This window comes from Mobula birostris, chromosome 10 (genome assembly GCF_030028105.1).
Source record: "Mobula birostris isolate sMobBir1 chromosome 10, sMobBir1.hap1, whole genome shotgun sequence".
Taxonomy (NCBI): Eukaryota; Metazoa; Chordata; class Chondrichthyes; order Myliobatiformes; family Myliobatidae; genus Mobula; species Mobula birostris.
Genome location: NC_092379.1, coordinates 11,427,831 through 11,488,670, shown reverse-complemented (window position 1 = coordinate 11,488,670; position 60,840 = coordinate 11,427,831). Strand labels below are relative to the sequence as shown.

Below are 60,840 nucleotides of genomic sequence, written 5' to 3'. Positions count from 1 at the left end.
TGATATCAATGTCAGTTTTTTGGTCCCATACATACATTTGTTTCATTCTTTAGTGAATTTATCATTCAGGTAATTCCAAAGAAGCTAAACATCCCACAGTATCTCCTGTAGGAGACTTGTCAACATTCAAACCACTTTATTTCCTAAGTGGCGGGGGTTGGCAGAGAGGGGGCTTTAGCCTATTCTACAGCCCAGTAAGTTTATTGGCCATCTGTGTAGTTGATCAATCTCCATGGTGAAGGTTTTAATTGAACTAGCCTCAATAAAGGGTTACAGCTTACCAGTTTTATAAGAAAGAAGTACTTCTTGAGTGGTCAAGTCTAAGTTTATGTCTTCACATTCTGACTGTCCTCCTGCAGAAATTGCTTCAAAGATTTATTTTATAAACTCTACCCTCATCTTGTCAAGCTATGGCCAAGGTTAAATGACAAAGCACGGGCTCTAAGTTCTAGATCTGGACATAGTTACTGTTAATAGGAACTATCCAGATGAGCAAGATAACTGGAAGAGAAACATAGAAACATGGAAAATAGGTGCAGGAGTAGGCCATTCGGCCCTTCGAGCCTGCACCGCCATTCAGTATGATCATGGCTGATTATCCAACTCAGAAACCTGCAACAGCCTTCCCTCCATACCCCCTGATCCCCCTAGCCACAAGGGCCATATCTAACTCCCTCTTAAATATAGCCAATGAACTGGCCTCAACTGTTTCCTGTAGCAGAGAATTCCACAGATTCACCACTCTCTGTGTGAAGAAGTTTTTCCTCATCTCCGTCCTAAAAGGCTTCCCCTTTATCCTCAAACTGTGACCCCTCGTTCTGGACTTTCCCCAACATCGGGAACAATCTTCCTGCATCTAGCCTGTCCAATCCCTTTAGAACTTTATATGTTTCAATTAGATCCCCCCCTCAATCTTCTAAATTCCAGAGAGTATAAGCCTAGTCGATCCAGTCTTTCATCATATGAAAGTCCTGCCATCCCAGGAAAGTGCATGTCAATCTAGAAAACTCTGCCACTTTTTGTATTTGATGTAGATCCTCGTGCAATTTTTCAGTAGTTACCCCTCCAAAGCTCAAAGACATTACTGATTATAGAAACTCCCCAATAGGTGGTAAACATGGATAATTAATCTATAATTGTTATGTGTGTTAAAACAGCACACATTAAGTAGGCCAAGCAATGTGTTTCAAAGGCCCCCTTTCACCTACAGCAGAGAGGTGTCTTGATACTTGTGGCCAAAGATCAATAAAAAAATGTGCTAAATTGGGACAGCAGTACTCAGCGTTGAATATCATGCCTTTGTACTGAGGTGAAGGAAACATTTTCATTGGGAGCAAACCATTAAAACTTTGCTTACAATGCAGTGAAAAGTAAGCAAGGACCCAATGAAGTAGAGTGGTAAAAGAGAAATAGAAGAGGTTGAAATAGCACAGACCTGTAAATTCTGTGACTATGGAACAGTACGGTACAGCACAGTACAGGTCCCTCAGCTCATGATGCTGTGCTGACGTTCTGACCTACTCCATGATCAATCTAACTCCTTCCCACATAGCCCTCCATTTTTCTTTCATACATGTGCCTATCTGAGAGTCTCTTAAATGTCCCTAGTGTGTCCACCATTAACCTTGGAAAGGTGTGTCATATTACTGTATAAAAAAATCTACCTCTGACATCCCCCCACAGAGCTAGATGGCCTACTCCCGCTCCTATAAGTCCTTAAGATGGAGGAGCAGCATTAAGCCATTTGGCCCATCAAGTCTGCTCTGCCATTTCATCATGGCTGACCCATTTTTCCTCACAGTCCCAATCTCCTGCCTTCTCCCAGTATCCCTTCATGCCCTGACCAGTCAAGAATCTATCAACCTCTCCCTTAAATATACATACAGACCTGGCCTCCACAATCTGTATGTATATTTAAGGCAGAGGTTGATAAAATAATTAGTTAATAAGGATAAATGAATGATAATTAAAAGAATTTTTCATATGAAACCCAGGCCTGTGGCAATGAATTCCACAGATTCACCACTCTCTGGCTAAAGAAATGCCTCCTCATCCCCATTCTATTCTGAGGCTGTGTCCCCTGGTCTTAGACTCTCCCACCATAGGAAACATCCTTTCCACATCTACTCTGTCGGGTAGGTTTCAATGAGGTCACCTCTCATTCTTCTGAATTCTAGTGAATACAGGCCCAGAGCCTCAAACGTAGTCATAGTCATACTTTATTGATTCCGGGGGAAATTGGTTTTCGTTACAGTTGCACCATAAATAATTAAATAATAATATGTAAATTATGCCAGAAAATAAGTCCAGGACCAGCCTATTGGCTCAGGGTGTCTGACCCTCCAAGGGAGGAGTTGTAAAGTTTGATGGCCACAGGCAGGAATGACTTCCTATGATGCTCTGTGCTGCATCTCGGTGGAATGAGCCTCTGGCTGAATGTACTCCTGTGCCCACCCAGTACATTATGTAGTGGATGGGAGACATTGTCCAAGATGGCATGCAACTTGGACAGCATCCTCTTTTCCGACACCACCGTCAGAGAGTCCAGTTCCATCCCCACAACATCACTGGCCTTACGAATGAGTTTGTTGATTCTGTTGGTGTCTGTTACCCTCAGCCTGCTGCCCCAGCACGCAAAAGCAAACATGATCGCACTGGCCACCACAGACTCGTAGAACATCCTCAGCATCATCCGGCAGATGTTAAAGGACCTCAGTCTCCTCAGGAAATAGATTCTCCTCATATGAGATCTTTCCTTATTTTCGAAAATGTTTGGCCACAGTGAGCAAATGTGGTTGAGACCTCTGCATCTTACCAAGGAACAGAGTGTGGCAGCCCAATTTATTTATTGATTAAGATACAGTGCGGAACAGGCCCTTCCGGCCCTTCGAGCGACACCGCCCAGGAATCCCCCAATTTAACCCTAGCCTAATTACAGGACAATTTACAATGACCAGTCAACCTACCAACCGGTACGTCTTTGGACTGTGGGAGGAAACCGGAGCACCCGGAGAAAACCCACACGGTCACGGGGAGAACGTACAAACTCCTCCCAGGCAACGACGGGAATCGAACCCGGTTCACTGGTACTCTAAAGCACTACACTCTAGTTTAGACACCAGCAAATCATGATTGGCCCAAAGGGCCCTCTGTGCTTAATATTCTATCGTTACTCCCAAGCAGTCTGGCACAAATCAGGATTGAACCTGATGTCTTACTGGTTCAATTTCTCCTCCTCCTACTTAGGCACCATATGAACACCCACAAAATGCTGAAGGAACTCAGTATCTGTGGAAAAGAGTAAACGGTTGACGTTTCAGGTGGAGTCCCTACATCAGGACTTATTTACTCTTTTTCACAGATGCTGCCTGACCTGCTGAGCTCCTCCAGCATTTTGTGTCTGCTGCACTGGATTTCCAGCATCTGCAGAATTGCTTGTGTTCGGGAGGCACCATATTGACTGAGCCATTAACGAAATCCCCAATCCAGTTTTAACTTCTAATTCAAAGTAACAACTTGCCAATTAAAAAAAAAAGGAATAGCAGTCCAAAACCAGCAAGAAATTCAAACTTGTAAACCTGATCTAGAAAGAGCCTAGTTGAGTGGTAGATGAGTCCTGTGTGTGATGGAAGATGTGAAGAATACTCGTTTCTTCTGTACATAACTTTAGATAAGTAGAGCAAATAATGTGTTTCAAAGGCCACCTTTGTCCTTCAGTAGAGAGGTATCTTGTGACCAAAGATAAAGGAAAAAATAACCAGAGATAACCTATTGTGAATGTAGTTTATGTCCAGTTGTCTAAATGTCACAAAAGTGAAGGACCCATGCACACCTCAACTTTTAAAGAAAAACACACTTACGTACTTTGTGACTACAAATGAAAAACATTCTGTAATTCTGGCTACAAATGAACAAACATGAATCCAAAGCAACACACACAAAATACTGTAGGAACTCAGCAAACTAGGCAACATCTATGGAAAGATGTTTTGGGCTGAGACTTCTTCAGGCCTGAGAAGGGGGCGGTGGGGGAGAGGTGCCCCAATAAAAAGGTGGGGGGAGGGGAAAGAGGTTAGCTAGAAGGTGGTAGGTGAAGCCAGGTGGGTGGGAAAGTTCAAGGGCTGGAGATGTAGGAATCTTATAGGAGAGGAGAGTGGACCATAGGAGAAAGGGAAGGAGGAGGGGACCCAGGGGTAATTAATAGACAGGTGAGAAGAAGTAGAAGTTCAGAGTGAGGAATAGAGGAAGGGTCAGGGGGTCATTTGTTTATTGGAAGGAGAAATCAATATTCATACCAACAGGTTAGAGGCTACCCAGACGGAATATAAAGTGTTGTTCCTCCACCCTGAGGGTGGCCTAATCTTAGCACAAGAGGAGGCCATGGACCAACGTGTCAGAATGGGAATTAAAATGTTTGACCACCAGGAAGCTCCGTTTGTGGCAGATTAGATTAGATTATGACACTCAGTCCTCGTTTATTGTCATTTAGAAATGCATGCATTAAAAAATGAAACAATGTCCCTCCAGAATGATATCACAAGAAAACACAGGACAAACCAAGACTAAAACTGACAAAACCACATAATTATAACATATAGTTACAACAGTGCAAAGCAATACCATAATTTGATAAAGAGCAGACCATGGGCACAGTAAAAAAAAGTCTCAAAGTCCCGATAGCCCCATCATCTCATGCAGGTGGCAGAAGGGAGGAACTCTCCCTGCCATGAACCTCCAAGCACCACAAACTTGCTGATGCAGCACCATCGGAAGCACCCGACCGCAGCGGACTCTGAGTCCATCCGAAAACTTCAAGCCTCCGACCAGCCCCTCCGACACAGATGGAGTTGAGGTTAACAACATTCTGTAATCAGAATCTATCCAAGATAAATTTGTTCATTTGGTTCCTCCTGGCTGAGTTTCTTGAGGCTAAACTAGTCAGTGCTGTTCTCATCAATCCAAAGTTCCCAGCTGAAGTAGTTTTATTTCAACAATGAAAGCAAGTTAAAGGTTGAGGTATGCATGGGACCTTCACATTTCAAAGTTCAAAGTAAATTTATTATCAAAGTACATATATGTCTCCATATACAAGCCTGAGATTTGTTTTCCTGTGGGCATACCCAATAATCCACAGAATAATAACCACAACTATCAATGAAAGACCACCCAACTTGGGTATTCAACCGGAGTGCAGAAGACAACAAACTGTGCAAATAGAAAAATAAAGGAATAATAATAACAAATAAATCAGCAACAAGTATCAAGAACATGAGATGAAGATTCATTGAAAGTGAGTCACTGGTTATGGGAACGTTTCAATGATGAGGCAAGTGAAGTTAAGTGCAGTTATACCCTTTGGAACAAGAGCCTTAGGGTGAGGAGTAGCAATTGTTCTTGAACCTCGTGGTGTGAGTCCTAAGGCTCCTGTACCGTCTTCCTGATGGCAGTAGCAAGAAGAGAGCATGCCCTCTGTGGTTCCATTCAAGGGAAAATCTTACAATTGGAGGAGTTAAAACAGCTATAGAATAGGAAGGATGAGATTATCAGTAACAAGAATTCTGACACACACAAACCAGATCAACCTGTAAGATTGCTCCTTTTAACATTCAAAGTTCAAATTTACAATCAAAGTATCTCTACCATAAACCACCTTGAGATTCTTCTTGTAGGCAGCCACAAAGCAAAGAAAAACAACAGAAACCACAAGAAACCACACACAATAAAGAGTGAAAAAGAGGACAAATCATGAAAATAAAAAAAAAGGCAAATGCGACTGAGAACGTAAGCTGCGGATTGCCCGTTCAGCACTGAGGTGAGCGGAGCTGGTTCAGGAGCCTGACGGCTGCAGGGCAACGACTGCCCCCGAACCTGGCAGTGTGGGACCCAGAACTCCTGCACCTCCTGTGTGATGGTAGTAGGGAGAAGAGAGGGGACGGGTCAATGCAGGAAGACAGCACTGAGCTCTGGCTCGTTTTCTGCTCTCTTTGGGGCCTTTGCTATTGCTTGCATGGTGGGGTGGGGGGGGAGGTTTGCTGGAGCAAGTGGGGAGGGGGAAGGCTGATGCTTTTTGCTGCTTTTTGTGCATGGAGGGTGGGGACCTTGGGGTTCTGATGTTTCTGTCATTCATTCTTTGGGTTTCTTTCAGTTTTGTGGGTGTCTGTGAAGAGTAAGAATTTCAGGTTGTATACTGTATCCATTCTCTGATATTAAACTGAACCATTGATAGCAAAGTTAAAGATGGGAAGCTGGTTCAGGGATGCTTTGGAAAGGTCGAGTCCAGAAAAACAAAGCATAGATTCAGTGTGAGAGGAAATTAAAAAGGAAGGATCTGAGCAACATTACGGAGGTAGAAATAAGAGGCCCTACTTGCACAGAATTCACTTGTAGGTTAAAAATAACATCTGAGCTCCATCTAGTTCCTCCCAACACAGTTGATAGGGATAGGTGCAATTGGTGAAGAAGGGTCAGGTTTATGGAGGGTACCAAAGGCAATGGTTTGGGTTCTCCTAATACTTTAACAGAAAAAAAAATTGTTATCAGGCAAGCAGCAAGACAATGTAATGGTGCCAGGTAAGGGGGCTAATGATGTAGATGGCATATGTGAAAGTAACGTTATTTTGAGATAATTTCTTGAGGAAGTATGTTGATGGGGAATATTAATTCTGAGGCGGGAACCTTGGGGGATGGAACGGCAGGGCAAGGGGAGGAACAAGAGGAGAATCCACTCTGGGTAACTCTCCAAATTTTTTGACACCACTGTAGGAGCCATGTATCTATTTTCCATCTGTCTGTATTGTATTTTGGGTTGTGAGTTTTCATTATGGGTTACTGTAATTTGCCACGTGGGTTGGGGCATGGTACTGGCAAATGAGTAAAGTCACATATTCACACTTTGTGATCATTAGTTTAGGGGTGAGCCAGGGAATTAATATTTTTTGTTGACCGCTTGTTTATGATCTTTATTAATTATTCTCATTTTACTAATTCTGTTATCTTTAATACCGCTATATAAGACTGTTCGTCTCATCTGGTTTCATAATAAGGGATCGAAGGTACTTCTTCCAACTTGGAACTCGGCTATTTGGAAGCGTGTCATACAGTGTCAGTTCCCATACTCAGTTTCTTGGTGGTTTTGTTTTGGTTTTCAAGTATCGACTATGCACTTCAATAATAATCGAGGAAGCTGAAGACAGTCCCATCCCACTCGACATCAGGGGTGAAAGGAGGACGTGGGTCAACCATGTCAAAGGGCTGCTGACAGTTCAAGTATTTGTTGTCGGTTTTTCTTGCGCCTTGTGGCCCATCGGGTGGTATTTTTGCCAATCCTGTAGCATTTGTCTGTTTTTTTTTATGAGGTCAAGCTGCCGGCTCGACGCTCAGCTCAGCACGGATGGAAAGCATGCAGGGAGCCGGCCGGATTTGAAATCGGGACCTTTCGCCTCGAAGTCCGGTGCTAATGCTACTACACCACGGCCAGCTTAGTCTAAGTAGTACAAGGAGGAAAAGATGATATTTATCACACACAGGATAGCAACTAAATTTTTGATTTTAAGACATTCAGTGATGTATCTATGGCACAGTTCTGTCACTTCTCAGGTTTGTAACTATTTGTTAAAGCAAGGTTGGAGAAGATGGCGCCTGCGAACAGAGTGTCATCCTTCACTGTTCACAAAACTACTTCTTTTACTTCTTCTTTCAATATGATTCAGCTACTATTGGAGCCTGTGATTTACATTTTGGTGGTGTGATTGAGCGATCTGGCACTTTGCTGGCTCCGGAGGAGTTCGCTGAGGTTTCGAGCTGAGTGTGCGGCCTGGAGACGGGCAGAGGGCCCATGAGTGACTCCAATTCTCACTGATTAAAGTGTCGAGGAAATTCAATGAGGAGGAGAGTGGAAGGTGAGCGGGTGTTCAGTGCTGTCTGCCTGCGTTGAACTGGTCTCTCACGCCTGCGTTGAGCTGGTCCCTCACTCCTGCTTTCTCACTGCAGCTGGAGGAAGGTGCCAGTGTGACTACCCTCTCTCTCGCTGTGTCTGGAGGAAGATGCTCGCCGTTGCTGAAGGAAAGTGCCTGCATTTGGCCGGAGTCCTGAGCCTTGAGCATGCTATAATCGACATGGTTTGTAGATTGGACTCTGTAGTTCACGTCATAATGTGTTTCTGTTTTCTGGTTACTTTTTATTGCTAGTCCCTTCATCTCCCCAATACCTGTTCTCAGGATGAGGCTTTCCATTCTAAAATATCTGAGATGTCCACTCCCCAAAAGTAGGGCTCTTCGACCACTATTGATTCTGTTCTCACCCACACATCCTCCGTTCCCCAGGCACCTGCCCTCACCCCATCTTCCCACCATTGTATCAGGGATAGGGTTCTGTCCTTACCTAGTGCCCCACTAGCATCCAGCACATTGTTCTCCGTAACTTCCATCATGTCCAACTGAGTCCTAACACAACGCACACGTTCCACCCCCCACCCCACCCTGCTTTCTGTCAGGATCGCTCGCTATGTGACTACCTTCTCCATTCGACCGCTCCCTCTAAACAGGTTCCACACTGCCCCACACCACCATTCGGGGCCCAAACATTCCTTGCATGAGGGGTGACACCTTCCCCTGTGAGTCTTTCGAGGTCATCTACTGTACCTGGTGTGGTCTGCTGTACGTAGGTGAGACCTGATGCAGATTGAGAGACCACAAAGCAACTTCGCTCAGCCCCTCACAAGAGGCAGGATCTCTCTGGGGCTACCCATTGCAACTCAACTTCCATTCGCGTTCCTATTCTGACATTTTCATCCTCTACTGCCATGATGAGGCCAAATTCAGGTTGGTGGAGCAACACCTCATTCTACCTAGACAGCATCCAATCTGATTGAATTCAATTGACTTTATTTCTTACATCCTTCAAACACATGAGGAGTAAAAATCTTTATGTTACGTCTCCCCCATCTAAATGTGCCATATACAATCATAGTAATTTATAGTAAATAGACCAGGGGTCCCCAACCTTTTTTGCACCGCGGACCAGTTTAATATTGACAATATTCTTGTGGACCGGCCGACCGGGGGGGGGGGGGGGGGGGGTGTTCAAGTAGGGTTAAACTCACCTCAACATGTCTTTTACGATTAGGGTTGCCAACCTTCTCACTCCCAAATAAGGGAGAAAAGTAGCGGTCAAATCCCGGGACACTTTACCCCAGGAAAGACTACCATGACCATGAAGCCTTGCGCAGGCACCTGTGTGCGCATGCATGTACGTGCCAATTTTTCCCCCCACTAATCAGTTTTGCCTTCATCTTCCTGACTATACATACATTATTTCTACTTTATATAGGCTGTGTATTTATCATATCATTCCTGCTTTTACTATATGTTAGTGTTATTTATTTTTGGTTCAATGTGTTATTTGGCATGATTTGTTAGGTTATTTTTTGGGTCTGGGAACGCTCAAACAATTTTCCCATATAAATTAATGGTAATTGCTTCTTTGCTTCACGTCATTTCAGCACGAAAGGTTTCATAGGAACATTCTACCTTAGCGGGGGAAATACGGGACAAACCAATTTAGCCCAATATACGGGACGTCCCGGAAAATAAGGGACAGGTGGCAACCCTATGTTCAAGTTCAACAGTGCGTGACAGGGAATGAGGAAAGGTGCAGCTGACTCATGTTGTTTCCTCGTGGGCCGGTAGCACATGCTTTGCGGCCCGGTGGTTGGGGACTACTAATAGAGTACACTCAAATCAACGTGAGTTCATCAGTCTGATGGCCTGGTGGAAGAAGCTGTCCCGGAGCCTGTTGGTCCTGGCTTTTATGCTGTGGTACCGTTTCCCAGATGGTAGCAGCTGGAATAGATTCCGGTTGGGATGACTCGGGCCCCCAGTGATCCTACAGGCCCTTTTTGCACACCTGTCCTTGAAAATGTCCTGAATCGTAGGAAGTTCACATCTACAGATGAGCTGGGCTGTCCGCACCACTCTCTGCAGAGTCCTGCAATTAAGGGAAGTACAGTTTCCACACCAGGCAGGATGCTCTCAATTGTGGCCCTGTAGAAAGTTCTTAGGATCTGGGGGCCTTTTTCACCACACAGCTGGTGTGTAAAGACCACGTGAGGTCCTCGGTGATGTGGATGCTGAGGAGCTTGAAGCTATTTACCCTCTCAACCCCAGATCCATTGATGTCAATAGGGGTTAGCCAGTCTCCATTCCTCCTGTAATACTTTGTTTTTGCAACATTGAGGGAGAGATTGTTTTCTTGACACCACTCTGTCAGAGAGATGACTTCTTCCCTGTAGGCCACCTCGTTATTGTTTGCAATAAGGCCAGTCAATGTAGTGTCGTCGGCAAATTTAATGAGCAGGTTGGAGCTGTGGGTGGCGACACAGTCATGGGTATACAGGGAGTAAAGGAGGGGACTCAGTACGTAGCCCTGAGGGGCTCCTGTGTTGAGAGGCAGAGGGTTGGAGGTGAGGGAGCCCACTCTTACAACCTGCTGGCGATCTGAGGACATTGATTTCTCCAGTTTTCTACCATTTCCCACCTACTCTCTTTTGCCATTCATGTTCTGGTTATAGTGTCACCTGGCCATCAGCTCCATCTGGTTCCACCTCTCCTTCCCTTTCTCCCATGGTGTACTTCAGTCCTTTACTTTTTTCACCCATTCCTTACCAAACCCTTACTCATTCTCACCCCTTTCCTTCACACCTGGTCTCACCTATCACCACCAGCATTTACTTCCCCCACCACCCCCCGCCTCTTTATTCTGGCTTCTTCCCCTTTCCTTTCCAATCCTGATGAAGGGTCAGCTTCTTCTTCTTGTTGTACGGTGGTTGGCACCCAGCTTAATGGTGCATTACCGCCACCTTCTGCTCCACAGTGTGCAATAGACTTACATTCCAAATCCCTTCACCCAATCACACACACACCCACACATACCCTAACCTACATTTTATCCTCCCATCTTTGGCCATCCTAGTACCCTATTCCTGCTTATTCATCATATCCTATAAAAAACCCTGTACCCCTTGAGAAAGCTAACAAATACCCTGACCTGTGCTCTCTCACCCATGCCCAGCAACCCTTTTAATGTGAATTCCTGCACCCCCAATTCCCTTAGATTAATTCTCATCATCTCTCTCTGTATCCCATACTTCCTGCAACTCAGAACTACATGTTCTACTGACTCCTCTTCCTGACATTCCTCACACAATCCTGTCTGGTGTTTCCCTATCATTTTCAATGTTTTGTTTAATGCACAATGCCCCATCCCTAACCTAGGCCACACAGTTTCCTCTCTTCTGTATCCACCACCTACCCTAGTACCTGCAACACTCTTTTGTATTTGATATAAATGCCTCCCTTTCCCCTCCCCGTCCCATCTTTCTTGCCACATTTGGTTGATTTTTTCCCAGATTACACACTTAACCTCTGCTTTACACTAATGTGCGGTTCTATATTTTCTTTCTTTAACATTCTCTCTGCCAACTCATCCACCCTCTCATTCCCCTTCACCCCTACATGTGCTGGAACCCATAGAAATTTTACCTGACCTCCCTGATTTGTAATTCTTGTGACTGACTGAAGGACTTCATAAAGTACATCTTGCCGACTGTCTGAGTGAAAAGACCTTAAACTTGCTAGAATTGAGGATGAATCTGAGCATATCAACACTTTGAGTTGTCGAGCTTTCGCCACTCATCGCAACACAACCAACACTGCCAGCATCTCCACTGTAAACACCCCTAACTTATTAGATGTTCTTCTGCTGGTTCCAATTTCTTTTGCTGGTATAGCCACCCCAAGCCCTGTCACTCCTGTTTCAGTTCCTTAGCACCCTCTGTATAAATCTGAGGATAATCACTATATTTTTCCATCACATGACAGTTTGCCAAATCAGTTTTATATCTTCCTTTCCTTTTTACCTCTAACAAATGCCAGTCTATGTCAGGTCATACAAGATTCCATGGAGCTTCAACCGGATAAACTACTGAAGGACTTATCCTTAGATCAAACACTCCACATTCTGTAGCAAAATCATTCCCTACCTGACTAAAGTTATCCCGCTGAAACCTCCCATTTTCCCAGCACCCCTGCAACACTCCTTTAGCAGGGTGAGAATCATTGTGTCCCTGCAAATTAGCCCAGTAGTTTGCCATCAATTGCATCCTTCTTAGTTCCAAAGGCATTACTCCCATTTCTACCTGTCGGGCTGATACTGGTAATGTTTTTAAAGCCCCACTGCACACTCTCAAAGCCTGAGACTGAATCACATCAGTTTGATGAAGGGTTTTGGCCCGAAACGCAGAGTATTTACTCCCCTCCATTCATGAAGTCAATGTCTACTGTCTAATTGGCTGTTTATAAACCAATCAAACGCGATTAATTCGTGGTTTATTCGCGGGTCCCTCAAGCGATTGGATAATTTGTGAGCACACTTAACCGATCGTGAAAGACATCAAGTGCCAAGGCCTGTTTCTTCTTCTATAAAATAACGACGTGGTCGTTCTGCATTAATGTTAAACTCTCTTCCCAGTGAAGACTGTCAGGTTATTTGGGATTATTCCGATTGATGGAGAATTGAGGTTGGCACCTTCAACCAACCAATTGGAAGTCTGAGGCGGAGCCTGTGTGTGACGTCACAAGGGGGCAGGAGAGGCGGGGCGGAAGTTGACCAGACCGCATGGTGGAGAGGGTCCGGGCGCATGGCGGGGGCTGGCAGCAGGCTGGGTAAGCCCAAGAAGGCGCACGGGAAAAGCGCGCCGGCGGCATCGTCCGAGAAGGCGGCAGTAGCCGCCCAGGCTAAGGCGGGACGCTCGCCTGGAGAGTCGGGACCTTCGCGGATCAAAGCCGGGCCATCCCCGGGCGAGGTGGGGCCTCTCCGGGGCAAGGTCGGGCAATCGCCGCCGCCCAAGAAGGCGCAGCCGCCACCGCCGACCAAGGTTGAGGGCGCGGACAAGGCGGAACTACCGCAGGCGAAGGCCAAGCAGCAGAAGGCGGCGGAGAAGAAGGAGTCAGAGGCGGAGAAATCGTCGGCAGGGGGGTTGCCTCTCAAAACCATCAGCAGCAAAACCCAACTGACCAAGTCCATCAAAGAGGCCGGCGAGCGGCTGGTGGTCATCTTCTTTTCGGGCAGCTGGTGTGAAACGTGTCAGGGGCTCAAGCCAGCCATGAAGGAGCTCGCCCAGCTCAATAACGTGGTGATATTTTACGAGGTGAATGTGGACGACTCGGAGGACACGGCGGAAGCCTGCGACATCGTGCACATCCCAACCTTCCAGTTCTACAAACAGGGCAAGAAAGTAGCCGAGGTCCTGGACGACAGTATGGATTCGGTAGAGGAGAAAATAAAAGAATTGAAGTAGACTTAAGTAAACAGACCCTTCCCTTTCAGTATTTAAAGCAAAGTTAAAATTCCAAAAAGTTTGCTGTTCTTGCCTGTACACCTCAACTTACTCGAATCCAAATGCATGGATTGCACCGGAATTTCATTTGCAAACCAAACATCAGAGTGCGGTTTTCACCAGTCCCAAAAACGAGTAGCTAAATCCAACCTTAACATTCAGTAACATTTGCACATGAGACCATAAGATATAGGAGCAGAAGTCGGCCATTTGACCCTTCGAGTCTGCTCCGTGATTCAATCACGGGCTGATCCAATTCTTCCAGTCATCCCCGCTCTCCTGCCTTCTCCACATACCCTTTGATGCCCTGGCTAATCAAGAACATACCTCTCTCTGCCTTAAATGCACCCAATAACTTGGCTAGCTTTCGTTCTTTAACCGGACTAGATGGGCTGAAGGGCCTGTTTCTGTGCTGTACTTCTCTATGACTCTAATCACACACCACTAACAGCCACCGACACAGAATTCTCCTAGCAAAGTGAAAATGGTCTATAAAAAGTAAAAGCAGTGTAGATTTAATAGTCGTTTTGTATTCATGGGATCGTGTACGGTCTTTGTGCTGTCTCTAATGTTACTGTTTCATTTTGTAAGTAAGGGGTCCATAACGCCTCACCTCAGCTCCCTGTACAACTGCAACCCAGCGTCCATAATTATTTCGGTTACTGAGAATGTGAGGATTGGCATCTATGGGAAACTGTCTTTTTCCTTCCCACACTCCAAACATTGCAACTTATACTTTATACTTTATTGTCACCTAACAATTGGTACTAGAACGTACAATCATCACAGCGATATTTGATTCTGCACTTCACACTCACTGGATTACAAATATTAAAGATATTAAAAATAGTTAAACATGAGTAAATATTAAAAAATTAAATTATAAATCATAAATAGAAAATAGAAAAATGGGAAGTAAGGTAGTGCAAAAAAACCGAGAGGCAGGTCCGGATCTGGGTCAGGTTCCGTTCAGCAGTCTTATCACAGTTGGAAAGAAACTGTTCCCAAATCTGGCCATATGAGTCTTCAAGCTCCTGAGCCTTCTCCCGGAGGGAAGAGGGACGAAAAGTGTGTTGGCTGGGTGGGTCGTGTCCTTGATTACTCTGGCAGCACTGCTCCGACAGCGTGCGGTGTAAAGTGAGTCCAAGGATGGAGTGAGGAAAAGATCATGTTTATTTTTGCAACACACACATAAAAGGCTGGAGGAACTCAGCAGGTCAGGTAGCATCTATGGAAATGAATAAAGAATGTAAAAACACTGCCCTGGAAAATTCCTTTAAGCTGCTCTCCTCTTGCCTTAAAGCTCGGTATTTGGCATTTCCACCTGGGGGAAAAAGACCCTCTCTATGCCTCCCATAATTTTATATCATATTGCATCCCTCAGCTTCTGATGCCCCAGAGAAAACAGTTCAAGTTTGTCTAACTATCCTTATAGGAGATACTGTCTAACCCAGGAAACAGCCTTCCGCAATCTTTCCTGTAACAGAGCGACCCAAAGAGCACAGCGGGCCCCAACTCAGGCCAAATTCATGACCAGTTCTGAAGGACCACTGAGAGAGAGCTTTGCAGACATAAGACGACTCTGAAGAGACTTGGCAATTACAATGGAGGCACAAGAGATTGCAGATGCTGGAATCTGAAACAAGAACAAAACGGCTGGAAGAACTTAAGTGGGTCTGTCAGGATCTGTGGAAGGAAATGGACAGTCAACTGGTCCAGATGAAGGGTCTTGACCCAAAGTATCAACTATCCATTTTCCTCCACAGACGCCGCTTGGCCTGCTGAGTTTTTCAGGCAATTGTTTTTTTTTTTCGGTCCATGGTGAAGTGTGGCTAGAAACGCATCTGGGCAGACTGGGTAAGGGCAGCATTTCCCCCGAAAGGCAAATCTTGCCACAAACTTAATGGGTTTCGTTTTTCCAAAAATTGGCCATCATTTACCACAAGCACCTTCTTATTTATTGAAATTAAGCTCACCCGCTTCTTTGGGATTGGAACTTGCGTTACAATCGCGTGGCGGCTGGCGCGACGCTATTACAGCGCGGGCATCCAGAGTTCAGTACAATCCCAGTGTCCTCTGTAAAGAGTCTCTATGCGTTCTCCCCGTGCAATGCGTGGGTCTTCTCCAGGTGCTGTGGTTTTCTCCAACAGTCCAAAGATGTACCGGTTAGTAGGTTAATTGATCATTGTAAATTGTCCCGTGATTATGTTAGGGTTAAGGCTGATTTATACTTGTGTGTGCTAGCTTACGTCGTAGCCTACGCAAGTGGGCTACGCCATTGTGAGCATTTATACTTGTGCGTTGGTGTGTCTGCGTCGCTCTGCAATTCACCGCCAACACGCTAGTTGGCGGTGGGGTTTCTATGCCACCGTGTTGAGTTTCTTCATGTTCAAACTCAATACGAAGAAACTCAAACTTCAAACGATGGCGACTGAAACTGAAGGAGGGTGAATTTTCTGTGCTTGTCCGGCCACTGAGAGACATGGACGAGGAAATGCATTTCAAATATTTTCGGATGTCGATAGGTATATTTGACAATTTGGTTCATCATCTCCAACCATTTATTTCGCATCAGTGTACACACAGTATACTCAGAGACTGGCAATCACCATTCGAGTTTTAGCTTCAGGTGGAAGTCAACAGGCTGTAGCAGCTACAAACTGGCGTCAAGCACAGGGTCCTCCATAATTTCGGAGGTCTGTAAAGCTTTATGGAAAGCATTGCAGCCAGAGTTCCTTCCCTGCCCTTCAGTCGCCCAATGGGAAGCTATTGCAGTGTAGGAGAAAATGCAATGCTACCAAGCGGACCAATCACAGTTGTTGCGGTCTGCGTCACTGAGACGCGTAGTTACATTTTTGGGGAGGTGCGTGTCAGGCTATGGGGTAGGGTACGGTGTAGGGTATGGTGAAGGGTACGCGGCTATGCCGTCGATTTGACGCACAAGTATAAATTGGCCTTTAATCGGGTTTGTTGGTGGCTCAAAGGACCGGAATGCCTAATCCGCAGTGATTCGCTAAATAGGTTAGGGTTAAATCGGAGTTGTTGGGTTGCTGGGTGATACCGCTCAAAGGGCTAGAAGAGTCTATACCATGCTGTATCTCCAGATTGATCTCCAGGTATGCTCCCTACCCTCTCTCCAGCTTTCCCTTCAGTTTACCCACACACCAATGGTTTTACACGCTTCAGCTACGAGTACATCCAATGAGAATGGTTGATTCAGATTTTTTATTTTATCACCCTGTTGATACGCGTTAAAGTTGAAGGACGTCACCCATCCCCGGATGGTTGGCATCTCTAGGTCTGGTAAGTGCCTGAAACGCAGACAAACTTCCCGTCGTACTCGGAGGTCGTCAGGCACTTGACGAAGAAGTGTGCCAAGTCGTGTTTGGAGATGACTCGGCCTCCCCTTTGATTCACTGCTATGGCGTAACTCCCGGTCAGGGGCAGATTGTCTGTAAGAGGAACAAAGTCACGTTAAATAACCACCGTGCAGAGTGCGGGGCAAGTTCTTTTTAAGAGAGAGAGATGGATGGATGGTGCCTGGAATGTGCTGCTGAGAATGGATGTAGAGGCAAATACGATAATGAGGCTCCTAAATTTTAAATTATTTATTGTCATTCTTGAGTACACGAATGTAAAGGAGAACAAAATGATTGTTACTCTGGATTCAATGCAGAATAAAAAAAATGCATAAAGAAAAAAATATAAAAGCAAACCTATGAAACAGTGTTTAAGTAACTGAGTATGAGATTAGCTATACTTAGACTGATTCATCATCATTATGTGCCGTGCTGTATGACATCATCATTATGTGCCGTGTTGTACAACATGGGCGATCATGGTCTTTCCACGACCATGATTATTCTTGGCAAATTTTTCTGCAGAAGGGGTTTGCCATTGCCTCCTTCTGGGCAGTGTCCTTACAGGACAGGTGACCCCAGCCGTTAACAATACTCTTCAGGGATTGTCTGCCTGGCGTCAGTGGTCACATAACCAGGACTTGTGATCTGCACCGGCTGCTCGTACGACCATCCACCACCTGCCCCCATGGCTTCACCTGACCCCGATCGGGGGCTAAGCAGGTGCTACACCTTGCTCACAGGTGACCTGCAGACTAGCGGAGGGAAAGTCAAAGAAACTTATCTCCACCCCTATAGTCTGATTGTACAAGACCACAAGATACAGAAGAATTAGGCCGTCTGGCCCACCGAGTCTGCTATGTACATAGAGAGATGAAAGATGACAAAGTATCAGGGAGGTATATGAAAACACAGTATTGAAATGTGTCAGTTTAGGTATGAGGTGTGGAGTGTAAGCCTAAAGTGACAGTGCACGAGGTGGAGGGGTTGGAGAGTTGTGGTCGATAGGGCAGCATCTGTGGAGAGAGAAATAGGCAACATTTAAGGTTAAGGACCCTGTCAGACCCGAAGGGTCTTCATTTCCTGAAACATTAACTCTTGTTTCTCTCTCCATGGATGCTGCCTGACCTGCTGAGTGTTTCCAGAAATTACTCTTTGAGATTTATGGCATCCGCTTTAAAAAAAATCATTTACTGTCAAGAAACAGGCTGCTGATGAAGGGTCAATGGACAGAAAGTCCCAGGTTTGGTCTTAGTTTAAAATCATAGAGTCACAGACAGATACAGCACAAGTACTGGCGCTTTTAAGGAATACAAAAAGTGGATAAGTCTCTGGGTCCTGACAGGATATTCCCTAGGACCTTGAGGGAAGTTAGTGTGGAAATAGCAGGGGCTCTGACAGAAATATTTCAAATGTCATTAGAAACGGGGATGGTGCCGGAGGATTGGCGTATTGCTCACGCTGTTCCATTGTTTAAAAAGGGTTCTAAGAGTAAACCTAGTAGTTATCGGTCTGTAAGTTTGACATCAATGGTGGGTAAATTAATGGAAGGTATTCTTAGAGATTCTTATAATTATCTGTATAGACAGGGTCTGATTAGCAACAGTCAACATGGATTTGTGTGTGGAAGGTCATGTTTGACAAATCTTAGTGAATTTTTTGAAGAGGTTACTAGGAAAGTTGACGAGGGTAAAGCGGTAGATGTTGCCTATATGGACTTCAATAAGGCCTTCGACAAGGTCCCACGCAGAAGGTTAGTTAGGAAGGTTCAATCGTTAGGTATTAATATTGAAGTAGTAAAATGGATTCAACAGTGGCTGGATGAGAGATGCCAAAGAGTAGTGGTGGATAACTGTCTGTCAGATTGGAGGACGGTGTGTAGCGGTGTGCCTCAGGGATCTGTAATGGGTCCAATGTTATTTGTCATAAACATTAATGATCTGGATGATGGGGTGGTAAATTGGATTAGTAAGTATGCAGATGATACTAAGATAGGTGGAGTTGTGAATAATGAAGTAGGTTTTCAAAGCTTGCAGAGAGATTTAGGCCAGTTAGAAGAGTGGGCTGAAAGATGGCAGATGGAGCTTAATGCTGATAAGTGTGAGGTGCTACATTTTGGTAGGACTAATCAAAATAGGATATACATAGTAAATGGTAGGGCTTTGAAGAATGCAGTAGAACAGAGGGATCTAGGAATAATGGTGCATAGTTCCCTGAAGTTTTTGGAGCATTATTCTTTGGAGCATAGAAGGTTGAGGGGGGACATGATAGAGGTATTTAAAATTATGAGGGGGATAGATAAGAGTTGACGTGGATAGTCTTTTTCCATTGAGAGTAGGGGAGATTCAAACAAGAGGACATGAGTTGAGAGTTAAAGGACAAAAGTTTAGGGGTAACATGAGGGGGAACTTCTTTACTCAGAGAGTGGTGGCCGTGTGGAATGAGCTTCCAGCAGAAGTGGTAGAGGCAGGTTCAATATTGTCATTTAAAGTAAAATTAGACAGCTATATGGGCAGGAAAGGAATGGAGGGTTATGGGCTGAGTGCAGGTCAGTGGGACTAGGTGAGAGTAAGAGTTCAGCATGGACTAGAAGGGCCAAGATGGCCTGTTTCCGTGCTGTAATTGTTATATGGTTAAAAACGGGCCCTTAGGCCCACTAAGCAGCTGTATTTCATTAGGAGCTTGAGAAGGTTTGGTATGTCACCAAAGACACTCACAAATTTCTACAGATATACCATGGACAGCATTCTGACTGCCTGCGTCACCATCTGGTATGGGGGTGGGGGTGGGCTACCGCACGGGAAATAAGCTGCAGAGAGTTGTAAACTCAGTCAGCTCCAACACGGGCACTGGCCTCTGTAGTACCCAGGACATCTTCAAGAAACGATGCCTTAAAAAGGCGGCATCCATCATTGAGGACCCCCACTTCCCAGAACATGCCCTCTTCTCATCGCTACCATCAGGTGGGAGGTACAGAAGCCTGAAGACACACTCAGTGATTCAGGAACAGCTTCTTCCCCTCTGCCATCCGATTCCTAAATGGACAGTGAACCCACGAACACTACCTCACTACCTTTTTAATTTCTATTTTGCAATACTTATTTAACATTATAGATATATTTATACTTTTTATTGTAACTTAGTTTTTAATTATGTATTGCAATGTACTGCTGTCACATAACAGGTTTCAACACTTACGCCAGTGATATTAAACCTGATTCTGATTGCAAGTCTGTCAGGACGCTAAAGCAGGGACCCAATCACAGACCCAGTACTGTACACACTGTGATATTTACAGAGTAGCAAATCCAGAGGGGCAACTAAGTCAGCGTCAAAGTTCAGGCAGAGATCAAAAATTCCAGAGAAATCCAAAAACCAGAATCGAGAAACAGGCAGAGTCAATATTCAGACAGACAGAGTACAGATACGAATGCTGGAAAGGCTCAGGAAAATTCACCGGCACAATCAGGTGAAAACACAGGACTGAAATACACTGAGCAATAAACAGAGAGGCAGATGATAGGTGGAGCACAATGAGACTCAGGTGGCAGCATTACAGGTAATAATGGGAAACAGATGAGAGACGGAGTACTCAGTAATACAGGGGCTGGAGTAGAGCAGGAACAGGAGCACATGGGGCATGAAAACAAACAAGAGCACACGGCAATACAAAACCACAGACTGACGGCTAGGGGGAAAACACACAAAGAGACAAGAGTTCAACTGGAGGCACTGATACAAGTCCATGCCAACTATCAATCACCCATTGCCACTAATCCTATAATAATCAGTCTTTATTTTCCACACATTCTCATCAACTGGCCCCCGATTCCACATATTGGAGATTGTTTACAACAGCCAATTAACCCAGCAGCCCACACGACCCGGAGATGTGGGAGGAAACTAGAGTCATGCAAGAAGTTTCCAGTATTAGCACCGGGAGGACTTTGGATGTCTGTGGGACCCTCGGCGAGTCACCCCTTCTTCTCGCTGTCAGCAAGTACCTGCAGTGGAGGGAGGACAGTTCTGCTAGGGTGCACGTGGAGTAGATCAGATGCTAACACTTCGCCTCTGGGACCTGGGTTTGAAAATGGATCAGGGAACTTCCACCTGTTCAACCGGTCGGGGACCCTCCACAATGGAATGGGATTTTCAAGGTAGGGTGTTCTTCGGGCAGTTGAATAAAAGGTTTGAGACCATATCAATGAGATTATGATTGGTAAAATTAATCAGAATTCAGGGGTAATTCCTTTACTCCCTATGAAATAGCTGAGTGAAAAATAGAACAACTTGTCCCAAAGCAACACACACACACACACACACACACACACACACACACACACACACACACAGACACACAATGCTGGAGGAACTCAGTGGGTCGGGCGCCATCTATGGAAATGAGTAGATAGTCATCGATGCGGACGATGCTGAGGATGTTCTATGAGTCTGTGGTGGCCAGTGTGATCGTGTTTGCTGTTGTGTGCTGGGGCAGCAGGCTGAGGGTAGCAGACACCAACAGAATCAGCAAACTCATTCGTAAGGCCAGTGATGTTGTGGGGATGGAACTGGACTCTCTGATGGTGGAACTGTAACGAAAACCAATTTCCCTCCGGATCAATAAAGTATGACTATGACTATGGCTATAGTCGACGTCTCAGGCCGAGACGCTTCCTCAGGACTAAGATGGAAGGGGGGAAGAGGCTGGAATAAATGGTGGCGGGGAGGGGAAGGAGGCCAGCTGGAAGGTGAGAGGTGAAGCCAGGTGGGTGGGAAAGGTCAAGGGCTGGAGAAGCAGGAATCTGATAGGAGAGGAGAGTGGGCAATGGGAGGAGGGGGCCTGGGGAAACTAACAGGCAAGTGAGAAGTAGTGAAAGGTCAGAGTGGGGAATAGAGGAGAAGGGTGGGGGGATTTGGTTCACCGGAAGGAGAAATCAATATTCATGTTATCAGGTTGGAGGCTACCCAGACAGAATGTTTGAGTATTGTTCCTCCACCCTGAGGGCAGCCTCACCTGGGCACAAGAGGTGGCCGCGGACCAACAGGTCAGAATGGAGAGGGGAATGGGAATTAAAATGTCCGGCCACCGGGAAATCCTGCTTTTGGTGGATGGAGCAAAGGAGCTCGACGGAGTGGTCCCCCAATCTACAACGGGACTCACCAATGTAGAGGAGGCCGCATCAGTAGCATCGGACACAGTAGTCGACCCCAACAGATTCTCAGGTGAAATGCTGCCTAATTTGTTTGCTAATATCCTGGCCAGCATAGATCCCTTAATTATCATCTTGACGTTTATGGAACAAAACGCTGTTGCATTTCCCCAGATATGTGTGCAGTGAAATGCTTTGGAATGAAGATCCAAACTAAATTTACTATCAAAGTGTGTATATTCCTCATTGAGGGATCAGATGTGGAGAGAGTGAGCAGTTTTCAGTTTCTGGGTGTCCAGATCTCTGAGGATCTGACCTGGTCCCAACCTATCGAAGCAGCTATAAAGAAGGCAAGACAGTGGCTATATTTCATTAGGAGTTTGAGGAGATTTGGTTTGTCACCAAAAACTCTCAAAAACTTCTATAAATGTACCACGTTCTGACTCTCTGCATCAAAGTCTGGTATGGTGTGTGTGTGTGTGTGGGGGGGGGGGTCTATGCACAGGATCGAAAGAAGCTACAGAAAGTTGTAAAATTGGTCAGCTCCATCATGGGAACTAGCCTCCATAGTATCTAAGACATCTTCGAGGAGCAGTGCCTCAAAAAGGCACTGTCCATCATTAAGGACCCCCATCACCCAGGACATGTCCCTCTTCTCATTGCTACCATCAGGGAGGAGGTACGGAAGCCTGAAGACACACACTCAGCGATTCAGGAACAGCTTCTTCCCTTCTGCCATCCAATTTCTGAATAAACATTGAACCCACGACACTACCTCACTTTTTAAAATTATTATTATTTCTGTTTCTGCACTATTTTTAATTTAACTATTTAATATACATATATCTGCTTACTGTAATCAGTTTGCCTATTTTTTTCTATATTACCATGTATTGCATTGTACTGCTGCAGCAAAGTTAACAAATTTCACGACACATGCCAGTGATTTTAAACCTGTTTCTGATATGTTATCATATACAAGCCTGAGATTCATTTTCTTGCGGGCATTTCCAGTAGAACAAAGAAATTTAATAGACTGACAAACAGCCAATGTGCAAAAGAAGACAAAATGCAAACACCAAAAATTCCACTACATAATGTACTGGTTGGACACAGGAGTACATTCAGCCAGAGACTCATTCCACCGAGATGCAACACAGAGCGTCATAGGAAGTCATTCCTGCCTGTGGCCATCAAACTTTACAACTCCTCCCTTGGAGGGTCAGACACCCTGAGCCTATAGGCTGGTCCTGGACTTATTTCCTGGCATAATTTACATATTACTATTTAATTATTTATGGTTTTATATTGCTATATTTATACTGTATTCTTGGTGGGTGCATCTGTAATGAAAACCAATTTCCCTCGGGATCAATAAAGTATGACTATGACTAAAAAAAACAAACAATTAATTAATACTGAGAATATGAGTTGTGGTGGGTGAAGTTATCCAGCCCAAACTCAGGAAAAGTACTTTTAACACACCAAAGGAAAGGAAAACGCTGAAAACAGTCGGTAGATCAGGCAGCATCCGCGCAGAGAAAAGCAGGGTCAAAGTTTCTGGTTGATGCCTCTTTAACAGGAGTGAGACGGAGTGAGAAACAAGTGAATTTTAGGTTGCAGAAGGGTGGAAAGGACAAGGGGAATATCTCTCATAGGACAAGGTTAGGGTAATTGCAATTGCTTGCTCTCTGGGTGAGGCAGCTTGTTAGAAGATTAAAACCCAGCCCAAACCAAAGACAACTCTTTAAAAAAAAAAAAAAAGCAGGAAAATTTGAACCAGTTCTTGGAAACTTTCCCAGTTCCCAGTCACAGACCAGCATTTTCACCTGCTACTGATTCAAATACAGTTGAGCTTAACGGATTAAGGTGCAGGTTTGACAACTGTCCACTAGAGGGCCACGGAACAAGCTCGCTTAGAGGGTCAGCGTCAGAATTAGGGAACCTCGATAATGAGCCCATCTTAACATCACAGTGACCGGCACCTAAAACCATCTCACCCCCCACCCCCCGTTACATAGTAAAGAAAGTCTAACCGTCGATGTGAGGTGGAAACACGGCCACGTAGTCAAGACCCGAGTTCTTCAGCACCTCGTACATCCTCTGGTGGTCTTTGGTCAAGTCCAGGAGGCGAGGGGGAATCTTGGCTTCATCCCATAACAGGAATGCTGTAGCAAGAGAAGCAGATCCGTAGTGGAGAGACAGAGAACAATTCCAAGCTCCTGGGTGTCTGAGGACAAAACCTGGATGCAACATTATCGATGCAGCTACAAATGTAACGCCCTGGTTCACAGTTTTGTTGCTGTTCTGTATTTCATTTTTCTGCTGTTCTCTGTGTAAGCTGCTTGTTTGGGTTACCATTGAAGACAAGAGATAGGAGAATTGTGTGCCTTCCGGTTAGGATGGTCGGATTGAGGGCAGGTTTCTCTGGTGAGGGACACCAAGGTCAGGCTTGGGGTCTTTTGTTAAGGAGATGGGGAGAGAAGACGCTGGGGAGAAGAGGTCATAGGATTCAACGAAGCCCGGGGAAAGATAGGTTGAGGATCGGCGAAGGGGAAAACTTGAGCTCCAACTTGTGCACGTTACACTGTTTCATTAAAATGGGCATTTTCTTTTTTTTTCCCCGTTTTCTTTACTAACCCTTTGTCAAATTAAGAATTATAAAGCTAAATCGTTCAATTGTATGTGGCGTGCTGTCCGTTATTTCGTGGCACTTACGAGGGGTGATTGATAAGTTTGTGGCCTAAGGTAGAAGGAGTCAATTTTAGAAAACCTAGCACATTTATTTTTCAACATAGTCCCCTCCTACATGTACACACTTAGTCCAGCGGTCGTGGAGCATACAGATCCCTTCTTTGTAGAAGTGGTCCACTGCAGGGGTGATTGATAAGTTCGTGGCCTAAGGTAGAAGGAGATGAGTTATTCACTTCAAACTTTCTGCATTATCACGCGAAGAGTTGAACTGCACGTACATGTAACGAGAGCGTCTTGGACCTCCAGGTGGTCCACAGCAGGGGTGATTGATACATTCGTGGCCTAAGGTAGAAGGAGGTGAGTTATACAGCTCTCGTTACATGCACGTGCAGTTCAGCTCTTTAAGTGAAAATGCAGAAAGTTTGAAATTTCTCCTCATCGCCTTCTACCTTAGGCCACAAACTTATCAATCACCCCTGCTGTGGACCACTTTCTGGAGGTCCAAGATGCCGACTTCTACAAAGAAGGGATCCGTACACTCCACGACCGCTGGACTAAGTGTGTAAACGTAGGAAAAATAAATGTGCTAGGTTTTCTACCTTAGGCCATGAGCTTATCAATCGCCCCTCATATTTGTGACAGGGTAATGAATCGCGCGGCATCCAGACAAATGGGGGTTTTGGAGTGGGCTCGCACCTCAATCTCACACGTTCGGTGGGGCCGGAGATCGCCTTCCCTAGACTTACGCAGCCGACGGAACCAGGGCGTTTCACAAAGAAGGCAAGACAGCAGCTACATTTCATCAGCAGTTTGAGGAGATTTGCCTTGTCACCCAAAACACTCGAAAACTTTCTGCAGACGTACGGTGAAGAGTATTCTGACAGGCTGCATCACCGTCTGCATGCAAGGGAGGGGCTACTGCACAAGATCGAAGTTAGTTGCAGAAACTTGTAAGGCTAGTCAGCTCCATCATGGGTACCAGCCTCCGCAGTATCCAAGACATCTTCAAGGAGCAGTGCCTTAGGAAGGCAGCGTCCATCATTAAGGACCCCCACCACCCAGGACATGCCCTCTGCTCATTGTTACAATCAGAGAGGAGGTACTGGAGCCTGAAGGCACACACCCAGCGATTCAGGAACAGCTTCTTCCCCTCTGCCATCCGACTTCTGAATGGACATTGAAGCCTTGAACACTACCCCAATACTTTTGACAAGTTTTTTTTGCACTACTTGTTTTAACATAACTATTTATATGCTTACTGTAATTCAGCTTTTCCTCTATATTTATCATGTACTTCATTGTGCTGGCGTAAAGTTAACAAATTTCACGATTGGTGGGCTGGGGGTATGGGGTTTGATGTTCTTGTGGGTGATCTGTCAGTTTTTGAGTGAGGGTAAGGGTTTGTGGGTTTTTGTTTCTTTTTCTTGTGGGGGAGGATTGGTGTCTTTTCTTTCAACTACTTCTGTGGTTTTTCTGTATTTTGTGGCTATCTGGAGAAGACAAATCTCAGAGTTGTATCCTGCATACATGCTTCAAAAATAAAATGAACCTTTTGAACCTTTGCCATACGATGGTGATATTAAATTTGATTCTTAGCAGATCAGCTGTGTTTAATGCACAGGAGATACTGAGCCCCTCCCTGGTTAATGGCATCAGCTGGTGTGGTATACGACCATGTCATTCTGCTGAAGACAGGGAGTTCTCCTCAGTCTCTTTGTCAATATTAATACCCTAAGCTGAAATGTTACAGATAGAATTTCCCGATTAGTCACTTTTCCAATATTGTAGAAGTAACTCCACTTTAAAAAGTCACTCTGTTGAACGTCTTGAGCTGGTCAAAGGTGCAGTAAAGTTCGCACCGGCTTTAAACTTACTTGACATACAGCCCACAATCTTCCTCACATTGTGGACCTTCATAGCTTCAATAATGTTTCTGGTTCCATCGGACATCATCGTCGTGGGGCCTGCAGGGAAACAAAAGGGGAATTTGTGTTCGGCAATAGTCCAGGTTCAACCATTTTCAGACGCAGGCCATGGAGGAGTTCGAGATTCACTCGAACACGAACACACACACACACACAAAATGCTGGAGGAACTCAGCAGGCCGGGCAGCATCTATGGAAATGAATAAACAGTCGACGTTTCAGGCCGAGACTCTTCTTCAGGAGTGAGAAGGAAGGGAGATGATGTCAGAATAACAAAAAAAGGCGGGGCGAGGAGAGAGAGGACACCTGTAAGGTGACAGGTGAAGCCAGGTTGGTGGGAAAGGTCAAGAGTTGGATAAGAAGAAGGAATCTGATAGGAGAAGAGAGTGGACCAAAGGAGAAAAGGAAGGAGGAGGGTTCTTGCTGGGCCAAAGTACGAACTGTACGTGGGGATGGAGGATTGTGGTCAGTGATTCAGGTCTGCCAGCCGCTGTGAAATGGGAAGCCAACGACAGGCAACTTCCCCTGGCTAGTGTGGGAGGCTTTCCTCACCCAAAAGTCACATTTAAACAGTTTAGATTGTGTTTCAAAGAACAAAATGCAAGGGTGTCACAGCAACAGCGATCGCGAACGGGGTTCGATTCCTGCGGCTGCCTGTTTGTACATTCTCCCCACCGAGTGCTCCCGTTTCCTCCCACGTTCCAAAGACAAACAGCACTGTGCAATAGTCTCAGGCCCATGTACAGTGCCAATAAAAAGTATTCACCGCCCCCTAGAAAATTTCCATGTTTTATTGTTTTACAACATTGAATCACAGTGGATTTAATTTGGCTTTTTTTTATTAGACACTGGCCAACGGAAAAAGACTTTTTGGTGTCAAAATGAAAATGGATCTCCACAAAGTCTCGAAATTAATTACAAATATAAAACACAAAATAATTGATTCCATAAGTATACACCCACTTCCGAGTCAGTATTTAGCAGATACACCTTTGGCAGCAATTACAGCCTTGTGTCTGTGTGGATAGGTCTCTATCAGCTTTGCACATCTGGACACTGCAATTTTTCCCCTTTCTACTTTACAAAATTGCATGGGGATCATGAGTGAACAGCCCTTTTCAAGTCCAGCCACAAATTCTTAATGGATTGAGATCTGGTCTCTGACTTGGCCACTCCAGGACATTAACTTTGTTGTTTTTAAGCCATTCCTGTGTGGTTTTGGCTTTATGCTTGGGGTCATTGTCTTGCTGGAAAACAAATCTTGTCCCAAGTCGCAGTTCTCTTGCAGACTGCATCAGGTTTTCCTCCAGGATTTCCCTGTGTTTTGCTGCATTCATTTTACTCTCTACCTTCATAATCCTTCCAGGGCCTGCTGTAGTGAAGCATCCCCACAGCATGACGCAGCCACCACCATGCTTCATGATAGGGAAGGTGTGTTTTTGATGATGTGCAGTGTTTGCAATACCCCAAGAGTAGAGTTTAGTCTGATGGCCAAAAAGCTCCATTTTGGTTTTAATCAGACCACAGAACCTTCTTCCAGCTGATTTTAGTGTCCCCCACATGCCTCCTGGCAAACTCTAGCCGAGATTTCATGTGAGTTTCTTTCCAACAGTGGCTTTCTCTTTGCCACTCTCCCATCTCAGCCAGTGAAGCTTGTAACTCCTCCAGAGTTGTCATAGGTGTCTCCCTCACTAGTCCCCTTCTTGCATGGTCACTCAGTTTTTGAGGTTGGTCCGCTCTGGGCAGATTTACACCTGTGCCATATTCTTTCCATTTCTTGATGATTGACTTAACTGTACTCCAAGGGATATTCATTGACTTGGAAATTTTCTTGTATCCATTTCCTGATTTGTGCTTTTCAATAACCTTTTCATGGAGTTGCTTGGAGTGTTCTTTTGTCTTCATGGTGTAGTTTTTGTCAGGATACTGACTCGCCAGCAGTTGGACCTTCCAGATACAGGTGTATTTTTACTTCAGTGATTTAATACATCTTGTCTGCACAAGGTGATCTCCATTTAACTAATTATGTGACTGGAAGGCTCGTGAAGGTAGAGGGTAAAATGAATGCAGCAAAATACAGGGAAATCCTGGAGGAAAACCTGATGCAGTCTGCAAGAGAACTGCGACCTGGGAGAAGGGTTGTTTTCCAGCAAGACAATGATTCTAAGCATAAAGCTTAGGGCTGTTCACTCACGATCCCCATGCAATCTGACAGAGCTTGAGCAGCTTTGTAAAGAAGAATAGGGAAAAATTGCAGTGTCTGGATGTGCAAAGCTGATAGAGACAGATCCACATAGATTCAAGGCTGTAATTACTGCCGAAGGTGCATCTACTAAATACTGACTTGAAGGGGGTGAGTACCTATGCAATGAATTATTTTGTGTTTTATATTTGTAATTAATTTAGATCACTTTGTAGAGATCTGTTTTCACTTTGACACAAGAGTCTTCTTCTGTTCATCAGTGTCAAAAAAGCCAAATGACGCCCACTGTGATTCAAAGTTGTAAAACTATAAAACATGAAAACTTCCGGGGGGAGGGGGTGATATATAGCTAGGGTGCCAAAGACTTTTGCACAGTACTGTATTTGTCAATGTGGAACGGAGTGCGAGTTTATAAATCCTGTGGCATTTTCAATTTGCAGATAGTTTTCTCCCGGTGGGGTTGACGTAGCATTGATACTATGCATTTCACTCCATGTTTTGATGCACATGTGACAAATAACCTTTAAAATCAACCTGGTGCAGCAGCACTATCCGAGATAGTGAAACCCATAACGCAGCAGGCACTTCTGTCGACTAACAGATGTCATTTCTATTAAGAGCTGATGAAGAGTATCAGCCTGAAGTTCTTTCTCCAACAGGATCCCACCAACAAACACATCTCCCTCCACCCTTCCACTTTCCACTTCTGTCAACTAATAAATGTCATTTCTATGAAGAGTTGGTGAAGAGTGTCTTGGCCTGAAATTTTTTCAACAATGGGATCCCACCACTAAGCATATCTTTCCCTATCCCACAACACGCTGGAGGAACTCTGCAGGTCGGGCAGCATGCGTGGAAACGATCAGTCAACGTTTCGGGCTGGAACCCTTCGTCAGGACTGTAGGGGGAAGGGGCAGAGGCCCTATAAGGAAGGCGGGGGGAGGGTGGGAAGGAGAAGGCTGGTTGGTTCCAGGTGAAAAACCAGTAAAGGGAAAGATAAAGGGGTGGGGGAGTGGAAGCAGGGAGGTGATGGGCAGGAAAGGTGAAGAAGGAATAGGGGAAAACACAATGGGTAGTAGAAGGAGGTGGAACCATGAGGGAGGTGATAGGCAGCTGGGGGAGGGGGCAGAGTGAAATAGGGATAGAGGAAGGGAGGGGGAGGGAATTAGTAGAAGTTGGAGAATTCTATGTTCATACCAAGGGGCTGGAGACTACCTAGACGGTATATGAGGTGTTGCTCCTCCAACCTGAGTTTAGCCTCATCATGGCAGTAGAGGAGGCCATGTATGGGCATATCCAAAATGTGAAGCAGAGTTGAAGTGGGTGGCAACCGGGAGATCCTGTCTGTTTTCTTCCCCTATCCCTCTCCCACCCCCACACTTTCCACTTTTGGCAGGGATCTCCCTCGTCCTTTCACCCCTCCCCACTGATCTCCCTCCTGGCACTTACCCGTGCAAGTGGAACAAGTGCCACACCTGCCCCTCCACCTCCTCCCTCACTACCATCCAGGGCCCCAAACGGTCCTTCCAGGTGAGGCAACACTTCACCTGTGAGTCTGGTGGGGGTCGTCTACTGTATCCGGTGCTCCCGGTGTGGCCTCCTGTATGTCAGTGAGATCTGACGTAGATTAGGAGACCGCTTTGCCGAGCGTCTACGCTCCATCCGCCACAAAAAGCGGGATCTCCCAGTGGCCGCCCATTTCAATTCTACTTCCCATTCTCATTCCAACACATCAGTCCATGACCTCCTCTACTGCCAGGAGCAACACCTTGTATTCCATCTGGGAAGCCTCCAGCCTGATGGTATGAACATCAATTTCTTGAACTTCCGGTAATTGCTTCCCCCTTCACCATTCCCCATTCCTGTTTCTGTCTCTCCCCTTATCTCTTTACCTGTCCATCACCTCCCTCTGGTGCTCCTCCCTCTTCCCTTTCTTCCGTGGCCTTCTGTCCTCTCCCATCAAATTGCCCCTTCCCCAGCCTTTTAGCTCTTCCACCAATCAACTTCCCAGCTCTTTACTTCACCCTTCCCCCTCTCCCGGTTTCACCCATCACCTCCCACCTTGTACTTCTCCCCCCAGCCCCTCCACTTTATTGCTCTGACTTCGCATCTTTTCTCCCCCCAGCCCTGAAGAAGAGTCTCGGCCCGAAACGTTGACTGTTTACTCTCTCCATAGAACCTGCCTGACCTGCTGAGTTCCTCCAGCGTTTTAGTCAGAGTCATACTTTATTGATCCCGGGGGAAATTGGTTTTCGTTACAGTTGCACCATAAATAATAAATAGTAATAAAACCATAAATAGTTAAATAGTAATAGGTAAATTATGCCAGGAAAAAAGTCCAGGACCAGCCTATTGGCTCAGGGTGTCTGACCCTCCAAGGGAGGAGTTGTAAAGTTTGATGGCCACAGGCAGGAATGACTTCCTATGACACTCTGTGTTGCATCTCAGTGGAATGAGTCTCTGGCTGAATGTACTCCTGTCCCCAACCAGTACATTATGTAGTGGATGGGAGACATTGACCAAGATGGCATGCAACTTGGACAGCATCCTCTTTTCAGACACCACCGTCAGAGAGTCCAGTTCCATCCCCACAACATCGCTGGCCTTACGAATGTTTTGAGTGTGTTGCTGCAGAATTCCAGCGTCTGTAGTCTCTCTCCTGTCATAGTTCTATTAATACTCTCCACATGACTTTAATTCAGCTTGCGGTAGTACAATTGAGCCTGTGCTGTTCTGTTCTCTATAAATATCTGACACATAAATATCTCACAACTGATTTCTCCCACTGTCCACTCTCCTATCCTATCAGATTCCTTCTTCTCCAGCCCTTGACCTTTCCCACCCACCCGGCTTCACCAATCGCCTTCCAGCTGGCTTACTTCCCCTCCCCCCCCAACACCTTTTTGTCTGGCATCTTTCCCCTTCCTTCTCAGTGCCAAAGAAGGGTTTTGGCCTGAAACGTCGGCCATCTATTCACTTCCACAGATCTGTCGCGGTCTTCCAGCATTTTGAGTTTGTTGCCTTGGAGTTCCTGCATCTGCAAGCTTTCTCACGTCTGTAACAGCATATCAACGCTACGTCGACCCAGCCGGGAGAAAACTATCTGCAAGGATCCATGAATGTTAACTAGTTGTCAAGCTAGTTGTCTACCCATGAAGATCAAGAGGGGCACAAACTCGACTGGGTATCAGTGAAAGGGCACTAGTAAACACTCGGCATACAAGAGAACTCCTAAGAGCGTGGTTTTCCGCACACAGACATGTAGGCCTCGGTCCTATCGATAAGCAAATGCAGGCAGAATTCCAGACCACAGCGCACAGAATTCGCCAGGCAGCCAATCAGCAAATAGACCCGCACCCTACGTCACAACTGAGTGTCCGTAACGACGACCAATCAGCTGACTGATAAAGGCCGAGCATTTGGAGGACACACAAGGGTGAACAGCGCGCTGATGATGTCTCCTCATACGGTGATGAAACGTTTGCAAACGGATGGCCGAGGCAGGGGAACAACTCAACCCAATATAATGGTATATTCTTCTGAAATTAAATCAGGACGGAAAAGTGCCTGAATGATGTAGAAATGAGAGAGCGAGGCCTCTGTCAGTCAGGGTCAACCACAGATATTGTGTCCTAGCTGTCTAGATATGCAAGCCTGGGCAGTACGATACAGAGAGCAAGCCGCTGCCCATGTAGCAAGCTCCCCCTCTCCACGCATCTGATGAACCCAAAGGAACAGCAAGGACCAATACAGTTTAGCACCAGCAGCGTCGCAGGAATAGCCAGTCAGCATTGAACTCAACGTAGGACTGTCTGCTGTAGGGAATCCAGCTGCAGATTTTTCCTCTCGGGGCTTTACTCCCAAAGCCTTCCCCATGAGTGAGTATAGCTGCAAGGCAGCAGAGGTTTGAGATCAGAGTTTCCCTTCTCTTAGATGAGCTGCCAACCACGGCTGCCCAACATATGGAAAGATAATTATTTATTAAGGCATCCAAAGGATAAGGAGTAACTAAGAGTCACAGAAACAGGCCCTTCAGCCCATCTAGTCCATGCTGAACCATTTACAATGCCTACTCCCTTCGACCTGCACTGGGACCACAGCCCTCCACACCCCTACTATCTATGTACCTATTCTAACTTTTCTTCTTAAACACTGAAATTGAGCTGGCAGCTCATTCCGCACACTCACGGCCCTCTGAGTGAAGGAGATTTCCCTCGTGTTCCCCATAAATTTCTCACACGTCACCCTTAACCCATGACCTCTGGTTGTAGTCCCACCCAACCTCAGTGGAAAAAGCCTGCTTGCATTTGCCCTATCAATACCCCTCATAATTTTGTACACCTCTATCAAATCTTCTCTCAGTCTTCTACACTCCAAGGAATAAAGTCCTAACCTATTCAATCTTTCCTTATAACTCAGGTCCCCCACTCCCGGCAACATCCTTGTAAATTTTCTCTGCACTCTTTCAACCTAATTTACATCTTTCCTGTAGGTAGGTGACCAAAAACTGCACACGTTACTCCAAATTAAACCTCACCAATGTCTTACACAACCTCAAATTAAGGTTCCATCTCCAGTACTCAATGCTTTGGTTTCTGAAGGCCAACGCGCCAAAAGCTTTCTTTGTGACCCTAGTGGGGAAGGGTAGAGCATCTCAAACATTCCAGGTCACACGTCACCTACCCCTGCAGAGACTTACCCAGATCATTCCCGCTTCTCAGAACGATGATGAGTCAGTCCTGACCCTTGATGACCTCCTGGAATTTCAGGAAGGGTGGGGCAGCCATGATGGGCTGAATGGCCCACTCCTGCTATTCCTTATGCTTTGCAATTGGGTTATTATTGTTGCATGTACTGAGACGCAGTGGAAAAGCTCTTAAGTACTGTCTGGTATGGGGGGGCACTGCACAGGATTGAAGTAAGTTGCATAAATTTGTAAACTTAGTCAGCTCCATCATGGGCACTAGCCTTCATCGTATCATCTTCAAGGAGCGGGGCCTTAGGGAGGTGGCGTCCATCATTAAAGACCACCACCATCCAGGACCTGCCATCTTCTCATTGTTACCGTCAGGGAGGAGGTACAGGAGCCTGAAGACACACACTCAGCGATTCAGGAACAGCTTCTTCCCCTCTGCCATCCAACTTCTGAATGGACATCGAACCCATGAGCGTTAAGCACTACTTTTTTTTAAATTTCTGTTTTTACACTACTTATTTTAATTTAACTATTATATATACATGTGTTGGTGCGTGGCCAAGTGGTTAAGGTGTTCGTTTAGTGATCTTAAGGTCGCGAGTTCGAGCCTCAGCTGAGGCAGCATGTTGTGTCCTTGAGCAAGGCACTTAACCACACATTGCTCTGCGACGACACCGGTGCCAAGCTGTATGGGTCCTAATGCCCTTCCCTTGGACAACATCGGTGTCGTGGAGAGGGGAGACTTGCAGCATGGGCAACTGCTGGTCTTCCATACAACTTTGCCCAGGCCTGCGCCCTGGAGACCTTCCAAGGCACAAATCCATAGTCTCACGAGACTAATGGATGCCTATAAACACACACACACACACACACACACACACACACACACACACACACACACACACATATACATTTACTGTAATTCACAGGGTTTTTTCCTCTATTATGTTATTTCTTTGTACTGCTGCCATAAAGTTAACAAATTTCATGACGTATGTCGGTGATATTAAACCCGATTCTGTTCACATAGATCAAATAATTTAAGAGTGCATCAGGGCGGTACACAGTAAAGCACTAACAGAGCACAGCAGAAAGTGTTCGAGCCCTAGAAACAGACCAGTGCAGGCAGACAGTAAAGATAAAAATCAGCTTTACTGTCACGTGTACGTCGGAACATCAAAACCTGCAGTGAAATGCATTGATTGTGTTAGTGACCAACACAGTCCAAGACACGCTGGGGACAACCTGCAAGTGTCGCTATGCTTCCTTTTCGAAGGTTCAAGGTCACTTCCCTACATGTGATAGTGTGTGGAGTTCAGAGAACGGCCTAACAGGCCATTATGGGCGACTGAGGAGCCACGTATCTGTGCTGCACGTTTACCGTCTGTATAACGGTAACTAGTCACATGAGTGGGGGGAGGCAGGCTTGGATAAAAGCGAAGGGAATAAGTTCCGTATTCTTGCTTATTTCATTGCAGCTTGTAGCTTGGGACTGGCGGAGGCCGTATCTTTTGCTGACCGCTGAGATAACGCAAAATAACACTTAACTGTATGTGTGCTAATTGCTAATAAAGGATCGACTAAAGGGTTTAGAGCAATGATTGGAGCTGTGGGAGCGTCAAGCAGGTATAACAGTGCGTACGGGCAAGTGGCAATTGTTTTGTTTTGATTTTGGATTAGTTTTGCCGCTGTTTAGTTCTACTTAAGTTTCCTCCTTCCTGATTGCACCTTAATCCCCTTCCCACTATTATCCAATTTCCCATGATACTATACGCCTCAAACAGTCCAGGTCGCAGGGATTCATGTTCGCTGCTGCTCAGCCTACCCTTGCAAAGACTCACTCAAATCATTCCTGGTTCCCAGAACGACGATGACTCCGTCTTGACCCTTGACAGCCTTCTGGACGTCTTCCTTATTCAGGACGTCACCGACGATGACACTTATCCCTTTCTGTTCTGCTGGCAGCCTGGCAGGGTCACGGACCAAAACCGTGACCTCGTGACCTGTGAGAGAAAGCAGGCGGTCATTGTACATGTGAATACATAAACAGATTCAGCCACGGGAATCTCAGGATCAGGCATATAGTTGCCACATTTATCGTCAGGTCGATATTCCCTTCCGCCACAGTATTGAAGAATACAAAATTGTTCCTTAACAATTCTAAAGTTCATATATATCACTTGAGATTCATTTTCTTGTGGGCATACTCAATAACCTCTAGATTTTGTGATCGATGAGTTGGGGGGACCGGTGTTCAAATACAACTTGGTCACTTACCAACAGGAAGACGTAAGAGTACAGAGAAAATTTACAAGGATGTTGCTGGGTCTGGAGGACCCGAGTTATAAGGAAAGATTGAATAGCTTAGGACTTTATTCCTTGGAATGTAAAAGATTGAGGGGAGATTTAATAGAGGTATATAAAATTATGGGAGGTATAGACAAGGTAAATGCAAGCAGGCTTTTTCCACTGAGATTGGGTAGGATGGCAACTAGAGGTCATGGGTTAAGGGTGAAAGATGAGCGGTACAAGGGGAATAGGAGGGCAAACTTCTTCACTCAGAGGGTCGTGAGAGTGTGGAACGAGCTGCCAGCAATCTCAATTTCAATGGTTAAGAGAAGTTTGGATAGGTACATGGATAGGAGAAGTTTGAAGTTAATAACTCATCTTCTTCTACCTTAGGCCAGGAGCTTATCAATCACCCCTGATGAGTTATTACCTTCAAACTTTCTGCATAATCACTCAAAGTTGAACTGCATGTGCATGTAACAAGAGCTGTATAACTCATCTCCGTCTACCTTAGGCCACGAACTTATCAATCACCCCTGCTGTGGACCACCTGGAGGTCCAAGATCCGTATGCTCCACGACCGCTGGACTAAGTGTGTAAATGTAGGAGGGGACTATGTTGAAAAATAAATGTGCTAGGTTTTCTAAAATTGACTCCTTCTACCTTAGGCCACGAACTTATCAATCACCCCTCGTATATTTAAGCACATGCAGATGCACTATGACGCCACAGACACACGGACCCAAACATACATGTTCTCTAACCTAATCCTCCTCAGTCTCCCCGTTATTCCCCACCCTCAGTCCTTCCCCGCCCAGCCCACTTTCTCCACACCCCTCTCAGCCCTTTCTTCTAAGAGCAGGAGTCTGGGCAACTGTGTCGGTGACCTGCTAGCTGATAAGCCCCTTCCCTCTTCCAGATAAGTGCACGTAGGCCTATCATTCCACTGCAGGCTTGCGGAGCTGCGGGGCGTCTCGCAACTCGGCTAAGGCACTGACTAACGTTGGCATTTGGGGATGACTCTGCAAAAAACTTTCTCCACAGGAGCCACTGACGAGGCGTTCGGGAGGATCAGTGGTCAGCAGCTAATTGGAAGGACAGGATTTTCTTTTATTTAGCAGAAGGCACAACTATATTACTTTTATCACAACCCGAGGGCCTCCCATGGTAGTCTGTAACCAAGCAGAGGCTTCTCAGAATTTAAAATGGAGCTGGATGCTGGCTCCCCAGCTCCAAGTAGGGTGTCCCCGGCGATGTTTAGCAGTCATTTGGGTTTTACTCCTCTTGTGTCCCACACCACCGGGTTGTGGAACAATTCGTACCCCGACAATTATCAGGCTCCCGAACCGTCGTGGAGAACTTCACTCCCCTCAACTCTACACTGATTCCACAATCTACAGTCTCACTTCCAAGGAATCTACAGCTTATGTTTGCATAAATTGTCTTTTTGCACATTTCTCATTGTTTCTTGGTCTTTATGTATTGATTATTCTGATAATGGGGTCAGGGTGGAGGTACGTCTCTACCAAAGAAGGTGTAAGGCGTCCCCTCCCTCCGCTAGCCTGCAGGTCACCCTCGGGCAAGCCCCCCGCCGCCCAATCAGGGAGCCATGGGAGCAGCTGGTGGATGGTCGTACGAGCAGCCGGTGTAGATCACAAGTCCTGGTTTTGCGACCTCTGACACCAGGCAGACAATCTCTGAAGAGTATTGATAATGGCTTGTAAAGACACTGCCCAGAAGGCAGCAATGGCAAACCACTTCTATAGGGAAAAACTTGACAAGAGGAATCACGGTCGTAACGAAGGAATGACTTTTCATAAATTCTATTGTATTTATTTTCCTGTAAATGCCTGCAAGAAAATGAATCTGAAGGTAGTTGATAGTAACATGTACTGCACTGCTCAGTAGTGAACCCCAGGATGTTAACGGGGAGGGTCTCAATAAATTGAACATCGAGGACAGGTGCTTAGACTCTCCCATGGAAAAGCATGTTAAATCCACTCATATTTTACAAATACTCACATGCACCCATAAGGCCACAACATTAGGCCATTCAGCCCATCTAGTCTGCTCTGCTATTTCATCATGGCTGATTCATGATGCCTCTTAATCCCATTCTCCATGACCTTTGACACCCTTCCTAATCAAGAACCTATCAATCTCCTCTTTAAATATACCCAGTGACATCCTCTCCACGTCCACTCTGTCGAAGCCAGGGCTTCCCAACCTTTTTTTATGCCATGGCCTCCTGCTATTAACCGGGCAGTCTGTGGACCCCAGGTTGGGAACCCCTGATATAAGCCTTTTGATACTCGTCCACGTCCTTAAAGTGTTGGGTCCTTTGCATCCAACAAGACCACCACCCCACCTTTCAAAAGAGTCTCTCTGAGCAGCTTGGCAGGTGATGCCACTTGATAGCTTTGTCGCCACGACCTCTCATCACCGTGAGAATGACGAGGCAGTAACTGGCCCGACGGGATTGGTTTTGGTTTTCACAAGCTGGTCATATCGCAGCAATTTTGGTCAAACAACTAACTGCTTAAGCCTTTATAACGTCCAAACAAGACCAGGCAATAGTGGTGGTGACTGAGGGCAAGGGGGACGAAAGTTATCAATCTCTCGAAGAACGCAAACACGAGGAAATCTGCAGATGCTGGAATTTGAAGCAACACACATAAAAGTTGCTGGTGAACGCAGCAGGCCAGGCAGCATCTCTAGGAAGAGGTACAGTCGACGTTTCGGGCCAAGACCCTTCGTCAGGACTAACTCTCTAAGAACGTAGTTGCGTGCACTTGAGAAGACGAGAAAATAAAAGTAAAGGTGCAGTGTTGAGATTTTATAAAGCACTGGTGAGGCCTCACTTGCAGTATTGTGAGCAGTTTGGGGCCCCTTATCTTAGGAAGGATGTGCTAAAACTGGAGAGGGTTCAAAGGAGGTTCACCAAAATGATTCCAGGATTGAACAGCTTGTCATATGAAGAACGTTTGACGGCTCTGTATTCACTAGAATTCAGAAGAATGAGCAGTAACCTAATTGAAACCTATCGAATGGTGAAAGGCCTTGATAGAGTGGATGCGGAGAAGATGTTTCCTATGGTGGGAGAGTTTAGGACCTGAGGACACAGCCTAAGAATAGAGGGGCGTCCTGTGGGAACGGAAATGAGGAGGAACTTCTTTAGCCAGAGAGTGGTGAATCCGTGGAATTCGTTACCACTGGCAGCTGCGGAGGGCAAGCTTTTATATATATTTAAGGCAGAGGTTGATAGATTCTTGATTGGTCAGGGCATGAAGGGATATGGGGAGAAGGCAGGAGATTGGGGCTGAGAGGGAAAACGGATCAGCCATGATGAAATGGTGGAGTGGACTCGATGGGCCAAATGGCCTAATTCTGTTCTTAAAGTCTTATATAAAACTTGAGTGCTTGCAACGTTCCCTCCAATAGAGAGAGGCCAACCAGCAGTCTGTGACATTCCTACCATTCATTTTGCCCTCTACATTTTTTTCCTGGTTACTAACTATTTTAAGATCGCCTTCTGATTATTTTTTACCAAACATTATTGGAATCGGCTATTAATGTTGAAATGCTGGGTGTATTTAAGAGAGGCAAGTCAGGAATAGCAGATACGACTCTTTCGTACTGGAAACAAATGGGGCTGATTTTAATTGGATCTAACTGCTTATCACAAAGACTGGTGCTCTCTCTACCCCAGCCTCACCCAGTGCCCCTAGGTCACTCACTGGTCTAAAATCGAGAAAAATCTACAGATGCCTGAAATCCAAATAAAACACACAAGGATACTGAAGGAACTCATCAGGCCAGGCAACATCTATTGAAAAGATACTTTTCCCATCGATGCTGCCTGACCTTTCGAGTTCCTCCAGCATTTTGTGGGTGTCGCTCTCTGGTCTTGGAGGTTAGTCCTGCTGGTCAGTGTGACAGGTCTTACTGGTTAGTGACTGGATTTACTGGTCAGTTTAGTCAGTTTAGCCAGAGTTGTTGGTCAGTGATTGGTCTATGTGGCTGGACTTACTGGTCAGCGATTGGTCTGGATGGCTGGACTTACTGATCAGCGATTGTTCTACATGGCTGGACTGACTGGTCTGTTTAGCCAGTGATTGGTCTGTGTGGCTGGACTTACTGGTCAGCGATTGGTCTACATGGCTGGACTTACTGGTCAGTTTGGCCAGTGATTGGTCTGTGTGGCCGGATTTACTGGTCAGCGATTGGTCTACATGGCTGGATTTACTGGTCAGTGATTGGTCTGCATGGCTGGCCACTGTCGCGGTCAGTGTGGCAGGTCTCGCTAGTCGGTCACTGGGTCACCTTCGCTCGGGCGTCCGCTCACCTGCAGCGATGGCCTGCGAGAGTGTGGCGAGCCCCGTCATGCCGGTGGAGCCGAAGATCACGACTTTCCTCCCCATGGTGTTGCCGCTGGAACCGCTGTACCCTCCGCAGTTCTAACTTTGCCTTCCGGCTGAGGCTCCTCCCAGCTCGGCCCCGGCGCTTCTCCGTGTGGCGGCGGCTCCTCCCCGGATCACTGCACCCCGCCCCCGGCCAACCTGAACTCAGTCCCGGCTGGCAAACTCCCCCTTTTCCGAACTCTCTCCCGACCCTAACCCATTCCCCAACCGAGAGTTTGTAATGACCGGCGTACGCAAAAATATTCCCTGGGTCATGTTTAGCCCAGTGACAACATGTGCGCACTGAATTTTATATAAGAGAGGCATTCATTTTAATAAGAATTTTGATCTCCCCTGGGTTTGGTCGTTTTCACTGTCGTTTATCTACACTCTCACAAAAAATACGTAGCTGTGTTGACGAGGAGTCTCGGTCGGAAACGTCGCCTGGTTACTCTCGTCCACAGATGCTGCCTGACCTGCTGAGTTCCTCCGGCACTTTCCGTGTGCTGCTCTGGATTTCCAACATCCGCAGATTTTCTCTTGTTTGGAGCAGGCCTGCAGCGGGCAATGAAGGATTTCCTCACCAGAGCTTTTGCACACACCGTTCACCTGTGATTTGCTTGCTGAACAGACACTTTTTAAAAAGAGTCAAGTTTAATCATAGTCATAGTCAGAGTCATACTTTATTGATCCCTGGGGAAATTGCTTTTCGTTACAGTTGCACCATATAAAACCATAAATAGTTAAATAGTAATATGTAAATTATGCCAGGAAATAAGTCCAGGACCAGCCTATTGGCTCAGGGTGTCTGACCCTCCAAGGGAGGAGTTGTAAAGTTTGATGGCCACAGGCAGGAATGACTTCCTATGACACTCTGTGCTGCATCTCGGTGGAATGAGTCTCTGGCTGAATGTACTCCTGTGCCCACCCAGTGCATTATGTAGTGGATGGGAGACATTGACCAAGATGGCATGCGACTTGGACAGCATCCTCTTTTCAGACACCACCGTCAGAGAGTCCAGTTCCATCCCCACAACATCACTGGCCTTACGAATGAGTTTGTTGATTCTGTTGGTGTCTGCTACCCTCAGCCTGCTGCCCCAGCACACAACAGCAAACATGATCGCACTGGCCACCACAGACTCGTAGAACATCCTCAGCATCGTCTGGCAGATGTTAAAGGACCTCAGTCTCCTCAGGAAATAGAGACGGCTCTGACCCTTCTTGTAGACAGCCTCAGTGTTCTTTGACCAGTCCAGTTTATTGTCAATTCGTATCTCCAGGTATTTGTAATCCTCCACCATGTCCACACTGACCCCCTGGATGGAAACAGGGGTCACCAGTACCTTAGCTCTCCTCAGGTCTACCACCAGCTCCTTAGTTTTTTTCACATTAAGCTGCAGATAATTCTGCTCACACCATGTGACAAAGTTTCCTACCGTAGCCCTGTACTCAGCCTCATCTCCCTTGCTGATGCATCCAACTATGGCAGAGTCATCAGAAAACTTCTGAAGATGATAAGACTCTGTGCAGTAGTTGAAGTCTGAGGTGTAAATGGTGAAGAGAAAGGGAGACAAGACAGTCCCCTGTGGAGCCCCAGTGCTGCTGATCACTCTGTCGGACACACAGTGTCCGATCCCGGGGGAAATTGGTTTTCGTTACAGTTGCACCATAAATAATCAAATAGTAATAAAACCATAAATAATTAAATAGTAATATGTAAATTATGCCAGGAAATGTCCAGGCCAAATACCACTCCATTTCCAAATACCACTCCACTTCTTCCCACTTGCAAATTCTCCAGCAACTTCTGCATCACGATAATACACACAGGTAACACCAGTTTCTATACTGCACATAAATATTTCTTGTAGCTGCACGCTCCTGAGCTCATGAGCTCTCGGTGTAGCAGTTTCCACTGTTTCATTAAAACATTCCGCTTTAAATAAACTCGCAGTTCTGTTGCGCTTCGTGCCCTTTGCTTCTTTGGAATTCGACATAGTGGATCAATAATTTCTTCGATAAAAACAGTATAAATGAGCCCGTTCTAAAATCCACAGACAAATCATCGCAAACTCCACATTGTCAACACCTTCCGCATCGGAAATCAGAAAAGGAAACATAATTGTGTACAGTCGTGAAATATACTCACCACGCCAACGAGGTAGAGGGTGACAACCTGTTGTGTGCGGTTTAAATGCCTTCGTGCGCTGGTAGCAAAAGATGTGGGTGCACGGACACCTTGGAGGGAACACGGTCCCCAACCCCCCCCCTCCTGCCCTCACCTCCATCCCCAAGGCCACAAAGTTCAAAGTAAATTTATTATCGAAATGTCACCATACACTAACAAGAGGAAATCTGCGGATGCTGGAAATCCAGAGCAACACACACACAGTGCTGGGGGAACTCAGCAGGTCAGGCAGCATCTATGGAAATGAGTACAGTCGAGCAATACCTTATATTCTGTCTGGGTAGCATAGAAACATAGAAAACCTACAGCACAATACAGGCCCTTCAGCCCACAGTGGTGTGCCGAACATGTCCTTACTTTAGAAATTACCTAGGGTTACCCATAGCCCTCTGTTTTTCTGAGCTCCATGTACCTGTCCAGGAGTCTCTTAAAAGACCCTATCGTATCCACCTCCACCACCGTCGCCGGCAGCCCATTCCACATACTCACCACTCTCTGCGTAAAAAACTTACCCCTGACATCTCCTCTGTACCTGCTTCCAAGCACCTTAAAACTATGCCCTCTCATGCTAACCATTTCAGCCCTGGGAAAAAGCCTCTGACTATCCACACAATCAATGCCTCTCATCGTCTTATACACCTCTATCAGGTCACCTCTCATCTTCCGTCGCTCCAAGGAGAAAAATCCAAGTTCACTCAACCTACTCTCATAAACCATGCTCCCCAATCCAGGCAACATCCTTGTAAATCTCCTCTGCACCCTTTCTATGGTTTCCACGTCCTTCCTGTCGTGCGGTGACCAGAATGCTATGGACCCTACAGAGGCCAGTGCCCATGATGGAGCTGACTGAGTTTACAACTCTCTGCAGCATTTTTTGATCCTGTGCAGTAGCCCCCCCCACCCCCAAATACCCGATAGTGAAGCCCCCAGTTAGAATTCTCTCCACGGCACATCTGTAGAAATTTCCAAGTGTTTTTGGTGACAAACCCAATCTTCTCAAACTCCTCATGAAATATAGCTGCTGTTGTGCCTCCTTTGTAGCTGCATCGATATGTTGGGCCCACGATAGATTCTCAGAGATACTGTATAGGCAACTAACTTGAAATTGCTCACTCTCTCCACTTCTGATCCCTCTATAAGGACTGGTGTGTATTCCCTCATCTTACCCTTCCTGAAGTCCACAATCAGCTCTTTGGTCTTACTGACAATGAGTGCCAGGTTGTTGCTGCAACACCACTCAACTGGCTGATATATCTCACTCCTAGTACTCAGGTTCTTAATATTATCTATTTGTTTATCTATCTGTCTATTTGTTGTTTTTTTTTGTCAATGAACTCTAGCGCACCTCAGGGGTGTGTGCTTAGCCCACTGCTCTACTCTCTCCACACCCATGACTGGATGGCTAGGCACAGCTCAAACACCAAGTATAAACTTGCCGACGAGACAACCACAGTTGGTCCCATTCAGATATGTCCATACATGGCCTCCTCTACGGCCATGATGAGGCTAAACTCAGGTTGGAGGAGCAACACCTCATATACCGTCTAGGTAGTCTCCAGCCCCTTGGTATGAACATCGAATTCTCCAACTTCCGGTAATTCCCTCCCCCTCCCTTCCCCTATCCCAGTTTCACTCTGCCCCCTCCCCCAGCTGCCTATCACCCCTCTCATGGTTCCGCCTCCTTCTACTACCCATTGTGTTTTCCCCTATTCTTTCTTCACCTTTCCTGCCTATCACCTCCCTGCCTCCCTTCCCCCACCGCTTTATCTTTCCCCTTACTGGTTTTTCACCTGGAACCTACCAGCCTTCTCCTTCCCACCCTCCCCCCACTTCCTTTATAGGGCCTCTGCCCCTTCCCCCTACAGTCCTGACGAAGGGCTCCGGCCCGAAACATTGACTCATCGTTTCCACGGATGCTGCCCGACCTGCCGAGTTCCTCCAGCGTGTTGTGAGTGTTATTAAGAAGCCGAGTGTCTGAATTCTTGAAAATGAGTCCAGACGTGGAATCCAGAGCTGAGGTGAGTGAAGTTATCCCTTCTGGCTCAGGAGCCTGATGACTGAGGGGTAATAACTGTTCCTGAACCTGGTGGTGTGGGACCTGAGGCTCCTGTACCTCCTTCCTGACGGATGAGGGGTAATAACTTTTCCTGAACCTGGTGGTGTGGGACCTGAGGTTCCTGTACCTCCTTCCTGATGGATGAGGGGTAATAACCGTTCCTGAACCTGGTGGTGTGGGACCTGAGGCTCCTGTACCTCCTTCCTGACAGCTGTAGCGAGAAGAGATCCTGGCCTGGGTGGTGGGCATCCTTGATGAGAAACGCTGCTTTCTAGTGGCAGTGCTCCTTGTCGATGCGCTCAATGGTGGCGAGGGCTTTTCCTGTGATGGGCTGGATTGTATCCACAACTTTTTGTGGGCTTTTCCATTCCTGGGCATTGGTGTTTCCGTACCAGGCCGTGATACAACCAGTCGGGATACTCTCCAGCACGCACCTATAGAAGTTTGTCGAAGTTCTAGGTGACTTGCCAAACCTGTGCAAACTCCGATGTAGGTAGAGGTGGTGCTGTGCCTTCTTGGTAATGGTATCTATGTGCTGGGCCAAGGACAGAGCCTCGGAACCGATAACACCGAGGAATTTAAAACTGCTGACCCTCTCCACATCCAACTCCCTGATGAGAACTGACTCACGGACCACCAGTTTCCTGCTCTTGTGGCATTGAGTGAGAAGTTGCTGTCATGATTTGGCATTGGTAAGGCCAAATCTGGAGTATTGTGTACAGTCTTGGTCACCGAATTATAGGAAAGATGTCAATAAAATTGAGAGAGTACAGAGGAGGTTTACTAAAATGTTGCCTGGGTTTCATCTCCTAAGTTACAGAGAAAGGTTGAACAAGTTAGGTCTTTATTCTTTGGAGCGTAGAAGGTTGAGAGGGGACTTGATAGAGGTGTTTAAAATTATGAAGGGGATTGATAGAGTTGACATGGTTAGGCCTTTTCCATTGAGAATGGGGGAAGATTCAAACAAGAGGACATGAGTTGAGAGTTAAAGGGCAAAAGTTTAGGGGTAACATGAGGGGGAACGTCTTTACTCAGAGAGTGGTAACTGTGTGGAACGAGCTTCCAGCAGAAGTGGTTGAGGCAGGTTCGATGTTGTCGTTTAAAGTTAAATTGGGTAGATATATGGACAGGAAGGGAATGGAGGGTTATGGACCGAGTGCAGGTCGGTGGGACTAGGTGGGAGTAAGAGTTTGGCACAGACTAGAAGGGCCAAGATGGCCTGTTTCTGTGCTGTAATTGTTATATGGTTATATGGTTATGATTTTCAATCTCCCTCCTACATACTGATTCACCACCACCTGTGATTCAGCCTACGTCAGTGGAGTCATCAGCAAACTGGAATATGACATTGGAGCTGGACTTAGCCTCACAGTCACCGTCATCATAGCTTGTCACACCAGACAGCCAGCCACTCTAGTGTTGTTTGGTTGATGTCGAGCAGGTCAGTGTCAGCTAACTCAGGTGAGAGTGGGCAGTTGCGCAGAACATGTTCGAAGTTCTGCACCCTTTCGCCACACTCACAGGATTTGCTGGTCTTTAAACGCCACTTCACCATATTGTCTCCCGACCTACAAACTCCCGCTCTCGCTCTGTTGAGAGTGCACCACTTCCGTCTGTCAAGCAGTGCCCTGTCTGGCAATGTTTCTGTGGGGTCTTGCACTGGAATGTTTGGTGGGGTTCTGGCTTCTGTTTGAGCCTCACAGTCATACGTGTAAAGTGAGTAGAGCAGATTGCTAAGCACACACCTGTGCTGATGGAGATTGTGGAGGTGATGTTGTTGCCAATCGGAACTGACTGGGGTCTGCAAGTGAGAAAATCCAGGATCCATTTGTGCAAGGAGGAATTAGATTATGAGGACACTCAGTCCTCTTTTATTGTCATTTAGAAATGCATACATGCATTAAGAAATGATACAATGTTCCTCCAGAGTGATATCACAGAAAAACGGGACAAACCAAAGACTAACACTGACAGAATCACATAATTATAACATATAGTTACAGCAGTGCAAAGCAATACCATAATTTGATAAAGAGCAGACCATGGGCACAGTAAAAAAGTCTCAAGTCCCGATCGACTCCCGAGTCCCCGATAGCAGGCGGCAAAAGGGAGAAACTCCCTGCCATAAACCTCCAGGCGCCGACAACTGCCGATGCCTTGGAAGCAGCCGACCACAGCCGACTCTGAGTCCGTCCGTCCGAAAACTCCGAGCCTCCGACCATTGAGGCCAAGGTCTTGGAGCTTATTGATTAGTTTTAGGATGATGGTATTGAATGCGGAGCTGTAGTCCATAAGGAGCATCCTGATGTATGCATCTTTGCTGTCCAGATGTTCCAGGGGTGAGTGAAGAGCCAAGGAGATGGTATCTGCTGTGGACCTGTTGCTCGGGTAGGCAAATTGAAGCAGATCCAAGACACTCCTCAGGAAGGTAGTTAATATGTTTCACGACCAGCTGCTCAAAGCACGTTAATGCCTCCTGCCCTCTCTTTCTGCATCTTCCTCCTCTCTCACTTTCCTACTCTCCACTCCCTCATTCCTGCTGTATCTACCCCTCCTCCCCACCACCACGTTCCTCATCTCCCTGTCCTCCTCCCTCTCATCTGTCTACCTCCCTGCTCTCCCTTCTGTGCCTGGCCCCCCACCCCAACACAAAGAATCTTCATAACTTAGAGTTCTGCACTCTCTTACTATTTAGGGAGGCGTTATCATTTTGTGAGCACATGGCCAAGTGGTTAAGGCATTGGACTAATGATCTGAAGGTCGTGAGTTTGAGCCCCAGCCGAGGCAGCGTGTTGTGTCCTTGAGCAAGGCACTTAACCACACATTGCTCTGCGACGACACCGGTGCCAAGCTGTATGGGTCCTAATGCCCTTCCCTTGGACAACATCGGTGTCGTGGAGAGGGGAGACTTGCAGCATGGGCAACTGCTGGTCTTCCATACAACCTTGCCCAGGCCTGCGCCCTGGAGAGTGAAGACTTTCCAGGGCAGATCCATGGTCTCACAAGACTGATGGATGCCTTATCATTTAAAAATTTTTTTTTGTGGCCAAGATGCACAATTTTATTTTTTTCCAGACTACTCTCTAACTGCCAGGTTTTTGTCCTTCAATCCCCTTTTGCAACCCCCTTAGAGGTGCACCCAGATGAGCTGGGCGACTCCTCCCAGCTCATTAGCGAAACTGTTAAATTCTTCTTATTCTAATATCTGTTTTTCCCCTTTTCAGGTTGGCTGGGGTCCTGTCGGGATCCCTGACCCTACAGCGACACTCAGACCGCAGTCCTGCACGGCGGCGTGCTCCTGGAACGCACCGATCAGACCTGGTCTGAAGTTGGGCGGCTTCGGGGCCTGTGCGGCCCTGTGGATGTGAATTCTCGCTGGTGTCGCGAACCGAGGCGTAGCGGGAGCCGGAACATTGAAGACAGCGAGAGTGGCTTTTGGAGGGTTCTGCTCTCCCCCAACCCCGCCTTCTCTCTCGATGGCGAGGGAGAGTTTGCTGGCGATTCTCGAGTCAGGGAATTCAAAATAAAAAGCAACGCTTCAGACTGGCTGTAACATCGAAACGGCGACTGTCGTCTCCCCTCTCACTGTGGAAGGAGCGATACCTGCCTCTCCCTTGTTACTGAGAGAGAGAGCCTGTGTGATGTCGAAATGTTGGAGTGAGCAGTTTTTGATGGACTGTAGACCATGGTCTCTCTTTGGGGTCTTTACTGTTGCTGACTGGGTGGGTGGTGGGAATGTTGATGCTTTACGCTGGAATAAGTGTGGGGAGGTGTGAGGGTTGATGCTTTTGCATGGGAGGGGTCAAGGAGGCTTTGGGGTTACGTCTTAATCTGTCATTCATTCTTTGGGCATTTTCTTCTGTTTCGAGGGTGTCTGCGGAAAGCAAGAATCTCAGTCGGAGAAAACTACAGAACAGAAACAGGCCCTTCAGCCCATCTAGTCTGTGTGTACCATTCTTTTTCTTTTTAAATCTTTTTATTAGTTTTTCAAAATTATAAACTCAATAACAAAGTTGGTACAAAGAGGTTGGAAAAATGTTCATCAGCATATATAAAATGAATTTTAAGTAACATTGATATAAAAGACTTCCAAACTCATAATGAGATTAAACATTAAAAAAGAAATAAAAAGAAAAAATATATATAAACCAAAAAAAACACAAAAGAAAAAGAGAAAAAAAAACCCAAGGAAAAAAAACAAAACAGGGCTAGACCAACAGCTTGTATCAGACACGTTCAATAATGTCGTTAACTCCGCTCCTCTCATCATATAATTTAAGTTTAGAAAAAAGATTCCGAAAGGTCAGATTACATCATATGAAAATGTAGCAGACTGTGTGTACCATTCAACCTGCCTCCTCCCAATGATCTCCACCATAGCTCTCCATACCCCTCCCTTCCAAGTACCTACCCAAATTTCTCTCAAACTCTTAGTTGTTGTTCCTTTTCATGCCTCGGGCAGCATTTTTGCCGTTTTGCGTAGCATTTTACGAGGCCGAGTTGCTAGCTTGACGCTCAACCCAGCTCGGGTGGAAAGCGTGCAAGGGTTCGAACTCGAGACCTTTCACCTTGGGGTCCGGTGCGGATGCCACTACACCACCGGCCGGCTATAACCTTCGGTGCCTTCATCTGAACCGATGACTGTGCGGGTAAGCACAGCTCTGACACCATATTCAACTTCGCTGATGACACCGGTGTTGTGGGTCGTATCAGATCAGCGTACAGGAGGGAGATTGAAAATCTGGCAGAGTGATGTCACAACAACAAACTCTCACTCAGTATCAGCAAGACTGAGGAACTGATTATAAACTTCAGGAGAGGGAAACCGGAGGTCCATGAACCAGTCCTCATGGGAGGATTAGAGGTGGAGAGAGTGGGTAACTTTAAATTCCTGGGTGTTACTACCTCAGAGGACCTGTCCTGGCCCCACAGGAAAATGAAGCTCAGGGTTGTATGTGGTGGCATATATATACTCCGATAATAAAATTTACTTCAATAGGATCAATTTAATGTCAGTGAAATGTATACACATCCTGAAATTCTTTTTCATCACAAATATCCACGAAAACAGAGGAACGTCCCTAAGAATGAATGTCAGTTAAATGTTAGAACCCCAAAGCCCCTCCCAGCTCCCCCTCCCATGCACAAGCAGCAGCAAAGCATTGAACGCACCTCCCGCCAGCAAAAAAACATCTGCACCTCCACCGAGCACTCAAGCGTGCAGTAAAGCATCAATAAAGACACAGACTTGCAGTACCCCAAAGACTACTCGTTCACCCAGTAATTTGACATACCACATGTTCTCTCTCTCCCTAATAACAGAAAAAGAGGTGTCCCCGTTTCACAGCGAGAGGGGACACATAACAAAACAACTCGCCGATTTATGGTGTTAAAAGTCTGTTGCGTCGGTTTTCTGAGCTCCGTGCCCAAAGAATTCGGGTCTCTGGGCACACAGCCAGCTCGCTGCATATGACCTTCCGTCTCCCAAGACACACCAGTTTCCTGCGGCGGGCACCAACCTCGAATGCACTTCATGGTTTTGTACGCTTGAAGCATGTTGTCAACCAGCTGCACGTAGCTTGGTGCTCTGTAGTTACCAAGGAAAATTTTCGGTAACATCCTTGAATGCCTTCCATGCAATTTTCTCCTGTCCCACTAGAAGTTCTTTGAATTGCCTGACATTGATGACCTGTTTGATTTGTAGATCAACAAAAAATACCTTCCTTAATCTTGGCATCAGTTATCCTGACTGGAATTATGAATTGAAATCACAAATAGGTGATTTCAAAAAACAGTGCATGACAGGGAAATTTACTTACTTACTTTATTTTAATGTTGCCAAGCAATTGATACTAGAGCGTACAATCATTACAGCAATATTTAATTCTGTGCTTCGCATTCCCTGAAGTACAAAGTGATACTAAATATTAAAAATTTAAATTATAAATCATAAATAGAAAATAGAAAAATGGAAAGTAAGGTAGTACTAAAAAACTGAGAGGCAGGTCCGGATATTTGGAGGGTACGGCCCAGATCCGGGTAAGGATCCGTTCAACAGTCTTATCACAGTTGGAAAGAAGCTGTTCCCAAATCTGGCCGTACGAGTCTTCAAGCTCATGAGTCTTCTCCCGGAGGGAAGAGGGATGAAAAGTGTGTTGGCTGGGTGGGTCGTGTCCTCGATTATCCTGGCAGCACTGCTCCAACAGCGTGCGGTGTAAAGTGAGTCCAAGGATGGAAGATTGGTTTGCATGGTGATTTTCAAAATCCATAAGATATATCAAAAGTAGGAAGCAAAATCTTTGTTGTCCAGTGTAATATGTGTTTTACTTGTGAACACTGCTTACAACATATGACGCTATGTGCCTGCAATGCTGCTGCTAGGAAGTTTTTAATTGCTCCTGTACACTTGTGAACATGACAACAAACGACGTTTTCAAGCACTTTCGATGAAATTTGTGCATCAAAGATACCCACTCTGCCAGGACTTGACAACCCTCCTGAAGGATTCAGATTTGATTTACTTATCACCTGTACATGCTGTGAGATGAGTTATTTGCGTTTCCAACCAACACAACCGAAGGACGTGCGGTGGGCAGCCTGCAAGTGTTGCCCCGCATTCCTGCGCCAAAGTGCGTGCCCAGACTTGGAGCGGCACGGTAGCGTAGTGGTTAGCGAAACGCTTTATAGTCACAGCGACCTGGGTTCAATTCCCGCTGCTGCCTTTAAGGGGTTTGTACATTCTCCCCATGATACCAGTCCCATTCATTTGGGATTACTAGAATGGCTCCATCTTTTAAAGGGAAGATCATACTCGCACTCAGAAATGGCAGCCAAGTTCTGAAAAACCAGTCCAGGCTCCTGTCCAGAATTATTTGACCTCCCGGGATAATCTCCAAGAGTCTTTTTCCAAATTGGGGAGAAGTTATAACAGTGAGCCTCCATGGGGCAAAACTTTCGATAAGAATTTGTGCTTCTGCGTTTCCTTAATGAGTATGGGAAACAGGCTATAAGCACCCTTCCCACGCCATCACCCCAGCCAAAGAATGTCCTTTATTCAGGTCCTACAGATGTCGCTTAGAAGATAGGGTTCCAACATTGCACAGAACGGTGTGACTGTTTATGCATTTCATTACATGAACTTGCACGCGTGAAGCGCATCACAGTATTTAACTAACCCCAATAATTAATAAGAAAGCGGCTGTTTGTAGCAAATGGTCAGTAAAACCACAATGCTCTGCCCTTTTGCTAATGGAAATTGATTTTAAACATGTTCGGTGTTTTCGATGCTATCGTAAATCATCTGACATCCATCTCTATTGAAGAAATATTTCTTAGCCTCCCTGGCTAATTTGTTGACCTCAACTAATCTAGCCATCACTTGTGGCCTTGGTTTAGAAATGGAATAATAAACTGAAGGGGTTGTTATATGGTTAACTTAGTTATGGCTCTGCCGACGGGAGGTTTGGTGAAGGGATCATGTGCTCTGTTAATTAACTTGTCCGACGCCAATAATTTCTGTTCATTAAGTGTTCAACTTGCAAATAACCTATGCACTTGGTTTCTGTGGAGAATGGTAGACTTTTGCTCCCTGCACCACATAAAATACCTTGTACACAAAAAAAAATGGGATTACTATTTCTGTTCCCTGCAAGAGAACCACAACCTTATTGTAGCGTTTGGAGGCTTGTGTGCCTCAGTGACCCGGAGAGCTACGTTGGCTGAAGACAGGCCTTTATGCTTTGGCTCTGGGTAGGGTCACCCATGCCAAACAGGTAAAAGGGTAGAGGCCAGACTAAGAGTGGTCCACCGGTCCTCCAGGTTTCGGGGGTTCAGCTCAGGCCTAACAAACCTGACTGGTCAAACAAAACTGTTACGGAAACAGCAATGAAGAATCCTTCTACATCTGAGTGTGACGGTATTCCTGAGTCTCCACCCGGGACTTGTATGGCTGACAGTAGTGAAAACCGAGAGGAAAATACCAACATGGCGAAGAAAGCCCTAAACATCTGCAGAGATGGGGGATCCTCATTGCTGCCCTAAACGCCAGTGGCGTAATGGGAAGTAGAGATTTCTGTTCAGACAAGGTTCCTGGTCCTATTTATTCCTGATTACCCATCACATTAACTAGTGGCTCATGCCCCATTACATTGGGATGACTAATTCTGTTCAACTGAGGTTGGCAGGCCTGTTTACCCGGGACCATCACCTTCTCCAACAAGACACTGATTTTCCTCCTCACCCATCAGATAATGCGAGATTATATATTCCTGCCTCCATTCTGAAAAGATGTTTTCTTTAATATATTTACCTACTTCCCGTTAGGCTGCTGGCATGTAGGGCAGCAACGAAGTCCTCCATCTCTGACAGTGTTCAGAGCTTCATTCATCATGTCAGTAGCTTCCTCTTGGTTTTCACTACTGGATGTTGGAAGGGACATTGGTGAGACCACACAATGTGGATCACGAGGTGTGACCCTCACACTGTGGACCTGTAGGTGGGACCCTCATAGTATGGACCTGTAGGTGAGACCCTCACAGTATGGACCTGTAGGTGAGTTCCTCACAGTATGGACCTGTAGGTGAGATCCTCAGAATGTGGACCTGTAGGTGAGATCCTCAGAATGTGGACCTGTAGGTGGGACCCTCACAGTATGGACCTGTAGGTGAGATCCTCACAGCATGGACCTGTAGGTGAGACCCTCACAGTATGGACCTGTAGGTGAGATCCTCACAGTATGGACTTGTAGGTGGGACCCTCACAGTATGGACCTGTAGGTGAGACCCTCACACTGTGGACCTGTAGGTGAGACCCCCACACTGTGGACCTGTAGGTGAGACCCTCACACTGTGGACCTGTAGGTGAGACCCCCACACTGTGGACCTGTAGGTGAAACCCTCACAGTATGGACCTGTAGGTGAGACCCTCACTTTGTGGACCTGTAGGTGAGACCCTCACACTGTGGTCCTGTAGGTGACACCCTCACAGTATGGACCTGTAGGTGAGACCCTCATAGTATGGACCTGTAGGTGAGACCCCCACACTGTGGACCTATAGGTGAGACCCTCACAGTATTGACCTGTAGGTGAGATCCTCACATTGTAGACCTGTAGGTGAGATCCTCATAGTATGGACCTGTAGGTGAGACCCTCAGAATGTGGACCTGTAGGTGAGACCCTCACAGTATGGACCTGTAGGTGAGACCCTCACAGTATGGACCTGTAGGTGAGATCCTCACAGTATGGACTTGTAGGTGGGACCCTCACAGTATGGACCTGTAGGTGAGACCCTCACACTGTGGACCTGTAGGTGAGACCCCCACACTGTGGACCTGTAGGTGAAACCCTCACAGTATGGACCTGTAGGTGAGACCCTCACTTTGTGGACCTGTAGGTGAGACCCTCACACTGTGGTCCTGTAGGTGACACCCTCACAGTATGGACCTGTAGGTGAGACCCTCATAGTATGGACCTGTAGGTGAGACCCCCACACTGTGGACCTATAGGTGAGACCCTCACAGTATTGACCTGTAGGTGAGATCCTCACATTGTAGACCTGTAGGTGAGATCCTCATAGTATGGACCTGTAGGTGAGACCCTCAGAATGTGGACCTGTAGGTGAGACCCTCACAGTATGGACCTGTAGGTGAGACCTTCACTCTGTGGACCTGTAGGTGAGACCCTCACACTGTGGACCTATAGGTGACACCCTCACAGTATGGACCTGTAGGTGAGACCCTCACAGTATGGACCTGTAGATGAGACCCCCACACTGTGGACCTATAGGTGAGACCCTCACAGTATAGACCTGTAGGTGAGACCCTCAGAATGTGGACCTGTAGGTGAGACCCTCACAGTATGGACCTGTAGGTGAGACCTTCACTCTGTGGACCTGTAGGTGAGACCCTCACACTGTGGACCTATAAGTGACACCCTCACAGTATGGACCTGTAGGTGAGACCCTCACAGTATGGACCTGTAGATGAGACCCCCACACTGTGGACCTATAGGTGAGACCCTCACAGTATAGACCTGTAGGTGAGATCCTCAGAATGTGGACCGGTAGGTGAGATCCTCAGAATGTGGACCCGTAGGTGAGACCCTCATAGTATGGACCTATAGGTGAGACCCTCACAGTCTGGACCTGTAGGTGGGACCCTCACAGTATAGACCTGTAGGTGAGATCCTCACAGTATAGACCTGTAGGTGAGATCCTCAGAATGTGGACCGGTAGGTGAGATCCTCACAGTATGGACCTGTAGGTGAGATCCTCAGCATGTGGACCTGTAGGTGAGACCCTCACAGTCTGGACCTGTAGGTGGGACCCTCACAGTATAGACCTGTAGGTGAGATCCTCACAGTATAGACCTGTAGGTGAGATCCTCACATTGTAGACCTGTAGGTGAGATCCTCACAGTATGGACCTGTAGGTGAGATCCTCACAGTATGGACCTGTAGGTGGGGCCCTCACAATATGGACCTGTAGGTGAGACCCTCACAGTATGGACCTGTAGGTGAGACCCCCACACTGTAGACCTATAGGTGTGACCCTCACAGTATAGACCTGTAGGTGGGACCCTCAGAATGTGGACCTGTAGGTGAGACCCTCACAATATAGACCTGTAGGTGAGATCCTCACAGTATGGACCTGTAGGTGGGACCCTCAGAATGTGGACCTATAGGTGAGACCCTCACAGTATAGACCTGTAGGTGAGATCCTCAGAATGTGGACCTGTAGGTGAGATCCTCACAGTATGGACCTGTAGGTGAGACCCTCAGAATGTGGACCTGTAGGTGAGACCCTCACAGTATGGACCTGTAGGTGAGACCTTCACTCTGTGGACCTGTAGGTGAGACCCTCACACTGTGGACCTATAAGTGACACCCTCACAGTATGGACCTGTAGGTGAGACCCTCACAGTGTGGACCTGTAGATGAGACCCCCACACTGTGGACCTATAGGTGAGACCCTCACAGTATAGACCTGTAGGTGAGATCCTCAGAATGTGGACCGGTAGGTGAGATCCTCAGAATGTGGACCTGTAGGTGAGACCCTCATAGTATGGACCTATAGGTGAGACCCTCACAGTATGGACCTGTAGGTGAGACCCTCAGAATGTGGACCTGTAGGTGAGACCCTCACAGTATGGACCTGTAGGTGAGATCCTCATGGTATGGACCTGTAGGTGAGACCTTCACTCTGTGGACCTGTAGGTGAGACCCTCACACTGTGGACCTGTAGGTGACACTCTCACAGTATGGACCTGTAAGTGAGACCCTCACAGTATGGACCTGTAGATGAGACCCCCACACTGTGGACCTATAGGTGAGACCCTCACAGTATAGACCTGTAGGTGAGATCCTCAGAATGTGGACCTGTAGGTGAGACCCTCATAGTATGGACCTATAGGTGAGACCCTCACAGTATGGACCTGTAGATGAGACCCCCACACTGTGGACCTATAGGTGAGACCCTCACAGTATAGACCTGTAGGTGAGATCCTCAGAATGTGGACCGGTAGGTGAGATCCTCACAGTATGGACCTGTAGGTGAGATCCTCAGCATGTGGACCTGTAGGTGAGACCCTCACAGTCTAGACCTGTAGGTGGGACCCTCACAGTCTAGACCTGTAGGTGGGACCCTCACAGTATAGACCTGTAGGTGAGATCCTCACAGTATAGACCTGTAGGTGAGATCCTCACATTGTAGACCTGTAGGTGAGATCCTCACAGTATGGACCTGTAGGTGAGACCCTCACACTGTGGACCTGTAGGTGAGACCCTCACAGTATGGACCTGTAGGTGAGACCCCCACACTGTAGACCTATAGGTGTGACCCTCACAGTATAGACCTGTAGGTGGGACCCTCAGAATGTGGACCTGTAGGTGAGACCCTCACAATATAGACCTGTAGGTGAGATCCTCACAGTATGGACCTGTAGGTGGGACCCTCAGAATGTGGACCTGTAGGTGAGATCCTCACAGTATGGACCTGTAGGTGAGACCCTCACAGTATGGACCTGTAGGTGGGACCCTCACAGTATGGACCTGTAGGTGAGACCCCCACACTGTGGACCTGTAGGTGAGACCCTCACAGTATGGACCTGTAGGTGAGACCCCCACACTGTAGACCTATAGGTGTGATCCTCACAGTATAGACCTGTAGGAGGGACCCTCAGAATGTGGACCTGTAGGTGAGATCCTCACAATATAGCCCTGTAGGTGAGATCCTCAGAGTATGGACTTGTAGGTGAGACCCTCACAATATAGACCTGTAGGTGAGATCCTCACAGTATGGACCTGTAGGTGGGACCCTCAGAATGTGGACCTGTAGGTGAGATCTTCACAGTATGGACCTGTAGGTGAGACCCTTATAGTATGGACCTGTAGGTGAGACCCTCAGAATGTGGACCTATAGGTGAGATCCTCACATTTGGACCTGTAGGTGAGACCCTCACAGTGTGGACCTGTAGGTGAGACCCTCAGAATGTGGACCTGTAGGTGAGATCCTCACACTGTGGAGCTGTAGATATGACCCTCACACAGTGTTATACAGGATGAAAGAATCCAGCTGTAACCTCAATCTCGTTGAGGAGATGCCTTGTCTCCAACTTTCTAGGCGATGAGCGGTGTCTACAGTCACTGCATCACCATGGTTACAAGATGGGCTCCTTATCTTCACCCAATAGGAAAATGTCCTCACACCCGCTCCTCCCCCCACTCACTTTCCCAACCGACGGTCCGTAGCTATCCAGGGATACCAAGCACCCACCTCTCACCAATTGACAAGAGGGGTCATTCAGTTGCTGAGAAACCCATTACAAGTGCATGCCCCTTGAGCCTATCCCACCATTCCATTGCCAAGCTGTATCTCAGCATCCTGTTGCCATTGCCTCACCTTGGCTGCTTCCATCGTTGGGGACACAGTGGTGATTCAGAGAATGCAGATGCCGAAATCGACAGCACAGCGGGAACCGAGGGCCTCACCTAGCATCTGTGGGGGGCAGGGGGGGGGGGCAAGATGGACAGCCGATGATTTGGGATCTGAAATCGCTGACTGACCCATTGAGTTCCTTCAGCGTTTGTGTCAGACCTTCGGGCCACCTGGTGTCTTGTGATTCCCTTTGGATCATGAGTGCGGCAGGCAGGTCAGGCTGAGGGGAAGGGTGTGACCCAGCGAGGGCCTCGGTCGTGCCCGCCTCACTGGGCAGCCCTGGGCTGGTTCTGTGGCATGTGGGCAGAGGCCAGACCCTGGGAGGCTCAGCAGCGCCCCCTGCCTGTGGCTGCCCGTCCTGTCGACACAGCTGCTCAGGGCCAAGAGTGAGAGCTCACAGGCAGAGACAGCTGGCTAAAGGCTGATTTATACTTGTGCGTCAAATGTACAGCATAGCCGCATACCCTATGATGTAGTCTATGCCATAGCCTAACGCGCACCTCTGAGCAGAGCTGAGGTACCGGTGACCCCTGTTTCCATCCAGGGGGTCAGTGTGGACATGGTGGAGGATTACAAATACCTGGGGATACGAATTGACAATAAACTGGACTGGTCAAAGAACACCGAGGCTGTCTACAAGAAGGGTCAGAGCTGTCTCTATTTCCTGAGGAGACTGAGGTCCTTTAACATCTGCCGGACGATGCTGAGGATGTTCTACGAGTCTGTGGTGTCAGTGCGATCATGTTTGCTGTTGTGTGCTGGGGCAGCAGGTTGAGGGTAGCAGACACCAACAGAATCAACAAACTCATTCGTAAGGCCAGTGATGTTGTGGGGATGGAACTGGACTCTCTGACGGTGGTGTCTGAAAAGAGGATGCTGTCCAAGTTGCATGCCATCTTGGACAATGTCTCCCATCCACTACACAATGTACTGGTTGGGCACAGGAGTGCATTCAGCCAGAGACTCATTCCACCGAGATGCAACACAGAGCGTCATAGGAAGTCATTCCTGCCTGTGGCCATCAAACTTTACAACTCCTCCCTTGGAGGGTCAGACACCCTGAGCCAATAGGCTGGTCCTGGACTTATTTCCTGGCATAACTTACATATTACTATTTAACTATTTATGGTTTTATTACTATTTAATTATTTATGGAGCAATTGTAATGAAAGCCAATAAAGTATGAGCATGACCTCTCCCAAAATGTAACTGCACGTCACGGTGACGCAGACTGAAACAGCTGTGATTGGTCCGCTCGGTAGCATCGCATTTCCTCCTACGCTGCAATAGCTTCCCATTGGGCGACTGAAGGGCAGGGAAGGAACTCTGGCTGCAATGCTTTCCATAAAGCTTCACAGACCTCCGAAATTATGGAGGACCCTGTGCTTGACGCCAGTTTGTAGCTGCTACAGCCTGTTGACTTCCACCTGAAGCTAAAACTCGAATGGAGATTGCCAGTCTCTGAGTATACTGTGCATACACTGATGCAAAATAAATGGTTGGAGATGATGAACCAAATTGTCAAATCTACCTGCCAACATCCAAAAATATTTGAAATGCATTTCCTCATCCATGTCTCTCAGTGGCCGGACAAGCACAGAAAATTCACCCTCCTTCAGTTTCAGTCGCCATTGTTTGAAGTTTGAGTTTCTTCGTATTGAGTTTCAACACGAAGAAACTCAACACGGTGGCATAGAAACCCTACCGCCAACTAGTATTTTGGCAGTGAATTGCAGAGCAATGCAGACACACCAACGCACAAGTATAAATGCTCACAATGGCGTAGCCCACTTGCATAGGCTACGGCGTAAGCTAGCACACACAAGTATAAATCGGCCTTAAGGGTTAGACCGTAAGTCACAGGAGCAGAGTTAGGCCATTTGGCCCATCGAGCCATTCAATCTGATTGAAGTGTTTATACCAGTGAGGCAGGGGTTCCCAACCTATCTTTTACGCCAGGGACCCCCTACCACTAACCGAGTGGTCCGAGGACCCCAGGTTGGGAACCCCTTCCCAAGGGCAAGGGAGTTCTTCAAAGATTACAGAAGGTTTCAATGTGGCTCACCGCTCCAGTGAACCGTGTTCAACCCCGACCCCCAGCCCTATCGTGTGGAGTTGGCAAGTTCTCCCTGTGTCCGTGCTTTGTAGTACCTATGCACGTGCCAAGTTTTTTCCCATCTACACTGATCCCATTTTCCCACTCCAGGCCCATGTCCTATGACAGGCCTATGCCAAGTGGCCCTCTAAATTTCTCTTAAACTTAGTGACAGTGGCCAATTCCAACGCCTCCTCCAGTGAAGAATTCCAGGTAACAACCATTCTCCGTGTCGGAAACTTACCCCTTGGACTCCCTTCAAAACTCCTTCCCCTCGCCTTAAACCTACGACAAGAGAGTCTGCAGATGCTGAAAATCCTAAGCAACACACACACACACATACACACACACACACACACACACACACACACACACACACACAAAATGCTGGAGGAACTCGGCAGGTTGGGCAGCATCCGTGGAGATGCATAAACAGTTGACGTTTCGGGCCGAGACCCTTCATCAGGACTGGAAAGGAATGGGGGCAGAAGCCAGAATAAGAAGGTGGGGGCGGGAGGAGGATAAGTTGGCGGGTGACGGGTGTGATCAGGTGAGGGAGGGATGAAGTAAGAAACTGGGAGGGAATAGGTGGAAGAGGTGAGGGATTGAAGAAGGAGGAATCTGATAGGACTATGGGAGGAGGGGCACAGAGGGAGGTTCTGATGAGCGTGGGAGGAGAAGAGAAGGGGTGAGAGGGAACAAGAATGGGGAATGGAATAAGAGCGAAGGGCCTATACTTGACATTCTTCCAGCACTTTGTGTGGTTTGCCCAAGACCTCCTATTTCAGATAACCCAACCATGGGGAAGAAGATTCTATCCCCCCTATCTATGCCTCATACGATTTTATACGTCTGTATCAGAGTTGTCCACTTTCCTTCCACATGCCAAGGACACGAGGGTTGGCTGATCAGTTATTATTGTTAGAGATACAGCTCAGGAACAGGCCCTTTCCGGCCAACGAGCCCGCGCCACCCTGTCACACCCATGTGACCAATTAACCCGTACGCCTGCGGAATGTGGGAGGGGACTGGGGCACCCGGGGGCAAACCCTCGCGAGTACAGACAGCGACAGAATCGAGGTCGGGGTGTTGGCGCCGGAATGGAGGCAGTGGTGGTCCATCCTGCCACTGCACGGGAGAGTCTATCAGGTGGGAAAGCTGCTGTTCTGGGGCAACTCCACTCTCCACCGCAGACGTACGGGTCCGGTGGTACAAACAAGCGTGACCAAAAATTCCCTCCCCCTGCTTCCTCCATTCCCCACTCTGACCTTTCACCTCTCCTCTGCTGCCTATTACACCCCCTCCCCCCCAGGTCCCCTCCTCCTACGGTCCACTCTCCTCTCCTATCAGATTCCTTCCTCTCCAGCCCTCCACCCACTTGGCTTCACCTATCACCTTCCAGCCATCCTCCTTCCCCCTCCCCTCACCTTTTTATTCTGTCATCACCCCCCTCCCTTCC

The 60,840-nt window shown here is 46.9% G+C and overlaps 2 protein-coding genes across 2 annotated transcripts; one reads left to right on the top strand and one right to left on the bottom strand.

The window, feature by feature from the left end:
• The first annotated feature begins 12,654 nt into the window (after window positions 1-12,654).
• LOC140203820 (uncharacterized) lies at window positions 12,655-15,061 on the top strand. The gene has a single exon (XM_072269913.1). It carries the CDS (start codon window positions 12,695-12,697, stop codon window positions 13,352-13,354), a length of 660 nt encoding a protein of 219 aa, XP_072126014.1. The 5' UTR covers window positions 12,655-12,694; the 3' UTR covers window positions 13,355-15,061.
• Window positions 15,062-16,604: 1,543 nt separating this feature from the next.
• On the bottom strand, window positions 16,605-40,204 carry blvrb (biliverdin reductase B). The gene is made up of 5 exons (XM_072269915.1): window positions 40,055-40,204; window positions 35,262-35,423; window positions 26,471-26,560; window positions 23,939-24,070; window positions 16,605-16,845 (listed from the first exon to the last, which is right to left on the bottom strand). The coding sequence occupies exons 1-5, from the start codon at window positions 40,128-40,130 to the stop codon at window positions 16,688-16,690; spliced, it is 618 nt and encodes a 205-aa protein (XP_072126016.1). The 5' UTR covers window positions 40,131-40,204; the 3' UTR covers window positions 16,605-16,687.
• Window positions 40,205-60,840: the final 20,636 nt, after the last annotated feature.

Excerpts from the sequence above, each read along its gene's own strand:
- LOC140203820 (XM_072269913.1), top strand. The coding sequence starts at position 12,695 with ATGGCGGGGGCTGGCAGCAGGCTGGGTAAGCCCAAGAAGGCGCACGGG.
- blvrb (XM_072269915.1), bottom strand. The coding sequence starts at position 40,130 with ATGGGGAGGAAAGTCGTGATCTTCGGCTCCACCGGCATGACGGGGCTC. Across the intron at positions 26,561-35,261 it reads GGGAACCAGGAATGATTTGA|GCCCCACGACGATGATGTCC; the intron begins GTGAGTCTTTGC and ends GTTTCCCTGCAG. Across the intron at positions 16,846-23,938 it reads GTTTCCACCTCACATCGACG|ACAATCTGCCCCTGACCGGG; the intron begins GTTAGACTTTCT and ends TTCCTCTTACAG.